Source organism: Mesocricetus auratus, unplaced genomic scaffold (assembly GCF_017639785.1).
Source record: "Mesocricetus auratus isolate SY011 unplaced genomic scaffold, BCM_Maur_2.0 Super-Scaffold_100011, whole genome shotgun sequence".
Lineage (NCBI taxonomy): Eukaryota > Metazoa > Chordata > Mammalia > Rodentia > Cricetidae > Mesocricetus > Mesocricetus auratus.
Window position 1 is genome coordinate 8,940,152 of NW_024429195.1, and position 72,089 is coordinate 9,012,240.

At 41.9% G+C, this 72,089-nt stretch overlaps 1 long non-coding RNA gene across 4 annotated transcripts; it reads right to left on the reverse strand.

Annotated features, from left to right (window-relative positions):
- Positions 1–10,991: 10,991 nt before the first annotated feature.
- On the reverse strand, positions 10,992–42,682 carry LOC110342407. 4 transcript variants are annotated; one of them, XR_005880328.1, is made up of 5 exons: positions 39,448–39,534; positions 38,362–38,567; positions 37,915–37,997; positions 13,855–13,964; positions 10,992–12,295 (listed from the first exon to the last, which is right to left on the reverse strand). It is a non-coding gene; the product is annotated as an uncharacterized LOC110342407 (long non-coding RNA). The 4 variants fall into 4 exon arrangements; XR_002384465.2 differs by lacking the exons at positions 38,362–38,567; positions 39,448–39,534 and adding an exon at positions 42,353–42,682; XR_005880327.1 differs by lacking the exon at positions 38,362–38,567.
- Positions 42,683–72,089: the final 29,407 nt, after the last annotated feature.

A 72,089-nucleotide genomic window follows, 5' to 3' on the forward strand; every position in this document is an offset into this window, starting at 1 on the left:
CTGCAGCCTGCCAGGCTAATAATCAGGCACATTTTTCACACTGAGGTGTTTGTGGATTAACGTTCCTTGTACTATGCATATGTTAAAATGAGATTTTCCCAGAAGGCAAGACTTCAACCACAAACGAGATGAAAGTGAGAATTTTAGGCATCATGTACATCCAGTAGTTAGGATTTTAGTGGCTTAAGACGCTTTTTAGAAAGTTTTTTTTTTCAGAATGTGTACATTATGTCTGTGGGTAGTTCTAAGTTTTAGTAGTTTCATAATGAAAAATATTCAGGCTTGTTATAGGAACTGTGGGAAATAGAAAGGGAAGGGAGAATTCATCCACATTCTAATCACGCAAAAACATCATTTTTAACATCCTATTCTCTTTCTGTCTTAGACATATATTCAGTTTTGTGGCTATCTTCTGAGCCTCGGTTATAGTCTATGGACAAGTACCATTTGATTTTTCCCACTTTACACATTTATTAAAAACAGTGTAATGATTTCAACCCAACAAGACTTCCATAAAGCTACGCTTTACAGGCCTCATTTTTTCTCATCTTCCTGTTGACTCACCAAGAATGTTAGAGGCTCACTAGCCTTCCCAGCTTCATTGTCACTTCACATACTAAATGGAAAATCTTTACAGAGCCTAGTGAACTTCTACAGATGATAACAGCAACCAAGCCCTGTCCTGCTTGGTGTGTGTTAGGACAATATCAGCAAACTCCCAAAAGGACAGCCGTCACAGATCAAGGCGACTCTCTGACGTTGTCTGTGAGCCTCTATGGCAGCTGTCCACCTAGATTACCGGAGGGTGAACCACCCGCCCACCTCTGATGCCCGCTACTTCAGACACCACAGGAAGCTCCTAGGATAAGGCTCAGACCAAAGAAACTTGAGTGCTCATACAGTCCTGAGGAAAACCCATTGCTGCCACCAAGGCATACCTGCTCCTCCTGCCCTGCCCAGCTTCCATGGAAACCATTGGTTGGTTTTGCCACACCCATGTCCTTGGCTCACAGACTAAAGGAGTGAAGGGAGGGTAGGGCTCTTGTAATTTACGGTTTGGTGAACGCATCCACATTTCTGCGTGGGCTACTGCCGTCTAGTTTAGCTGATGACCAGGCTGCAAAAATGCAAGCATTCAGCTTGTGAACTTTTACACTGTAAGTGCCAGTGGTTTACAGAGATGTCTCAGATTAAATGGAGATGGGAGCCCACAGCCAACTGTGTGTGAATGGAGTAAGCTGGGGTCATGTAGCATTTTTAATAGGGCTAATTATTCTTATGTTTTGAGCAACAGAAGACACTAAGAATTAAAGAAAATGGGAAAAGAGGGGGTGGGGATAATAGGTGCTTCACATGGATCTCTTTTATTTGTTATAACATGTCATTCTGCTAATGCGGCTGAATTGCACCTAATATTTCTATAAATGTTGGCTTGTATTAAATACCTTATAAAGAGCCTTTTGATCTATGTGAGCAAGCAAGACAGGCCAGGGTACAAATTTAACAATGTATAATGATCACTGAGAGGAAATACAGATGTCCAAACAGATACACTAGCACTCTGTCTTGACTGACATGGTACGGTCTTTCACTCAACGTTATTCCCAGCACAGTGAGAACAGGGGGGAGACAAAGGCTTTTCCCCACTGGCTAACTGTTAAGCCTCTTGGCTGTAAGTGAGGTGCCCGGAGCTGACTTAGGAGAAGGATTCAGAAGGCTGTGCTAGATAGGGTGTGGGTGCTGGTAGGATACACAGGAAGTAGTCAATCTTCTTACAAAGCCATGGTTATGAGTGTGCCCTGAGTCACTTACGTACCTGGCCTCCATTGTTTCTATTGCTCTCCAATGCAGGGCTATTCAGTAGTCTAATAAAAACAGACAAAGCAAGTGACTAAATCTGGGTAAAACATGGCCGAGTGAGCTAAAATGGTTGAGAATACACATTATTGTCCCAATACAGGACTTGACAGGCACTAGCTCAGAGAATAGAATGAATGGCATATTTCATTATGCATTTTTTGTATGGACAAAAGAAATCCATGAAAATGGAATCTCTGTTTTTTAAAAACAATTTTGTATTCATTCCATTATTTACAGATACACGAGTTGTGTTTTCCTGCTTCTGTGGGTTTTTCTCCTCATTGGAGACACTGTAGTATGTTAATGGTGTGACTGGATCATGTCATTACAGGACAAACAGACCCCTTCAGTTTGTGAAAATGATGCACTTGCAAATCTTTTTAACATTTCAGAACTAAATGATGTCTGAAAATAAAAGAAGAAATGCCTAAGGCCCTTTCACAAAGTCATAGGAAACTAGGGATTGGAAGAAACTATTTAAACCAAAAGCAGATACATCACTTTCTGGTTAAAAAGTGGCATACTTTAATAGTGTAATGAGGTTTATAGGTTTCCGAGACCTTCCACTGTTCTCTTCAGTGACATAAGCTATGTTCATGGTTGCACCTTCCCAGACTTCTAGAGACAAGAGAAGAGCCAGCCTCTACTTGTGGAGTAATGGTGTAACGGCAAAATAAAAGCTGATAGTAGTAATCACAAAGTAGATTTGCATACTGGAACTCTTTTTTTGTTTTGTCTTGTTTTCTTGTTTTTTTGAGACAGCTTTTCTCTGTATTGTTTTGGAGCTGTCCTGGCACTCGCTCTGTAGACCAGGCTGGTCTCGAACTCACAGAGATCCACCTTCCTCTGCCTCCCCAGTGCTGGGATTAAAGGCATGTGCCACCAATGCCCAGCTAGATACCAGAACTCTTAATGCACTTGTGTGTGTGTATGTGTTCACATGCCATGTCCTTAAAATAAACACAGTCCTATTTAGACTTTTCAGTTTGTAAAAAACCAAAAGCATGAGTAAATACAATGGGAATTGGTAGGATTGCATACTTCTGTCAGTACTAGTCAGGCCCAAAGAGGGAATCAGTGCTTTCACGATGGAAGACACGGGTACCAGAGCTACCAAAGTGAATCCCAGCATCATACTGAAATATTCCTGCCTAAACACATTGATTTTGACCATGAACAAAATGCAGACAGACATTAACAGAGGGAGATTTCACAAAATAACATGAAAGGACACGCTTTTAGAACTGGGGAGACTAAGGAGTCAGGAAAACTAAATGTAACATATTCCTCTGGATTGGAAAAGGCAGGTGAGAGAGATGATTAGAAAAAAATGAATGAAGTCTGTAGATTGGTTGCTGGTACTATAAAATATAACTTTTCCAATTTCAATGTGAGACAATGAAGATTCACGTAAGACTGTAGCATTAGGGAAAACTGCTTGAAGGGTGTATTGGAATCCTTCTAGGTATTTCTAAAATCAGAGATTATTTCAAATGAACCGTTAAAACTAGCACCCTAAGAGGCCATTTCAGTAAAATTTTATGTTTTTTTTTTGGATATTTGACGCATTTTAGGACAAAAGGAAATCAAGATTGCAGTCGTGCTGAGTTTTTTTCCTTAGATGGCAAGAAACCCAAGCAATTTGTTACTCTAATTAAAAAGAGAGATAGATGGACAGAAAGACCAAGGTTGGTGTGTCTTCACAGAGAAGGGATTTCAAAGCCAACCACCTTCATCTTACAGTCTCACCAAGGAGGCTCCTTTCCCTGTGAATGCCACCTTTCTGCTCCCAGAATCAAAGGCGGGCTTTCCTGTGATTCAGCGGGTCAGGCTGCTAATGGAGGGGAGGTCATGGATCGGATATGTCCCCTAGTATTCCACTGATCACAAGGGAGCCAGACGATGGAGCCTTGGCAGCATCCACTCAGCTCTATTGAAGAAAATAAGTAAAATATCCACCATACCGGGGTGTGGGATGGATACTTTAAATACAAGGACACACTTCATTTGAACTACCATCGCCTGAAAAAATACCTCTAAAAATAGGCCTGCAAAGAAGCCCGTTAGTGGATTCCTTTCTGCTCCTGAACTTGCAATTAGGAGACCTGGAGAGGTGAACCTGATTGCCCCCCAAGCAAGACAAATGCCCAGAAATTCTGAGAAGCCGCATTACCGCTTTAGCAGAAGCCTGTGACAGCTTTGAAGGCTGTTCGCTCTGATTTCTGTTGCTCAGGCAGACAGCAGAGCACATAAGAAATGGGGCTGCTCACCTTGTTCCTGACTGCCCATGTAGTTCAGCTTGTAGACCCCACAGCATTGTTGGGGGGTTTCTTGCTGATGGAGTGTTCCCAGGCTCATGTGTTTACTAGGAGACCTTCCCTCACGCACTCGGGATTCCAAGGTGGGAGGCAAACACTCATCAGGAAATTCTCAATTCCAAATGCCAGCAGGTTTTAGAGGTGAAAACTGCAAAAGGAGAAAAGGTTTCAGCCTATTGTTAATTTTGGTTCCCAGACAAATACAGCGATCCAATATAGACAGACTCATGGGGTGAAATGGGAAATGAAGTCAGCAGGCTGTACTCGTTTCCACCTAGAGCGAGAAGAGTTAATTTATACGCTACAAAGAGTTATCCCCTAAAAACTTTTATAAACGAGAGGAGTTGAAAACATAAGATGGAAGGACAGTCTTCATTCATTCCCCACTTCTTTAACATAATACTCAAGACTGCATTGGGTAGGGTGGGCAGCTCACACAGTAGTGGGGAGGGGCCTGGTGGGTAGTGAATAAGCGCAATATTCCTTAGACAAGAATAGGAAAAGAGCAAGAGGGTGGTGAGCCAGACAACAATCGGAATATGTGTATAGGTAAGGCCTTGGGTAGCAACAGTCCCTATTTGGGAGAAGTACTAGTTGATTTGGTTATGGTGAGGATCTTTCTGCCACATTTTAACAGGGCAGAAAGATGGAACAGCATAAGAGAACAGGAGATGAAACTCGCTTTCCTAACATGCTCTCATTCACAGTAGCTACTACCTACGAGGTAGTGTTACTCTGTCCATGAGAGGAGCCCCCTAGGACCCAACCACACCATGTAAGCCCCATTTCCCCAAATACTGAGGTAGGTATCGTGTTTCCAACACCTGAATCCGGGGGTATTCAGACCGTTACTAGCAGTAACAGGGAAGGACCCCAGGGTGCTCATGCAGCCCAACCCCTCAGCTTTGTCTGCGTCTTCAGGGAGGATTTGCAGATCATCCCTAACACTTCACAAAGTGAGGACTGCACACAAGCAAATAAACCAGTGGGCACGTTCTGAAATCTCTCTTGCTCCTTCTGATACTAACACACAACACGTCTCTGAGGAACATTTCACGAGGCTGAGACCTGCTGGAAGCTCCTCCTGGTAGGAGAAATGAAATAACATCTAGACACACATTCTCCATCTAAAATTTATGAAACAATATTCCACCTCTGCGGAGTAAAGCCAAGCACAGCTAAAGAAACTGATGTGAGAAAAACCAACAACTGTGAGGTAAGAGAAAAATAAAACCCTGTAAGACCCCAGAATCACTGTTATAAATATTCTTGTTATTCAAACTCCTAAGACAAAGATGCTGGCCCCCTATTACACTAAAATATGGTGTTTTCAGGTGAAGCAACTCATAACTGACCACTCATCTTGATCCATGTTTTACCAGGAGTAAACTTGAACAGACATCTCTTTGTTCTTTTCCTTAGATTTTTACTGCCTTCCCCAAAAAATATAGTGATTTTATGTTTCTATCACCTCATTCCTTTATCAGCTAGAAGGAACACATCATCTGAATTACATTTCCCTCAGGAAATATTTATTAAAGCGTATCTCACAACGCACACACATTTAGCAAGGAAAGGCAGGAGAAAATATTGCCTATAATAGACAGATGTGTGAAATAACACACAGCAGTGTCTGAGAAGAGAAAGAAATATGATGGGGAACTTGCTCTTCATGACAGTCCTGTCTCCACGCACTCAAGAATGAGCTTATGTTGTATGACACTATTCTTGGGGAGGCATGGACAAATATCTACTCACTCCAGAGAAGAAAATGTCGGGAGAGCAAAACGCAGAAACCACCGAAGTCCAACTTTGTGAACCAATTAGTTTCTTTGGCATTAGGTATACAAATGCGGGTGAGGGGTTGCTTGCAGGAGTAGAAACGACACTAAGAATGCTGTGTTACCAAAGCACACCCGGGCATTTGTGATAGCTCATGAAAGCCGTGTCTCTTCAGGCATCTCAGATGACCAGAGTCTCATCTTAGACCAAGCGGGCCTAAGAGTCTTCTAGGAAGCTCAGCTCAACTCAAAGTGTCTCTTCACAGTCCTTGTGGCTTCCAGAAGCTGGGGGAAGGAGGGTCCTAGTGAATCTGGTCAATTTCAATGACTTCCTGAAGCTCTTGAGTTGTTTACTTCCTGAGGTTAACAAGCTTTACTGCAGGATGAGGTGTATCGCCTCCCTTTGAAGACCCTATGTCTTAAGAAGCTTCCATCATAGATGGAAAGTTTCTACTTGGAGGAAATCTCTACACGACAGGTCCTAAGAGTTTGTGAAGACCCGCATCTTTGATCTGAAAGACAGAAGGTGACAAGAGCTGTCACTGGTACTAAATGCCCTGACTCATTTGACCTGCTCTTGTTCACCATGAAGAATTCCTTTTCTGAGTTTTCCAGCACACTGGTACAAATTTCATCTCAATGTGTGCAACCAGTATGACTGTCATTTTGTAAATGAACAAGTTAAGTTAAAACTCAAAGGCCAAGGCAGCCACAATGACATAGCTAGAGCCTAGAAACAGGTGCATGCCTTCATCAATGTTAGAGTCAAATTCCTTCTCTCAGGGAGAGTTAGCTGCAGGTCTGCATCTTTGTCAGCAAAACAGACATTGTCTGTTTAAGATTCTCTGTGTTTATGCTGCCAATGCCTCCTATCACTTCTCTTTGCTCCTCAAATGCATGTTTTCACAAAGAGCCACTATTAATCATATTTAAATGTCACCTCTAACTGAACGTAAAGTGCCCTTTGCATCCTAAATTGTCATCTCAGTGATATAATGGCTCCATTGGTAACAGGAGTGGTTTTAAAACCTTACTTTCAACCACATGAACTAACCAGCCAAGAGCCCCCAGACACTTAGGGACACACAAGCTTCAAGAAAGCCATCTACAGATGAGGAATTCTGATGCAGTCTGCAATCTGAGTGGACGGATTCCTTACGTCCAGTTTCTCAGGAAGCTGGTGATAGTCTGGAAAGATGCATGCAGACAAAGATGTGTCATTTCTTCCCTTGTGCAGGCCTGCCCACACGTGGATGTCACCTTTATAAACACAGATCCCAGCCGGGTGTTGTTGGCACATGCCTTTAATCCCAGCACTCAGAAGTCAGAGGCAGGCGGATCTCTGTGAGTTTGAGACCAGCCTGGTCTACAGAGGAAGTTCCAGGACAGACTCCAAAACAATACAGAGAAACCCTGTCTCGAAAAACCAAAATAAAATAAAATAAAATAAAAAATAAACACAGATCCCAGAAGCCTCCTTTGCATCTGCCAACACACTGAAACCTCAGCTCACAGGATCTGATTCAAGGGGTCACCCTGTAGCACTGAAAGCTCTCCAAGGGATTTTGGTGACTAGTCTCAGGGAGAGATTGTCCCTACATCATCAAGAGTCACCGAAACAGAAATAAACCTACCCCTCACTCCCTCTATCCGGTGTGAATGCTTAGCAGGCCTCTCCCTTCTCCCAAGATCTTCTCCCACAAACAGGACAAAGAGGCCACCCTTTTACAGGTGGCTGTGCTTCCCTGTGTCTAGTCGTGATATCTTTTCTGCAGTTATGTGTAGTGTGTTGGGCCTGAATCTGCTGGCTCTCGTGGCCAGTTCCTCACAGTAATGCGTATGCCTAAGAGGCCTGGCTTGGAGAGGCATGTTGTGGCATCCCTAAATGCTACGCATCCTGTTTCATTTTCTCTGTTGTCAGTTAGTTCACTGATCACTCAGTGCTAAGTTGGTAAAGGACAAGTTTGATTCGAGGGCCTCCAGTATCACTAAGTCATTGAATCTACCCAGCTACCAGTCACCTCCAATATTCTACTTATGGGATGGATACAAGTAAATTTTAATTTGTTTAAGCCACTATCCGTTGGGTTTTCCACAATTTTAATCAGGAAATAGAGCAAATTAATTCACATAGTTGACTGTTTTGAGTCAGGACATAAGATAATGAGGGGATGAGGATCCAACAGAAAACTTCCCAAGAAGGAGTTCTGAGCACAGCGGCCTGACACGGCTGGTCAGTCTGGCCTCGAGACCTCCAGTGCTAAAGAAGAGACATAGCTGTACATTGGGATCCCAGATAAAACACACAAGCAAACAGAATTGCATCTACATGTGATCAACCTCCCCAAAGTCTAAGGCAAGTCAGCTTCATACCCTTTTTCCTTGAATGAGCAAGCATGGAAATTCTATATTCATCAGGCAAAATGAATGTTTGAAGTACAGTCATGATGGGAGCAGAGAACCTCTTTCATTTAATTATTCCTATTATGGAAGAAAATGTCCAGGTATGAAAATTAAAAACCCTATGCATTTTTCATAGTAAAATCAGAGTCTCTTCCTCCAGATCCCTTACATGTGGGGAGCATCTCAGAGTGAGGGGACACAGCAGGCAGATAGAGAAATTAGAGGGATTTCTGGGGCTAACTGTGTACTTCCTTCTCTGTCGGCAGGGGAAGAGGTGGCAAAGGGTGGGAGTGAGCCAACCTCCCAGTCAGGGGGCTGTGAGAAGAGGATGAAAGTCTGGAAACAATGAGCGCCAGGCCCTGACCTCTCTCCAAGTGGAAATGGAGGGTGAACTCGGAGTCATGAATGGGAACTTGAGCTGCAAGACCCAAGCCTCTAAACCAATCTGGCTGTCAGCAAGACTCTAAAAGAACATTGTCATATTTTAAAAGCTGTGTGGGAACTATTTGAATCTCAATATCTCTATCTGTAGAATAAAAGAGTGGGTATGAGTGTACTCTTGGATACCCACAGTCCTGAGATCTTATAATTTCATGGTTCACCTTCCTAAGGGAATTTTGGCCATAGCTTGTCAAGTGACAAGTGTCTCTTCCTCCAACTTTCTTCTAGTCTGAGCAACTTTTGAAAGAAAGAGTTTATTTAGGGTTTACAGTTGCAGAGGGTAAGTATGATGATATACTGTTTATGATCTAATAGATCTTGCCTGGAAATCAGAATGCAAAGCTAGCCACAGCCATAGAGGCCATGCAGTGGTGGCACACACCTTTAATCCCAGGACTTAGGAGAAAGGGGCAGAAGGGCCTCTGTGAGTTCAAGGCCACTCGGGGACACATGAGAGTGAATCAGCCTAAAAGAGAAACAGAGCTCACACCTTTAATCCCAGCACTAGAGAGGTACATAAGACAGGAGCAGAGTCTCAGTGGTGGTGATTAGTTTCCAGCCATGGTGAGGACAGGATTGCCCCAGTCTTGGTAGAGGTAAGAGTTCCTGGTGACTTGGCTGCTTTGCTTCTCTGATCTTCAGTTTGAACCCCAATATCTGTCTCTGGGTTTTTATTATTTGTGTTACACATTGGTGCCCAACATGGGGCAACAGGTTAGAGCCGACGAGGGCAGGAGAGGTAGCATGCAGCGGGTGGCTAGGGAAGCAGCTGAGAGCTTGCATCTCAGACCACAAGCCGGGAACAGAATGTTGTAAGAGAAATAACCTCACCTATCCTCCACACCCTCCAATGTCAGTAACATGTCCATGTGTTCTTTCAAGGTGTCTGTCTGGATTTCTGGGTCGTGACATACAGCAGTCTATGGTGAGGGCATTCCTGCCCACTGCGATGCTGACCCTCCCAAACATCATCAGTAACAATGAAGAAATCCATAGTCTGTGCTGATGAGTTCAAAAAATCGTCCCCAAACCAGTAGAGTGGCAGGGGTGACAATGATAGCTAGGCTCCAACATGGTACCGTGTCTTCCCTTTACAGGTTTCTCATGGAGAAGAGGCCCTTCTGCCCAGTTATTCCAAAGGATCCCTGTGCGAATGGTACATTTCCCCAATGTTGCCTTCTCCCTGTGGCCTCTCGTTAAGTCTCAGTTCCAGATGCTGACCTAGTGTCACTGCCCAGCTGTCATCAGTCTCGCTGTTTCATGACACCCAGTGTTTGTCCCTTGCAAAGTTCCCGGCCTCGGGCACTCACTGAATGGTAATTACTTTCTGCTAGACAAATGTGTGCTGCTGTGCAAGGCAGGGCTCAGTTTTCTAGCTCCATGATAAGTCCTTGACCTTTGGATTTAGGTGAGGATGGGTGAAGAAACAGCAGGTATTTCTTTGTTAACTTTGTGGCTTTTTTTTCCAGATCACCCCCAACCATGACCTCCAAAAATAAATATTGGGTTACTTTCCTTCTGCTGGCAACACATGTTCTCCCGGCAGTACTCATTTTAAACTCCTCTCAGCAGTTGATAAATAGCCAGAAGAAAGAGTTATTCTGTCAAGTGAGATAGAGGAATGCATGATAGATCTGATGTTTCACTGGATTTCTGAGGAAGATTCATCAGGTCCAGGAAAGGTATTAGGAGGAAACACACAGGTTCATATTTCAGGCAAATGGGGGATATGAGCAAACACAGAGGTATTCATATCTCCCAGGTATTAAAGACATAAATAAGAGGCCAGCCATTCTAAACCTATCTTGAGAGGCTTGCGGCTGTCTCCCAATCACCACTGCAAGTGGAGATTGCTAAAAGTCCATGACTCTCAAGAAAAAAGCAATATGGGCTTTAAAATGATCCTGTCCACTTCTGCAAACATCCTCCTAGGTACCCAGAGGGTAACAGACAGAAACAGAAGTGGGAGAACAAAGCTGTGTGTGACAGTGTACAATCCATACCCCAAGTGCAAAGCAGAAGAAGCCTGTCTGTCATCCCATAACTTCTTTAAATGACATGTGTGTGTGTTAAGTTACTGAGTGACTATTGCTGTTCACTTAACCCAAGTAAAACAAGTATGTTTATACCTGGTGTCAAGTGGTCCTTGGTGCAGTAGGATGGGAGAGAGCTCATAAAAGACACATAATTGAATTAGTGAGGATTTATTTCTTTAAAAGAAGATAGGAATCCATGATGATTCTTGAAGGAGGTAGTAAGTTGAGTTCTGTCAGCAGTCTGGGTGGGAAATTGGCAGGTAAAGATGTGAGAAGATGGTCAGTTGAGTGGAAGGAGAAGTATAGGGTGTGGACTGGTTACTTTCTGTTGTGTAATAGAATATAATGACCATGAGCAACTCATAGAACAAGAGGTTTTGGTTTTATTGGGGATAGAGTCCATCGTGGCAGACAAGGCAGGGCAGGAGTCAGGAAAAGCATGGCTACAGGATGGAAGCTTATCTGATCATACTCATGAGAAAGAGAGAGAGAGAGAGAGAGAGAGAGAGACAGACAGACAGACAGACAGACAGACAGACAGACAGACAGAGAGAGAGAGAGAGAGAGAGAGAGAGAGAGAGAGAGATTAGGAAGTGTATCTAATGATTCTCTTACTGTCCCAAAGGGCACAACCTACAAAGGACAAAGTACTGTCTACCTGAGCTTCTGGGGAACATTTCTCACTCAAACCACCACAAGGTGGGAAAGTCCTGGGTATGTGCAGAATTATTCATGGAAAATTGGGAGTGATAGAAACATCCTACATTTATACTATCCATCATGGCTGCCATTCACTACATGGGGCTACCATGAGCATTTGGAATGTGGCTAACACACATGAAGAATGTTCTCATTGATTTAAATTTTAAAAGCCACCATAGAAATAAACAGGCCAACCAAACGTGAACAAGTAGAGCTTGTTTGCTCAGAGATTGCAGTAGCAGGGAACTGGCTGCTATTGTCTGTACTTTGGCAGAGACTCGCAGGTAGGCAGGCATAACAAAGGGAAACTATTTCGAGTAGAAAAGAGAAAGACGCAGGTGTGCCCTGGTGAGGCTGCGGGCATGGAGCGGCTGTGGGTGAACCAACTAGAAATGGGGCATCCCATAGGTTAGCTGTGGGGAGCAGGGGGCGATATTTATTGCAGGAGTTGCTGCTTGACTTCCCAGGTTGTTGGCAGAGATGGCGAAGCGACTTCCAACCAGTCTGACTCAAGAGGTAGGAAACCGGCATCGGGTCTGTTTACAGTAGACAATAGGTTGTTTTTCCGGGCTGGCTGTTAGAGTTTGTGGAGCACAGTTCTAACGTATATGTGATCATTCAACTCCCTTCTTCTGTGCATACACTTCATGAACGCTTGCTCCTGCCCGCGGCGGGGAACGAGGAAGCCGTGCAGTAACAAGAGGTCCAGTTTGGTGAAGCGAGGGTAGGTCTCCGGGAAACGTCAGTGACGGGACTGAGAACAGAGATAAGGGCAGGATGTGTAAACCTGGGCACTGGACTATGAAGCTTATGTTTGTTTTGATATAGATAGGAAACAGGGAATAGCTAAGGGCAGGAAACTGTATGGTCACATCGTTGCTTTGCAATGACTCACTCGGTTTTACTGTGAAAGACAGAGCCCAGAGAGAAGCTGCCAGGAGAGGAAAACTCGGGTGAGATGCTGCAATCATCGCAACAAGAGGAAACGAGCACTGTGCTGTAACTCGTGAGGATGGAGAGATGTGGGCGGGGTAATGATTCAAATGTACAAAACTGAGTTCCAGAAATGGCACTGGCTGGAAGGGACGTCTTCACAAGCCCTTCTAAGCCTGAGCTAGGAAGCAGGTGCTGGCTCTTTAGAGGCCTGGGGAGCTGCACTAGCATGGTAGGAAGAGGGGAGGAAGGAAGGTGATGAACTGGAGTTTCAAATTAGAAAAGTTCAAGGGAAGGTGCTGGAGAGAGGCTCAGCAGATCAGAGCACTGTGGCTCTCCCAGAGGACCCACGTTCAGTTCCTAGCACCCGCATAGTGGCTCACAACTACCAGAAACTCTCGTCCCGGGGATTTCATGCCCTTTTCTGGACTCTGCGTGCCGCCCAGATGCAAAAAAACGGTGAATAAATATAAAATATAATATAAAATAAAATAAATCTAAATGAAGAAAGATCTGACAGATTATAACACATGAAAAAAATCTGAGATAAATCAGAAGAAACCAAAAATGTGTGTTTTCAAATGAAAGGACCCAAAAGACATTCATAGGATATTCATAATAATTTATATTTTCTATTTTGTCTAAAAAGCCATAAGTTATACTTGACAGTTTTCAGAGTGACACAGTTCAATTAAACATTTCTGTTTGGGGCTAAGGGATGGCTCAGAGATTAAGAGCACTGACTGCTCTTCCAGAGGTCCTGAGTTCAATTCCCAGCAGCCACATGGTGGCTCACAACCATCTGTAATGAGATCTGGTGTCCTCTTCTGTCCTTCAAGTATACATGCAGACAGTATACTGTATACACAATAAATATTTTTTTAAAAATCCTGTTTATGTAAGCAGTGACATCTGGTATCTGTCTATCTGTCATCCTTGTCTTCTTCCTCTTCTTAGTTTTTTTCCCCTGATTTTTCTAATATTAGCTGATAACTCAACTCAAGATCCTCTACAGAAAAGACCCTGAGAATGGCTATCAACCAACTGCCATCATAAACACATTAAAAAAGAACAAAAAGCAATGAAACTGATTACAAGTGTGGAGTACTCCAATGGGGTCATTCATTTTTTCTCCCCTTTCTCTCTGCATTCCAAATCTCACATAGAGCAAAGCAGCCACACACAAGATTCAGTTCAAAATCATTGCCTGATTTTACAGCAATGTCACCAGGGTGACAGATGCTATTATGAAGGTAAATTCTGCTGCAGTCCCGTGTCTGGTTCTCAGCCTGAAGGAATGGCAGTAATTAACCACGGTTTAGATTCCCAGATCCAAAGAGAAGTCTCACTGCCATGGTGACTCCCAGCCATGCTTCATACCTGAGAATTTTCAGAATTCCAAATAAACCTCTAAAAAATGTCTGTGATAGAGAAGACAATGATCCAGAGTCGTCCTCATGGTGAACTCTTTCCCTAAGATGTAGGCCAGCCTGGAAAGAGATCAACACACCATTCAGACATATTTATTTCCAATCGGCAAATCACATAGGGGACCGTCACCTAATGCAATCCTGAGGGTGTGTCACCCCTTTCTGTTCCCTCCCACAGTCTTTCTTGGAAGCTAGACAGACCTTAAGGGAAGTCTCTGGAACCCTTGGACGTCCCTCCTGTGCCTCATCTTACATTGACTATAGTCTGCCCTGTCTCTCCCTCCTGGGGTTCCATCACATAAATAAATGCTCATCTGTCCCCTAAGGAATGAGGTTAGCACTTTCAGGAAACAGCATTTATGCGGTGAGCTGAGAAAGGTGGACATTAAGTTCTTTTCATTTCATTCCACTAAGAGGCTCTGTATCTGTGCCGAGATTTTTTTTTTTTTGGCAAGTAAAACAACCCAACTCAAGCTAATGCAGGCAGAAGAGATTTAATCGCAACACACAGCAGCTCACGGGTCTAGGAAGATCAGAAAACCTGGTCTGGGGGGAAGCAGAGAGGGAAAGGGGAGTCCTTTTCTCTCTAAGAAGGATCTACCATGAAAATAACAGCAAAGGACAGAGAGAAGCAAACCTCCCATCCCCTGGTTCCTCGGTTAGAACCTGGCCAAGTCAGGGAATGCAGGCTCCTATTCTCAACGCTACTGCCACGTCATGACCCCAAGCGATAGCGACACTGATATCCACAAGTCATGTGCAAAAGAAAAGACGAGAGTCTCCTCATACACATCGGAAGCATGCACAGGAGGAACATTCCAGCGGGAAATCTGCACAAGACTAAACTGGAAAAGCATCACCATTTTAGGTATGGAAAGGACACCACGACTCCCATGTTGCAGGTTGGCTCACGGTTAACGGTGCTATTCAGAGCAGGCTTCCTTGGAGGAAGCAGTAAGTACGTCTTTGAGAGTTACATCTGAAACCCAGGCCCTTCCTTACTTCCTGTTTCTTGTCCATTCTGAGAATAGCCTCTTCCTGTACATATTCCTGCCTCCACAATATTCTACTGTGCCGTGGAACCAAGCACGATGCACTGAGCACTTTGAAGCCATGGGCTCGTGGCTTCCGTTGTTTTTATGAGACATTGGCGCACAGCAATACAATCTGGCAATGCAGGAATGACAGACACAGATTTGAGACTGTCAAAGGCAAGGCCATTCGTGACAACCTTAATAATAGGCATTTGCTCATGAACATACACCAAAGGGCCCTCCGCCTTTGCCTTGGATTCAGTGGGGTGTCCAAAGCTGTTAGGAAGTTTATCCAAAGAGGCACTGCGCAGCAGCAAGCTTTTAAGGGGAGACTGCTGGAAATAGAAAGACTTTTTCATTGGTATGAAACTGTATATGGCCATAGGGTGCAGGTTAGCAGTTCAGGGACATTTCAACAAAGAAGGGATCTGGTCCATGTAAGGACAGAGAAACTTCTGCACCAAATATTTTATGGGACAAGACTCGGACTAGGAAGGGTTCTATAGACATGGTTCTTATGCCAGTCGGACTGCCGTGACAGAGAGTTTCTGGACGTCTAGGAGAGAAATGGGCAGGAAAGCAAGAGTATTTGTTGGCATAGATAAAAAGGCAGAGAGGGCAGGCGTACGGGCACTGAGGGTTTTTCTTTTTCTGACATCTTTCTGCCACCTCATCTGGAGTTCGACTGAAGAAGCAACAGCTTCCCAAGCACTTCTGAATCCTTCAAGTCTTGCCTGGCTTCGGGCATGGCTGGAACATTGTGCCTTGTACCAGCTGTGATCATGAGCAAGCTGTCTTTTCTTAGTTACCCTCCTTGCAATCAAATGCTGGAAACCTTGGGGGATGTGAGGAGGAAGGGGCAGAAGCTGAGGGTGTTCGATAAAGGCAGAAAAAAAAAACCAACATGTCTACCCATCCTTTGCAAACTTTATAGAAATACCCACACTTGAATCCTGCTTAGCTTTCAGAAAAAAAAAAAAAACTAAGAAACCCATTATCTCAATTACCCGTTAGATTTGTCCTATATTCCTTATGCATTCATCCAGTCAACTTTCTCATGCAATGTTAATCTGGAATGTTAAGTACCAATTCCTTTGATAAAATGCCTCCTTCCTACATAAAAATAGGGAAAATGAAACAAAGGCAGTTCAGTTTCTCTACTTGGCTTAGCTAAAATTCAACTTCTTCAAGGAGTGCCTTAATAAAAGACCCCTCACATTGAGGTTTTTAATAAATATTAAATATTACTACCTATAGAACACAGCTTTGGGAAAGGCCCTGTTCTTCATAGTTACCTAGTTATGAGTCCAGCAGGATATAATTCATAACTTGAATGGCATGTGTATGCTCTCTGATATTTTCTGAAGGTAGAAGAGGATATTAGATTTTCTTTAAAACAAAACATAAAAAGGCCCTTTTTCCTACAGAAAAAGTTAGTTTGAACAAAAGGGCTTTTCATCTTGTTTATTAAATTCACATCTGCACACAAATCGTCCTTGTTTATAGAGTTTGGATGTTCTTATGATTGCTGTTTATTCCTTGTTGTTTTGCAATTCCATGATGAGACTGTTGCCTTGGTAATGAAAAAGTGGGCTTAATCCTTTTAAAATGATAACCATCTCCATTCCACATTGTTTACCAGATTTTATTCATGTACATTCTTCCTTTCTATTTTTCTTCTTTATGAATTTAAAGTTACTCTTTCCTTTGTCATCCTGATTTCCATTTTCTAAATACTTTCCAAACCATCAGTATTTCTTACTTGTTGTACTGAAATGGAAAAATCAGTCCAAGGATTTTATACAAAATAGGAAAACAGACATTTGCATTTGCATTGCAGCCAATACTATTGTGACTCACCACCTTCTGCCTGTACAGAAAACCCTCAAATGACTGTGTGAGCTCCTTGATCTGGAGATCCCAGGATGAAACAGGAATTGTGGATCTGAGCACCCAGATGGGACTCCTGGCCACCAGTCCTGCCACTCCAATCCTTAGGTGGTTGGCGTCCTCAGGATCAGCTGCCTTTTAGTGGCTACCTGATGAAGTGAAGGTACCTTAGGGGCTGGTGGAGTGTCTCAGCTTTCCATGGGTGGCTATGGGGGTAGGCTACACACATAAACAGTAAACTCTAAAGATCCTTAATTGTAAAGGGACGTAAGTGCTGATCTGTGTCCCAGAGAGAGAACAGTCCAGAATTACCCGAGCCCATGATTTGTGGTGTCACCTGATTATGTAACTATAGATAGAATCACAGAGTTCTCATGAAGAAGAAATAGGGAGTAGTTTTACTCAGGACTTCTTACCCTAGTAAAGTAGGCCTCTCATGTCCCATAGGGAGTTCAAAGTAGATCATGGAGACTTCAGGGCCTATTCTAGCTTAAGGGATGCAGGTGTGTGTGTGTGTGTGTGTGTGTGTGTGTGTGTGTGTGTGTTCCTCTAAAGAGCATCTAGGACCTTTCACATGCTCAAAGAAGCCAACAATTAGCACAGGACATCTCGCATTTTTGTCTGGCATGATCACATTTATGTCTACTGTCCTAAAATGCCTAAAATATTAACAACTTTCTATTTCACTTTCACAAGATCCCAGTATCATAGATAAACTGCCCAATCTGCTTGATTTAACCTACAGAAGAATAAGAACCACTGATTTGGCCCAACACTCTAATTTCACACAGGCACTCCATTACAGTGTTAGTTTGTAGATGAGGTTGTTGATACATTACAGAGTCATAGGAAACTGGCTTATTCAAATAACTGATAATCACATTGCACAAAAATTTGAAATTTAAATGAAAATCCTTATATTTCACTAGAATATTAATTTTAATTGTCAAAATTAGCTTTGTCACAGGATTGAAAAACATGGATAAGCATGAGAAATAGCTGGCATTCTGAGTCCCATTTAATATGAAAGAAGTATACTTATGTATTATGACTTTGGAAATTACACTTTTCAGAACATTCCTCTTCCAATTCATATGATTTCAAGAAATAGAAAATTAATTCTATGATGGACAATTAACAGGTTTAATATGAGTTGTCAGACCATGTGAGCATTGACTTGGTTCCAGACATTTTGCCAGGTACTGGGAGACACATACAACAGATACTGTTGAAAGTAGATGTATCTGTACTAGATTATAGGAAGCTTCAAAGACTATAGGATCACAGGAGCGGTAAAACTCAGCATAAATACTAGCAGAATATACAAGTCATGATGGTTTATAAAGGTATTTTAGCTTTCTGCAATTACACATACCTGGGATAATTAAATTCTAAAGGAATACTACGACTGTCATCTTACTTGTAGATTCTATACTAGATGTGACAGGCACAGATTAGCTGTCAATTATTATACATTATTTTATTATGAAGTGATTTTAACTTTTTATGTCGTAGAAAGATATCTAAAATGTAAAACATTTCTATATTAAACATTGAAAGACGACTTGAGCAATTGTAACCCGCCATTGAACTGCAGTCCCTGAATAGTTGCTGCACGGAGTAACCATATAAAAAGTCAGGACAAAAGGCGGATGAAAACATGGATGACTGACTTTAATAGGCATTTCCCAAAAGAGACTGCAAAAGTAGCCAACTAGAGAACAAGGAAAATGTCAAATGTCATTAAGCATCAGAGAAATGCAGCTCAAAACCACAGGAGATAGCGGTTTTTGAATGGCTATTATCAAAAGGACAGAAAGGGAAGGGGACGTCTCACACACTGTTGGTGGGACTAGAAGCAAGTACTATTTTATGGAAAAAGTATAGCTATCTTTCACCATAAGAAAAGAACTATGACATGGTCCAGTTATCTCAAAACTAGATAAGTTTACTAAGGAATTGAAATAGTTTGTTAAAATATATCTGTAATAGCACAGCATTAGCTCATTGTTTGATTTTCGTAATAACCAAGGTATGTAATTAACCAGCTGTCCACTGTTGATGTAAGGACAAGAAATGTTGGTATTTACACAAAACTGAGCATTGTCAGCCATAGAGAGAATGAAATGCTGTCATTTCAAACAATGTTAATGCAAGTGGAAGGCAGTATGTTAAGTGAAATAAATCAGGCACAGAAGGATATAGTCTACATGCTGCCACACACATAGGGAAAGGAAAGTTTGTGGGGCATTTTCTTGATTGATCATTGATGTGGGCTGAGAAGGTGTCCCCTCGGGGCAGGTAGTCCTGGGTAGTGAAACAAGACAGGCTGAACAAGCCCTGGAGAGCAAGCCTATAAGCAGCATTCCTCCATGATCTCTGTTTCTGCTCCTGCTCCAGACTCCTGCCCTGCTCGAGTTCCTGCCTTAGCATCTTCAAGGATGGACTATAAGCTATGAGATGAAAATAACTCCTTTTCTTTCGGTCATAGTCTTTATCATACCAATAGAAACCAAGCTAATACTACCTGACCCCAGTGGTGTACTTTCCCCAACAAGACCCCACCTTCTGAACTTCCTCAAACAGCACCACCATCTGGGGACCAAGTGCTCAAAATCCAGAGACTGTAGGGAAGGGAGGGAATTCTTACCCAAGCCACCAAAGTTGGCAAGTGTTGGGAGACGTCATTCTGTAAATAGGTGTCTGATTGACTTGAATAAAGCACTGCTGGCCAATAGAAAAGCAAGATAGGTGGGGCTAGGAGTCTAGGAGGATTCTGGGAAATGTAGTGAAGAGACTGGTCACCATGTGATCTCCCAAGAGGAATGGACACAGCAGGAGTGCGTCCTCATAAAGATAAGTCCTTATAAAATATATATTAGTAATTATGGGTTAATAATGAAGTCAGAGCTAGCCAATAAGAAACCGAGCAAACAGCCAACAGCTTCATAATTAATATAGTGTCGTGTGTGTTATTTGGGGGCTGAAAGCAGCAAGAAGAACCAGGCAGCAGGGCAGGAAGACTAAACGTTATAGGCAAGAGTTAACTGAGCATTTTGAATAGCCAATAAAAAGGGTTTCAAATGTTTTCAACTCAAAAAAAATATTTGAAATGATGGACATGCTAACTAACATGAATGATCACTATATGTTATATATACACATTGTGATGTCACACCGTGCCACTTAAATATGTACAATGACTATGTATTATTAAAAATAAATATTGTAGAGGGTCTGCAGGCAGAGTTGACACATTTAAGAAGTACATATTTATAATATACACCATGTACTGATAATTACTTTATTTGCACAGGGGAAAATGTTGCTACCACATCACTTAAAACTATGGGTCTTTGCAGTCCATCATAACTGAGAAACCCACAGAGACAGCTGACCTGAGCTTGTGGGTGTTCACAGACTCTGAACAGACAGCTAGGGAGCTGGCATGGGACTGACCTATGCCCTTAGCATCTGGGTGACAATTATGAAGCTGGCCTTTTGTGGAGCCTCTAGCTGTGGGACCAGGACCTGTTCCTGGTTCATGAGCTGGTTCTTTGGAACCTATGCCCTATGACAGGATGCCTTGTTCAGCCTTGATGCATGGGGGAGGAGCTTGGCCCTGCCTCAGCTTGATGTGCCATGCTTTGCTGATTCCCAGTGGGAAGCCGTACCCCATCTAAGTGAAGACAGAGGAGGGTGGATGGGGGAGGAGATGGAGAGGTGGGAGGGAATGAGAGGGAGCAGAGGAGGGAGGGGAAACTGTGGTCGGCATATAAAATAAATAAAAATATGATTTTAAAAAAGAATCTGCATGTAACAAGGTGTCCTGGTTGTCAAGCTGCTACCAACTTTAATGTAGGTGTGATGACATTTTGAGGTCCATAATAAATAATCTTGAAGTGCTAAGAGAAAAATTTACACACAACCTCAAGTAGTTAATTCCAAAAGTCAATAAAAACATGTTTTCACTAGCTTTAAAGACACTAATAATTCTGCTTCCTCTCCAAATTCATCAGTTGTTCATCCTTTCCTGCCCTGCTTAGATTTTGGAGGCTCTTTCTGTCAGTCGCTTCAGCAGCCCTGATGACTGGGTCTGGTGCTACTTTGTGTTGACCACCTGAAGGCTGGGCCATGGAGTGGAGCTGGGTGCTATCTGTGATCACTGAACCTTGCACAGATGGCCCCCACCTGGTCTCAGTCACCCTTCACATCAGAGCCCAGTGACAGAAGTCCCATTTGCCCTTAGAAGGAGGGAAGGGCCTAGCTTTCTGCTCTGCCAATGCCTAAGTTCCTCAATGTTCCAGAGAGATGTGCTTAACCTTCCCCATGTCTCTGGAAGTAATCACCCCTTCAATGATCTTTTAAAAACCTCCGTGTCAGGGTTAATTGGGTTTAATTCACCCTGCTAGACCTGAAGGATACATACACTGACTTTGATAAGGCGCCCCATTTCCTCAGCCCTAACTGGAAGCAATTATTGAAGGCTTTTATAATAAGCTCAGCTCCTGAGACAGGAATAACCAGGCGTGACGTCAAAAGACAGCCATAGGGTAAGGGCTGGAAGACAGTCCTGCAGACCCAAGAGAGGAGCTGAAATTCTGAGTTCAAGAATTGTTTCTGAAAGTCCCTCCCACCGACCTGAACCAGAAATGTTGTTGGTCCTTTGGCTAGTTAGTTTTTGTTGCTGTGATAAAACACTGTGTTGTGACCAACACAACTTACAGAAGGAAGAGTTATCTGGGTCTAGGGTGTTGGTGGGGGAGGCATGGCAGCCAATGGCCACAGCAGGAGACTGAGGGTTCACCTCTTCAACAGCACTCATGATGTAGAAAGAGGAAGAAAACTACAAGGGGTGAACTCTCAAAGCTCAGCACCAGAGATATCCCTTCTCCAGCAAAGCTATACATCACCCACCCAGACAATGCACCCAAACGGGGATCGAGTGTTCCAATACCCAAGCCTTTGTCATTCAAAGCATCGCAGTCCTCATAGCCAGATCAACATGGTTTTGGAGTGGGATGTATCTTGATTTCTTCTACTTTTTCTGCCTAGCTAAGTTCCCATACTCAGATCCTAACTACATGCCTATCTCTCCCAAGAGGCTACCCTCTGCTCTGCAAAAACCCACTATAACTCTGCAACCAGATTTACATTTGGAAGCAAAGAATCATATTGCCACCAATACAGCTATGAGGTAACCCAGCAGGGCATTCCTGTGCAACTCAAGAATCACATTCATTTGGAGCAATGAATTAAGCAGATCCAACTAGGTTTGTCTTAACAAAAAAAAAATGTTATTCTGAGACTTAACTTCATAGTCAAACTAATCCCTTGGCTATGCAAGCCTGTATTCCAAGGTGACTTCCTTTTTCCCATCAACAACTTCTTCATCAAATCTACTGGTCTTGAAAAAACGTGATCAACTCTGAGAAGTAATTATTTCTATTCAGAGAGTTTATCCTACTGAAATTTCCTTTCCGATACACTGGCATTGGTACAGTTGTTAATATAAAAATGAAAATCTCATTTATTCAGTATTCTGGTGTGTCTTGGTACTGTCTTTCCTACAAATACTATAAAATGCTATTTCATCCAGTCTTTCCTATACTTGGAAATCCTCTTCTAATCCTTCAAGATATTGGGAGTCAAATTTAAACTCCTTCATTTAAGAAACACCACCAATCATTCCAGCTTTCTTAGACATTCCTGATGTGAACTTTTATTTTTTAATTAATTTTTATTTAAATTAGAAAACAATCTTGTTTCACATACCAATTCCAGTCCCTCTCCCTCCCACCCTCCCATTCTCCCCACAAACTCCCATCCCACCCCCTATCCACTCCTCAGGGAGGGTGAGGCCTCCCATCAGGGATCATTAAAGTCTGTCACATCATTTGGGACCAGACCGAGGCCCTCCCCCCATAAATCTAGGATGAGAGAGTAGCCCTCCACAGGGAATGTGTTCCCAAAGCCCATTCATGCACTAGGGATAAATACTGGTTCCACTGCCAGAGGCCCCATAGACTGTCCAAGCCCACCAACTGACACCCATGTTCAGGGAGCCTAGTTTGGTTTTTTTTACCGGTTCCCCAGCTGTCAGACTGGGGTCCATGAGCTCCCGCTTGAACAGGTCAGCTGTTTCTGAAGGTTTCCCCAGCATGGTCTTGACCCCTTTGCTCATCACTCCTCCCTCTCTACAACTGGATTCCAGGAGTTTAGCTCACTGCTTAGCTGTGAATCTCTATTTCTGCTTCCATCAGCTACTGGAAGAAGGCTTTATGATAGCATTTAAGGTAGTCATCAATCTTATTATAGGAGAAGGGAATTTAAGGTGGCCTCTCCATTACTGCTTAGATTCTTAGTTGGGGTCATCCTTGTGGATTCCTGGAGATTTCCCTAGTGCCGGGTTTCTCATTAACCCCATAGTGGCTCGCTCTATCAAGGTGTCTCTTTCCTTGCTCTCCTTCTCTGTTCTTCCTCCAACTCGACCAAAGAAGTCATTTACAGTGAACGTTCTAGTCAGCAACAGATAGCATACACCCCATGATCCCATCAGATTATATTGCTCAGTGACACCATAGCTGACTTAGTTTATATGAGTGCACTCTGTATAATGTTCACAACAGGACAGACATCACGGAAAGATGCATTTCTTAGTAACTGTTTCCACTGGAAAGCATTGGGCAACTTTCTGTTTTCTTGTGTTCCTCTTTGTGTTTTTGCATTCCTCATAAGCTCATACATGCTGTTCCCTCTGCTCTGAATCCCCTGGCGCCTCTTCTCCCTATAAGATCTAAATGGCCTTCCAGCCTCACTCCAAGAACCCCTCCAATGGGGAAGCCTCCCTCAACCTTAAGTAAATGAAGCGCTTTATTCTTATTTTGATGTAACATATTCAACTATCAGACTTCATGACTTATCTCTCTCAATTACTAGCTTATACATTTCTGGGAGGAATTGTTCATGCTAATAATCTTAGTGTCTAAGACAGTGCCTGGACCACAGCAGCCATAACATGTGTTAAGTAAATGAATGCATGTTTGTGACTGAGCAGATTCAGAGGAATGAAACTATGAGGAAAGGAAGATTTCTGAGACTCAGAGAGGGAAATGCTGAGGACATTTATCTTGGGAAAGGCAGAATATAAGAGAGCCGTTCACACACATGATATAGTATCTCAACCATAAATAGGCACACTTAAGAGACAAGCAAGAATTATATCCAAAGAGTATACTTAAGCAAGAAGAAATATTTTTACCATAGCTGAGACCATAAAACATCCTTTCTAATACATTTTTAAAAATCTATGCCTAGAAATTTTTTTAGATGAGAGGAGAAAAGCGTCTTATTTAGCAGTTCGGGAGGAGCATACACCTGAAGGAAAATGGGAAGGCAGTTATTGGTGTAGAGGCACAGGCTCCTGCCATCTCCAGAGCAGTGATGAGAAGGCTTCGTGATAAAGCCATTGACGTCGGCTACAAGACACCCTTCTCATTTTGGCTTCACCTTTTGCTACTTATCTCTTACGCTTTATCACTTGCAAGCTATGCGGTTTGGGATTAGGATTCTGAGTCCCACACGCCTCTGTCTTGTTATCTGCCGGATGGGGATGATAATTGATGATGCCTTCTAGAGTGGTTACAAGGAACAAGGAGATGAAACACTTACATATGAGCACTCAAGAAGTCAGTGATACAATCTTAGCAACAATGCTGCTATTCTGCACAGAAAGAAGCTGTGGTCTCTGCTCTTACAGCAAGGGGCCACGTAAACAGTGACTGTCAGTGTTAATATTGGAGCCGGAGAATGCAAACCAGAGGATGCTTTTCTATTGCATCACCATGACAAAAGTACCCAAAGAGAGAGACAACTCAAGTGAGATGATCTTGACTTTGGCCTTTCGAAACAGTTTCAGAGGCTCAGTCTGTGACGTGCCTCAGACTCTTGACAGTTGACGTGTTAGCCTGATGCTGTTGTCATGATGGAAGACCAGGAAAGGGTGGGACCAGAAACAGGGGCAGACACCTTTCAAACACCCACCACAGAGATCTGCTTCCACTAGGCAGGCTCTGCCTCTTGAACTATCCAGGGCTTTTAAAATAGTGAGACAGCTGCAGATCAAGAACTCAAAACATGAGTCCATGAGGAACACTTCTGACTCAAAGTGCAACCGAGGGGCTGGGAACTCCAGGAACCAAGTGTCTCCTACGTCTTGTGCAATAGAATTAAAAAATCTACATTAAGAAATCAAAACTGAGGCAGGGTGGTGGTGGCGCACGCCTTTAATCCCAGCACTTGGGAGGCAGAGGCAGGTGGACCTCTGTGAGTTTGAGACCAGCCTGGTCTACAGAGCAAGTTCCAGGACAGCCTCCAAAACAATACAGAGAAACCCTGCCTCAAAAAACCAAAAAAAAAAAAAAGGAAATCAGAACTGGAGTCCTATAACCTATAACCCTGATTAACAGAAAGATCAGACCTGTTTTCCTTAGTTCTTTTAATTATTAAAGAAAAGAAATACTTTTCATGTAGTAGACATCCTTCTAATGCCAAAATATAAGCCATACTTCTTTATTTAAGGCTGGAGCATTCTAAGGCCTTGAAATGAAAGTGAAGTGGGAACATGGCCTCCAAAGAGACCTGAAAATTCTTTGGCCTTCTAAGTTCCTTTGAGAAGACCCAGATCTACAATTTTCTGCTCCCACCCCAGTGGCCAACTTGAAATAGATTACAGGGAAGCCTGCGCTGAAAAATACATGTGTGTGTGTGTGTGTGTGTGTGTGTGTGTGTGTGTGTGTGTGTGTGTGTTAGACAGTTGGAAGCTTGGAGCTGGGAAGGTTCATGCTGAATATTTTTCTCTCACTGAGTACGTTTGGAAATTAGGTCCTCGGCCATCTTTTCAGAGATTTTTTTTTACTTCAAGGAATAAAATGTAACTATAATGTAGTTATGAGATGAAAAACTCAAAAGATTATGTCAAAACTGTGAAGACTTAAGAAATCATCCACCCATTCACATTTATAGACCATGTCTGTCTCTCCTGCTCCTAAAATGATTATTTCACAGCAAGGGTGAAGGTTTGCAAGTCTCTGCCCTCTAAGATTTGGTTCATGTTGATCTCTTTCATCCGGTACTGCGTGGGATTATGTCTCCTCCTCTGTGTGGCAGATTTAAAAAAAATCTAATAACTGGGTGACTGTGAATCCTCTGGCACATTATAAATAACAATGCCTCATTCATGGTTGAATATTAAGAATTTTCTTAGAGCTTGCTGTTTAAAATATCTCTTAAATGTCCACAATTGAATTAAAGCCTTATGTTCAAGCATGAACCATAAAATTAGTTGGTATTACCAATGTTCTGCAAGTCAGGGCTGAAAAAAGAAATAGATTTCAACATGAAAAAATTGAAAATCCCAGCAAAAAGCCAGTCTTTGTATTTCCTAATGGACCTAATTATATCACAAACTCTATTGAAGAAACTACACAAGCCAAGCAAAAGAACCTACCCATATTATCTATTTGATTATTTACAATAAAAACAAAAAATCTCCCAATTTAAACCAGGTAAAATGCAATTTCACAAAGAATGTTGTACACTGACATCTGCTTGCTTCAATTTCTAAGTGAACATTAAGATTGTGTTTCTCTGTATTCTAAATTTTTGTTGGTTTGATTGGGTTTATGTTTTGTTTATTTGTTTGTTTGTTGAGACAGGGTCTCTCTATGTCACTCTGACTGTCCTGGAACCCTATGTGTAGACCAGGATGTCTTTGAACTGAAATCCTCTTGCCAAAAGAGGAAGCTCAAATAGCTGAGAAACACTTAGACAAAATTTTAACACAGTAGTAATCATCAGGGAAACGCAAATCTAAACTACTTTGAGATTTCATCTTGCACCAGTCAGAGGGCCAAGATCATTAAAACAGCTCATGCTGGTTAGGATGTGGAGAAGGAAACACTCATCCATTGCAGACGGGAGTGCAGACTTGTGCAGCCACTATGGGAATCAGTGCGGCAGTTCATCAGAAAGCTAGGAATCAATCCCCCTTCAGATCTAGCTACACCACTCTTGGGCATGCACCCAAAAGATGTTTCATCCTACCACAGAGACACTTGCTCACTGCTGCCAGAATGGGAAACACCCTAGATGTCCCTCAGTGGATGGATGGATAAAGAAAATGTAGTACACTTACACAGTGGAATATTACTCAGCCATTTAAAAAATGAAATTCATAGGTAAATGGAAGGAACTAGAAAAAAATCCTGAGTGAGGTAACCATATGGTTACATACAGACCCATATGGTATTTATACGTTAGCTATTAAGTCATCCATCCACATAACCTCAGAGGTTAGGTAGAAAGTGAGGGACTGGGGGGGAGGAGAGGATCTCCCTAGGAAGAAGAAATGGAATAATAGATAGTTGTGACAAGGTGAGGGGACCAGAGCAACAAAATCAAACAGGGAGAGGGGAGGAAGAGGGGAGTGAGGGAGGGGATATGGGAAGAGAGAGTAAAACGTAGGGCCATGTGAGAGGTCATGTGGAACCCTTATACATTAGATGTTTCCTGTAACACACACACACACACACACACACACACACACACACACACACACCAACGGCACATCTCTCATTGCCAAATGAAGCTTCCAATACAGGAATGCGATGCATGAAATCAAACTCCTGACAAAAGGGGTCCCATGGGAATCCCCAAGTAACCCAGGCCATTGTCAAGGCTATTGGTAGCAGTCCACAAACTGACAGTAACGCCCTATTGCTGAAGACAACACCTACAACTCACTGAACACAGGTAAGTTGAGCTTCTGCCTGTCTAGACCCTTCACTGCTACAGACTAGTATTCATGTTACTGCACAGTATTATGCATGTTACCGAAGGAGAAATATCCTAGCCTCACACCCTTCTGTCCGCGAGAGTAACCTGGCTACAAGACACACTTGTGTAATAGCAGCACAAAGCTTGTCAGAGTAACTAACTGATGCCTGATTTAGAAATTGAAGCAAGCAGATGTCAGTATACAACATTCTTTGTGAAACTACATTTTACCTGATTTAAATTGGGAGATTTTTGTTTGTTATTGTAAATAATCCATTTGAAATGGAACCCATATACAACACCATTTGGATAGCCAAGAACCAGACACTAGATAGCCCAGGGCCCTAGGAAGAAACCAAATACCACTGTTCTGGTAAAGGAGCATAGCAATAGAACAACTACTAAAGACATTCTGTTATATATCATCATCTTAATCAGCCATCATCAGAGAAGCTTCCTCCTGCAGCAGATGGGAACAAGTACCAAGACCACAGTCAGACATTACGCAGAGAGTGAGAGACCACTCAGTCCCCATCAAGTCTCTCCCCTCAGAGCTCAGGGAACCCTGCAGAAGAGGAGGTAGAAAGAGCATACCCAGGAATCAAGAGCTTCTGAGCACAGCAGACTGTGGCAGCTTGCATAGGGCCTGAACAGGCCTGCAAAAAGAGGTGGACACATGCCCCCATCCCTAACCCAAAACCTTTCTCCAGTCAACAGCCACTTGCAGATGAAAATTTAGTTTTCACCAAGTTTGTGGAAACAAATCACTCTTTAGGATAGGCTCCATGCCCATCAGTAGATGACAAATACAAAACTAACTCATCAGCATCTTTGGAGGTTCTTTGTCTCATAATGTGGTTAGGGCATTTTTTTATTTTTAACGTTACAGGTCCTTTGCATATATATTATGGTTTGTGATTTGGATTTCTTTTAATGATATTCCTGTATGTGCAAATGTGTGTATTTGCACCTATCTGTGTGTGGGGGTGGGGGAGTGGGGGTGTCTTTTATGTTTTTTCTTTGTCTCTTTTGCTTGTTTGGCTGTTTTGTAATATTACAATTGTTTGTTTTTTATTTATCTTACAGTATTTCATTTTATTATTATTCCTTAAGTGACCATTTGTTTTCTAATGAGAGACAGAAAGGGTATGGATATGTCTGGAAGGGGTGGTTAAGAGGAACTGGGATGACTGTGGAGGGGGAAACCACAAACAGAATTTATAGTATAGAAAAAAATCTATTTTCAATAAAAGGAAAAAAATTGTGTTGACTCATAAAAGCCTATTTACAACTGGGTGAACTTTTGTTACACTCAGTCAATATAATCATATGGGATTAGGCAGGTCTCCACTTGTACATCAAGACCGCACTAACTCAAAGTCTTTCCTGCAGCATCAGCTCCATTTGCCAATAAAACTCTGTCTGACCAGAGGTCTTACCCTGAGACTCCTTGCTTCCCCAGGGCTGCCTGTGAAACACAGAATCAACATCACTGGGGATGGTTTAAAACTTCAATGAGGCCCATCACAGGCCTCCAGGAACACTGTGCCCTTTAACAAGATCCTAGGGAAGATAATGAAGGTACCGGCAGGGGATTTAGCTGGTTGGCATAAACATGTGATTTCTTCCCTAGTTTCTTCAAAGATTAGCAAGAAGAAAAAAAAATCAAGCAAGAGTTCTTAAAGAGTTGATAGTGCTTATCATGTGTGTATGTGCATTTTACCAAATTTCATCTTTATTTTAAAACTCTGCAAAGTAGGGGCCAGGGAGGTGGCTCAGGAGGTAAGAGCACTGGCTGCTCTTGCAGAGATCCTGGATTTGGTCCTCAGCACCCTCCTGGCGGCTCACAGCCACTTATAACTCCAGTTCTAGGCTGGTGCCCTGTTCTGACCTCCACAACGCTGCACATGCATGGTACACATGTGTAACAATCAGACACATATACACACATGCACATTAAACAAATACATAAATAAAGTTTAAAACTCTGCAGAGTAAGTTCATTGTTACCAAGCACATTGCCAAAAAATTAACGGCTTATAAATATCAAGGTCCAAATTAGGCTGACCTCAACTCAACATTTTCCCTCTTGTTTCTATCGCAGCACAAGACTCCTCTGTGCTTTGCTCAATTTTGAAAACTCGGCTTAGAAGTGTTGACCGTCTTCTGACCTCGGTTACTAGAGCATGTTTATGAAACTCTTTCTGTTGGTCATTTTTGGTTTTGAGTATTGTCTCCACAGCTTCCCTGCACTGGTCATGTGATTATCATAATAAATCTTTGTCATGCTGCCTGAAGGCGAGTGTATAGCATGTCCATCCCCCTTGACCTCACAACTCATCTAGCCAGTAGCTTTAAATGTTTGTTCGTTTTTTGTTAGCATTTTTTAAATTTATTTTATTTTATATCCTAACCACAGTTTCCCCTCCCTCCTCTCTTTCCAGTCCCTCCCCCCCTACCTCCCCCCTGCCCCTTCCACACACTCCTCCATATCTGGTTAGAAACAGGCAGGCCTCCAATAGATACCATCAAAACATGGTATATTAAGTTGCAGTAAGACTAACCCCCCCCCCCAACATGAAGTCTGGACAAGGTAATCCAGTATGAGGAGTAGGGTTCCAAAAGCCAGCAAAAGAGTTAGAGACATCCCCTGTCCCCACTAGTAGGAGTCCCAAAAGAGTCAGAGACAGCCCCTGTCCCCAATAGTAGAAAGTCCCGCAAGAAGATCAAGCTACACAACTGTAACATATGTGCAGAAGACTGAGGTCAGTCCCTGGTTGTTGGTTCAGGCTCTGTGAGCCCCTATGGGATAAGGGTCTCTGCATATGTTTCCATCAGTTGCTGGATGAAGCCTCTCTAATAGTAATTGGACTGGGCACCAGTCTATGCATATAGCAGAATATTGTCAGGCACCATTACATTGACTTTATTTCATTTGCTTGTTTTGCCAGTCATGCCTGGTTCTATCCTAGGTCTCTGGGCCATTCAGCCTCTGGGTCCTGGTGCTCTAGGCAGTGTCAGGGGTGAGCTCAGTCTCAAAGCATGAGTCTCAGACTGGGCCAGTCATTGGTTGGTTACTCCCTCAGTCTCTGTGATATCCTTACCCTACACAGAGCAGGCTGAAGGTTGTGTGGTTGGGTTGATGTCCCAGTCTCTTCCCTGGAATTCTTGCCTGGTCCCAGGAGATGATGGCCAGTTCAGGATTCATACCTGCTATTGCTAAGAGTCTTACCTGGGGTCATCCTTGTAGATTCCTGGGAGTTTCCCTTGCACCAGGTTTCTCCCTCACCCCAAAATGCCCCACGTTTCTAGCTGTCTCTTCCAGTGTTCTTCCTCTCCATCCCCTCTCTCTTCCTCTCCATCCCCTCTTCCTCTCCATCCCCACCTCAACATGATCCTTCAAATTCCCATTCCCACTCCATTCCAGTTCACCCATAAAACTTTTCTATTTGCCCTTCCCAGGGAGACCCCAGCATCACCCTTGAGCCCTCATTGTTACCTAGTCTCTCTGGGTCTGTGAATTGTAGCATGGCTATCTAATATCCATTTATAAGTGAGTACATACTATGTTTGTCTTTCTTGAATGATTAGTTCTAGTTCCATTCATTTGCCTTCAAATTTCCTGATATCATTTTTTAACAGCTGAGTAATTCTCCACTGTGTAAATGTAGCACATTCCTTTATCCATTCCTCTGTTGAGGGACATCTAGGTTGTTTCCAGGTTCTGGCTACTACAAATAAAACTTCTATGAACATAGTTGAGCAGTTTCTGAGAAACTGACACTCCGATTTTCAAAGTGTCTGTACAAGTTTGCATTCCCACCAACAATGGAGGAGTGTTTCCCTTGTTCCACTTCCTCTCCAGAATGAGCTTTCACTGTGTTTCTAATTTTCTTCATTCTGACAGGTGTAAGATGGCATCTCAGGGTCATTTTGATTTGAATTTTCCTGATGGCAAAAGATTTCTTTAAGTGTTTTCAGCCATCTGAGATTCTTCTGTTGAGAATTCTGTCTAGATGTATACCTCCTTTTTGTAGTTGGATTATGTTTTTTTGATGTCTAGTTTCTTGAGTTCTTTTTATATTTTTAAAATTTTAAAATCAGCCCTGTGTCAGATGTGGTGTTGGTGAAGATCTTTTCTCATTCTGTAGTCTGCCATTTTGGTGGAGTACTTCCCCTTCCAGAAGCTTCTCAGTTTCAGGAGGTCCCATTGTAGATCTTAGTGTCTGCACTACTGATGTTCTGTACAGGAAGTTGTCTCCTGTGCCAATGCGTTCAAGGTTATTTCCCACTTTCTCTTCTATCAGGTTCAGTAGGTAGTTTTAAGGTGTAAGTGTTTTCAATATTTGTTGCAGCTAAGGTAAAAACACTGCAGGTAGAACTGACATGGAAGTTTCTCCTGTGTGTTGGGGTATACCTCTGTGGTCCCAGCAACTCAGGAGACTGGGCCTGGAGTTCTAATCCCACCTACACAGCATAGGAAGACTCCATCTCAAAAATAACAACAATAATAATTGCATAGGAATCCTGTAAATTATGCCTCACTAGATACAGGGTATTACTACTGTTTTTACGTGGAGGGTATGTGTATGCCATTTCAAAATGTCCACAGTGGCCACCAATCGTGCCACTCGCCCTCAGTGCCAATGGCTGGAGGGTCGTTCAGTCACACACCACATTACATTCTGGATCTTGTTCTGAGAAAGGTTGGAAGACACATGCAAAGGATTTCTTTCAGGAAAATCAGGAGCAATGTTTTGTGAGTGGTTAGGAATCTTCACCTTGGAGTTTGTCCTTTTCTTCCTAAGTTGTCTCAAGTCCACCAGAGAATGAGCCTGGATGGAATCAGTCAAACCTATCATTATATTACATATAGTAAGAGTTTTATATTACTGATTTATAGATTTACCTTCTTCCTGCTTTACAAGAAGGAACAAGATTAATTTGGCGTTGTGTGCTGTGGACTACAGGAGTCTACTTTACTGGTAGAAGCCAGGTCATTTTACCTGTAAATCTAATCAGATCCAGGACTTCCATTCAGACAACCCATTATCCTTTGTGACAGTGGCTTTCTAATATTCTGCTCCTTTGGAAGAGCATCAAGTCCTAAATTAGTTCCTCCAGCCATGGACATTGTACCTACCCTAGTACCTGACCCTAAACTCACATGCAGCATGTTTAAAACACTCTGTCACTTCTACTTATAAAGTTTGCACTAAATGGTTCTGTAACCAACATTATTTCAGAATAACACAGGAAGGAAATTTCAAAGACATGGTAAAATGAAGCTACAGGGTTACCACAGTCTCTAGTCTTGTTTTGATTCTGGGTAAAAACAAGAATGACACACACATATTAACACAAAAAGGCTCTGAAAAAATTTGCCAACATTAGGTATTCATGAAACCCTAGACCTGCCCAATTCTTTAAGGGGACAAAAATAAAATGACTGGCATTTATCAATTAAATTTCATTACTATCTCTTCAGTCAATATTCATTTGTGAAACTGTTCTGTGAAGCCTTTTGTTTATTTAAGTATAACCTAAAATCACTTGAGTTAATGTGTCAACATAATCCTATTTTCTCTCATAAATCTTAAAGTCCTATAGACCCAAAATTCTTAAACTGTGGGTGGTGACCCACACACACTCAAACTATCATTATAATGAAATATCATAAACTAGGCATCTTCTAAATAATCAGTGCATTTCTTACAATTCTGCAGGGGGAATCCTAACATTAAGTCTACAGAGATTGCTCATGTGGTAACAGCCTGTTCTTGGTTCACAGATGGTGTCTTCTTACTGTGTCCTTCCAGAGTAAGGAAATGTAAGTTATTCTATAGTACAAACTCCTGGGCATCCTCTATATGGGTTCTAATGCCATCCACAGGGATTCCCTCTATTATGACTTACTCACCTCCCTGAAGGTCCCAGTTCCTGACAAACATGGCCTTAGGAGAAATTATAATGTTTGAGCTTTGGGAGGAGGGGTATTAAAAAGATAATCAGTCCATAGCAAAGACCATCTTAAACTAAGGTGTTGAGAAGATAAGGGAATCTAAGTGCTATCTTAATGAGAAGAAATTAAATTAGCCATAGTCCATCTAGTAAGAAAACAGGAGTGTTGACAAGAATACTTTTGAGAGTGAGGTGGGCAAGCGAAGGAGATGGTTTGGAAGCCTGGGGCCCCCATTTAGTTTGGGTTGTGCATGTGGCAGCCTAGTTCCTTCAACTGCACATGCTATGAACATACATTCCTCTCTAAACAACGAAGCTTGCAACCCTAGAATCCCTCAGCACCCCCTCCAACACACACACACACACACACACACACACACACACACACATTGAGCTATACACTCTCACCTCTTAGCAAAAAAAGCAGGCACTCCCTGCCCTGTAATGATCAGATGTAAGTAGTTATCTAGTCAAGCATACTCCCAACAAATGGGGGACTAAAAGGAAGAATGTCCCATCCAGCCTGAACTGTTTCAGGTACATGTACAGTAAGGCAAAGCCACATGCTCCAGCAACCTTTTAAAGGGAATCTCCTATTTGTCATCTGTGCCTATGCATAATTTAGAGTGCATATGGTTAATATAAGGAAAGAACCTGCAATAGAAAATGAATATAGCGCCGGGCGATGGTGGCACATGCCTTTAATCCTAGCACTCGGGAGGCAGAGGCAGGCGGATCTCTGCGAGTTCGAAGCCAGGCTGGACCGACAGCCTCCAAAACAATACAGAGAAACCCTGTCTCATAAAACCAAAAACAAAAAACAAAAAGCAAAAAAAGAATATATAACTTAATTTATCAGTCAACATAGAGAAAAACTCAAACTATACCTGAGCCATCAGCTCCTCCTTTCTATGACCCCATCAAAGAAGCCTGCGAATCATCGGGGGACTTGAGCATCTCTGTGAGTGTGGTCTGCCGTCAGTTCTGACAGTGTGTCTCTCTTCAGTCCATACTATGCCTTTGCTTTACATTGCCTTGCTCCTTTTGCAAATCTGTTAGAGCCTTTGATTTCAGTTCTTTACATGAGAAACTGATGACGCCTGTCTTAGAATCCAACCCCATCAGACATAGTAGTCTTCACCTTCTTCTTCTTAACCAGTAATCAGGCAACAGTGTTAAGTCTATGACAATTGAGAAATACCAACCCTCTGTGAAATACATACATACATATACATACATACATATATATATGTACATATATATATATATAGAGAGAGAGAGAGAGAGAGAGAGAGGGAGAGAGAGAGAGAACTTATTCATCTAAACCAGCTTCCATATTATTTCATGCCTTGTCTCACTGAGGTAAGTCATAGCTTGCTAGCCTTTATTACATTACTGAACAACTTTTCATGCCTGCTCTCAGGTGACCAGACGTTGGTTAAGACTATTCATGAGTTCCTCTCTGGAGTATATTAATTAGCATAATAATAGATGATTTAAAAAAATATCTATTTTGGTAAAACTTACCCCAAATGTTTTTTGACCAAATACCTTATTTCTAAGAACTTAAATCATTTCATTTATAAAATAAAACAGGTGTGATTCCTCTTCAACCATCATTACAATGCCTGTTAATTCTTTTTATGTAATGGTATTAGTAGCAAATAATATTTGCTATTCATAAAGCAATTTCACATACTTTACAGTATCAGCAAATTTAGGTATAACTTTGGATGTCTAAAACAATCAAGTAAATGTATAAGGAGATGTCTTCCATTATAGACAATACAGAAATCTAAATGAGGCTTAATAAAACGTAAAAGTTAAAAAAGGAGCCACTCGAGTAATGGCGGCCCGCCCTGCCCATGACAGTCTCCTTAGCAGGCAGACGCTGCCACAGAACACTGGAGCATTACAATTGCCTTAATTATTCACGGCAACACAGAATTCTATTTTTGGTCCCATTCAAAATGAGTGCAGAAATTTAGTGAGATGTGAGCAATCAGAAACGCTTCCTGTTGTCCACTAGAAAGTTCATGATGAAAGCTGAGAGGTCAAATTTCACCGCAAGAAGGAAGCTAACGACTCCCGAAATGCCCAGCGTGGCTTTAAGCACAAGGCCCTGAAAATCTGAATGTTCCTCATTTAGGTTTTGGTTTCTGAAGACCTTCTGAGAGCATCTTGATTTTAGAATCGCTGGACTGTCAACTCATGAATAAGATTTCGTGGACAACATAGAACACTGACCGCACGGTGTGTTCACCCATGGGTGAACATTAATAAGGCAAACACTAAGGGCTCGAGAGATGGCTCAGTGGTTAAGAACGCTGGCTGCTCTGCAGCGGACCCAGATTTGCCTGACAGCACCCACGTGGTGGCTCACAACCATTGGTAAGTGCAGTTCCAGGGGATCCAGCGCCCTCTTCTGGCCCCTACAGGCACTGCATGAATGTGGTACCCAGGCAACCAAAAAAAAAAAAAACCCCACGCATATACAATAAACTAAATTTTCAAATAGAAAGGCAAACAGTAACTCGTTAAGTAATGAAAAGCTTCAATTTCTCCAAGTCACGGGAAAGATTTACCTTATGACGGCAAAAAGTGAGGAGCTAAAGAAATAAGATGGGAAAAATAAGCCTTTAGAGCAACAAATGGCACACCGGGGAGATTATTTGGAAACCCCAGAGACTACCGCTGCAGATGATAACCGCAAAAACGTTCCTGTCAGAGATACTTTTGGTTTCTACTTAGATGTACCTTCCCGGTGCTACTGCCCACCCCCCACGCCCAGCTCCATTGAGGGCTCACATCTCATCCAGCTCCAGGGGCTGACTTTGACTGGAGGGCAGGGAATCCACTCCGCATACGGTCATCCCCGGTGGGTAACAACATGCCTTTCCCCGGTATGGTGGCCTTCAACCAACACTATTCACTTAGCCGCAGCCTCGCCCCTCTGGGTGTAACACTCTGGAGTCCACTGTGGAATTCGACTCAGGCTAGATTCCTCCCACAGTAAAATCACACCCAGTGCTCAAATCAAATTAAACAAACACACCTCCTCGGACACTGGACTACTGGCTTCATTTTGAATTTCATTAATTTTACCACAATTTTGTAGTGTCGTAAAACAAAGTCAGCAATATCTCCATAGACCAATATAGTACCAAACAGGGACTGTTAGACAGTATTTTTACGATTTTTTAAAATCTGATTAGTCAAGTTTTCCTTTTGCTTTCTCTTCTAATCAATGGAACAGAAAGCATGTTCATCAGTCCCAACCCCCTCTGCCCTGGAGGTGTATGCTGAACATCTCTTTACAGTGTTGTACGTCATCAGAACTGAACTTTAAAAATCTAGTTGTGTCTAGGCCCCAGGCCACGTCAAGTAGCTCCCTATCTCCAGGTCTAGAGCAATGGCATAGCGCTTAAATCGTGGACTGCTCTTGCAGTGAACCTGTTTGGTTTCCACACAGTGGTCTATAACTTTCAGAGGGATCAAATGCCCCCTACTGGCCTCGGTGGGCACTGCATACATACGATGCACATACAAATATAAAATGAATATATATACATAAAATGATAAGTCCTTCTTAAAATTTGCATCTCTCCATGAAAGCCCAACTGATCCAGCAGCTGACTTTTTAATTGTTTATTATTTTTATTTTACTTATTTTTAATATTTTTTGTATTTGAAGCGGCGGGGGGTTGCGAGGGTTAAGAAGATAAACAAATTTACTGACATAGATTCCTCAGTGAATGGTTTACACAGCATACATAGCTTCCATTCGTCCATTCTTTCATGTTCTATGTTTGCATGCTCAGGGCGCATTTTAGATGGCTCACCACAAGCCAAGCACAATTAAGAAGGTAATGTCAGTTATGGTTCCCAACCATAGTTTTCCATCTTCCCTCATTTCATAGAAAAGACCACATACAAAGAGGATGGGGGTCATTCTTAATTAAGGTCTCAGAGAGTAAGCGGAAAACCATATGCTTGCAGTGTAGATGGTCTTGACTGCAACAGACATGGAAAAATGCCAGTTCTCCAAACCAGGTTCCCAAGACAGCTTTCCAGAAGTTCAGTATTTGGCTTTTTACAGAGCTGAGCTCACTCAAAGGGACTAATCCACATCCTTAGCATTCCCTTTTTTTCTCCTCCCTGAGTACATGGTGATGGGTGCTAGACACCAATTTCCTGCTTGTGCTCACATGAGCAGCTGCAGATTCTGGGGAGTGATTGTGGGGAAGCCAAGGACGATCACTATTTAACTTGCCTGCTACAGTACTTACACGGGAACACATGTGTGTGGATGCCTAATAAGCCGTGCAGTGAAATTAGCCTGATTCTGATCAGCTTCCTTGTTCCATTAGCCCTTGGGAAGACAATGATAATTAGTTGAAACATCTGGAGAATAGCACTTAATCATAGAAAACCAATGCAAAAAAAAAAAACAAACTAAAAACAAATTATCTTCGCCCAAGGTACATTTCTATCTGGGAAAAAGAACAAAATGAAACAATTGTCAAGTTCTTCATGCTTTAGTACACAAAAATGGTAAGCCCCGCACCCCACACACTCCTCTTAAACATAATCGTGCTGGACAGACATTTGACTCAAACCTTCAGGTGGATCAAGTCTCACCCTGACTTTAGCAAATAATTAATGTGAAATTTTCATAGAAACTGTCACAGTTTATTTAACTGAACATAACATATAATTAAATGCACAGCACTGACCCTCAGCTGTTGGATCCTCGATGGTTTGGAGAAGCACTTCTCTTGTGTAAAGACAGTCTGATACATTTTTTATTTACTGCACTGACCTACACGATGTTCGACAGGTAATTAAAAACGAAAAGGACGAAGGGAAACTATCCAAAGAAGAAACAAACTGGTTTCGGCTGTTTAAGTTCAAATCAAGCACCTTTCTGAAAATTCATAATCTGATCAAATAAGAATATAGTTAGCAGGCGTGGGTGGTTAGATAATCAGAATTGCAGAATAGTTACAAGCTGTGCTTTTCCCATCCCAGACAGCCCTTTGAGGCTTGTGAATGTTTAACATGTCAATTAATGGAAATTTTTTTCAAACAAAACTTAAGACTCCAGGCAGGAAACTTTTTCTATAAACTTCAACACTGTAGCACAACCCCCCCCCCTCAAAAAAAAAAAAAAGATGGCTGTGGCCGCTTTGAAATCGCGTCTGCTCCTGTCCATACTGTGTTTTTATGACAACTGTGGGAGGGCTGGGCTCGCAATCCAGCCCCATTGCAGGTGTGAGGGCTGAGGGCTGCTGCTGCTACCTGAGAGGCATCTTCACCAGGCTGCACCACAGACGCCTGAGAACAAGGCCTGGGTGGCTTGCATCGTTCTCTGGTCCCTTTCACTTTGGAAAGTATCTAAGCAGCATCAGTGATGCAAAATGATGAGCTTGGCTCTACCTCCCTGATGCCTTTCTTTGTCTGTGACCCCTAACAAAGCCACCTCCTGCCAAGACTGGCCCACAGAAGAGAAACACATCGCCAAGGCAGAGAAGCGCATGCAAGCAGACCACCAATGCTAGCGAGTCTGAGGGGAGAAAGTGAAAAGGAGCACAGGGATCCCTCTGCCTTGGGCAGAACCTGCAGCGGCACCCACAGAGAAAATCACCTCAGAGGCACCAGCCGAAGAGTCAGCTCTGACCCCTCATGAGCAAAGACCAGCATTGCTTCCCCTGATGTAGCTAGTCTACTGTAGCCCCTAGTGACGTTCTTGGATGCCTAGTCTTTGTTTGTTTGGCTTTATGTATCATTGTGATGTTGAGAAACAAAACATGTGGCCTTACCCAAGGCTTTAAAGGGGGCAGATCTGAAGGTCTCTCGACTGCGGTGAGCAGGTTCAAAGTATACATACACACTTGCCTGTTCAGAGATCGCCATGGGGTGTTGTATTTAGAATTTAGAGTGTTGGTTCTATGAATGGGAAATGCTTTGAACTAGACTTGATAGAATTTAGAGCAGAGCTAAAAATCTGAATCCTAAAACAGCCAACTGAGTTCTGCAAAATGTGTATAATCTCCGGCATGGAGTAGCTGTCCCCAAAAGTACATTTGCTAAGGATGGGTAGATGGGTATATTGGTGGATGACAGGAAACTGAAGAGAGCGACCACCTGTCACTATCTCTGCCTGACTCAGGGGTCACCCATATGTTAGCTTTTCTGCAGATTTTCTTTCCTGTCTCTTCCAGCTTCTTGATAAGTCTAAGGTTGCCTCCCTCTGAGGCCTGTGTTTCCTCCCTGGATTTCCTCACTCGTTGCCAAACATTGACTACCCACATGCTTCCCCAAGATCTGTGGCTCTTTTTGTGATCCCATCCTAGTTCACATACTTGATGTTTCTCAGAAAGACCGAATCTGATGATCCCTGACTTTACTGTTTCAAAGACAACTCAAAACAAGGGGACCAACTCTTAAGTCACGGTCTCCCTCAAAGTCAATTTTTTTCCTAACAATTACATGTGGTGCTCATATTACCTCATTCTAACCTCTCCACTTCGTGTCTGAGATATAATTTAACATTTGAGCATTTAAAAAATAACGATAAGACATGTATTCAAAACCTATAGTCTATTTGATGCTATGACTCAACTGTGATTGGGTGCCTATTTTCTGTGGTCTGCCTTCAGTTTAGGGACTCTATGGTACCCGAGTGTGGGAATCTGCATCCATTCTCGAGCTAGAATCACAGCAGGCTCAGGGGTGAAGGGGATGTGACCAGACGATTGAAAACCACTCACCTTACCTGCCTTGCAACATAGCACTGTCATTGAGCAATTATGTTTTATGCCAGACATCAAGTGATCTAAATAATTCCACACATTTCCAACAATCATCCTAACTTTTATTCACATATCAAACACAAGAGTCTACTGTGTTGCATTTAGCTTTCATGAGGCCAGGAAGAAAACAATAGATGCCAAATATTGATGCTATTGAAGCCTTTTGCTTCAAAGAAACATGATTTAAAATGGCACTCAACAGTGGTCTTGTGCACATTTTAGGGTCGATTGTGATCCTTCAGAGGGGAGTTATAGATGGGAAAAATATGATACCCTTCTTGGTTGAGAACATGCATGACTTGTTCATTAATATAAGAGTTTCCCATCCTAAATTTAGTGTTGACCTAAGGCCCCACTTGTGTGGTGGTTTATAACTTTGATAAGAGGAAATGTCCCAGATTAAGCACAAAAATGATTCTGGCATGTTTGAACAAAACTGGAGTTAGCACAGGGCCCCTAATATTCATTGTGTTAAGATCCGAGGAGGCACAACTCAAGAGGGGAAGGATAATAACTATATTTGCTATCATGAAGAGGGGGTAGGAAGACAGGGAATTGATGCAAGGCTAAGAAGATGGCCATTTAACTGAGACAGAACATTGTCTATCATGCCTGTAGACTATATGCCCAGTCCTCCAAGGACTTAGCCAAAGACTTTGCAACCAAGAGTTTGGGTTATTTTTAGCTGTCATGACAACAGGCCTGGTGAGAGCAAGTTGTATTTCCTATATCTGTTGCAGGAAAGTCTTCTATAAAATAAGAATGACAAGGAATGCTATTTTTGTAATGCTTTGTCACCTCCAGGCAATGTGTTGTCCTTTATGTATCTGAGATACAGTAACAATGATGTCAACGTCAAGAATTCTCAGCCTGGACACTGGCACCAAGGACACACTGAGGATTCTGGCCAATCAGGAAAGTCCTGGTAGCAAGACTCCTGCAATGAAGGTGAGTTTGGCAGTAGTAAACCTCCAAAGACAGCCACCTGTGGTTTCCCCCTCCTCAACTCCATGCCCTGGTGCAGTCTCCTCTCTCGCTGACTAGAGCGGTCCAATAGGAGTCTGTGCATGTGTCAATGTAGGACTCCCCAGACGAGGTCAGAAAATACACTGAAGCTACAGTTTTCTCCTTCTGTTTTGGATCATTTGCTTGGTGAGAAGTCAGCTGCCACAAACCTCAAACAGCATTGTGGATAAGATCCATGGTGAGGAACTGAGAGATCCTGCCAGAAGCCAGTGACAAACTGAGGCTTCCTGCCAGTAACCTTGTAAGCACGCCATCTTGGAAGCCACTAGCCAAGCCCTCGGTTGACTTCATCCCAAGTTTCTGTTTTAGCCTGAGCGATTTCAAGCCTGAATTGCTCAGCCTAGCTGATCCCATTGGTGACCCACAAAAAAAGGTGACAGATAAGTGCTCCCTAACTTCAGCTACTGAGTGCTGGGGAGTCACTTCTGCATAGTGATGCATATATATTTTGATGCTTTGGGAGTCGGAAATGGGTGGCTAGAGTAACAGATAACTAAAAGTACTAAGTGACTTTGGGAAAAGACGGTGGGCAGAAACTGGGAAGATTGGGGTAGAGCATTGGTGAAACCTAAAATATGTGAGCAAACTCTCCAGAGAACCCAGGCCCCACCACAGAGGTTGTGAATTTGGGGAGGGGGACTAAGAGAGATGTGGAGATAGAAGCAAGAAGACAACTTGTTATCAGGTGACAAAAAAAACCTTTGTGGCTGTTTCCTGGATGAATGTGGAAAGCCGAAAAGGGACCACGCATGGCCTGGCAAAGCAGTATAGAAAGCACAGTTCTAATCCGGCTTGCTACTTACAGCAAGAGTAGAGAGATGGCCAGAGGAAAGAGGCCCCAACCTGATTAACATATAATTGACAGATTAAACATGCATGTACTTACAAGTTTAGGCATGCAGTGTTTTGACCAGTTCGTAGTGTGATGACTGAATCACGCTAGTCAACACATGTAGCACCTCGTGTCCTCGTCAGTTCTCGTAGTACGCACAGTCTTTCCATTTGCTTTTTGTTGCTGTGATAAAAACACTGACCAAAACCAGTTTGTGGCCGGGTGTTGGTGGTGCACGCCTTTAATCCCAGCACTTGGGAGGCTGAGGCATTTCACTACAGGTTGAGGAAAGCCACAGCAGGATCAAGGTAGGAGCTGAAGAGCAGCTCTGCTTACAGGTTTATTGAGCTACCTCTACCTAAGGGTGGCTCCACCCACCGTGGGCTGGGCCCTCCCACATCAATCACCAATCAAGAAAATGAACCACAGACGTTTCCACAAGACAATCTAATGGAGACATTTTCTCAGCTGGGGTTTCCTCGTCCCAGGTGTGTCAAGTTAATGATTGATGGTAACTATGACACACATTTAAGATCACTCTTAGCAACTGCACAAATCACTTCTGCTAACTACCCTCTTGATGCTGGACACAAGACACCTTTACCTTTCAGGTTTTATCTAACCAAAACCTAGGATAAAGAAAGACCTTCCTGATTTTGAGAACTTTCAGTCTGTTCAAAAATGTCAAAACTAAAAAGTAGCTTCTATGCAAGGAGCCTGCTCCCTCCATTTAGTCCCTTATACTATGTCTTTCCTTAAGGTAGTACATTTGTCACAGCTGATGCACCATCATCGAAGCCCAGGTTTGACATTCTAGCTCATTTTACTTGTGTCCATTCTGTGGGTTTGGACAAATATACAGTGGCAGGTGCCCATCCCTTAAAAATAACATGGAGTGGCTTCATTGCTCTAGGATTTTTGAGCTACCTACTCATCCACCCTCCTCCCTTGTTTTTTTCTACTCTTTCTAATTTAGTAAATTAACTGGAACAACGTATCTAACGAACGCAAGCTTCTGAGGTCAAAGAATATAGAAATTACCTTTAGCATTTATTGAAATTCACAATTGTTCAAACTCAGACGTCTGTTATGTCTTCTCAGGATTGACCCCTGACCTCTTGGCTCCTTCTGATCTGCATGATTGCCACATGCAGAATTAATACACATCCAGGCTCTTCGAATTATTCATTTTTAACAGCTTTTCATAGGCACTTCAAATGAATAGCAACAGGGCTTTGTTTTCCAGATGTCAGCTCATGTGTGGGAATAATTCTCCCAGACTTTTATAATTATGACAATTTGGGAAAGGGAAGAACAAACAGCACATTTAATTTGGAACAATTTTCACAAAGTCTGTCTTTGCTTATCTTCTCAATCCTTCACTATTTATGAGTTTGGCACAGTCATCAGAGTGGTGGTCCTTTATGGAAACAGCCTAAAATCTAAAGAGACTGGAGCTTGAAAACGATGCATTCTGCACTAAATGTGTAAAATAGAAACCACACGGTCCACCTGGACAGTTGAGCTGAAAGCTGGGGAAAGGGTGGTGTCTTGATTGGGTGTCTTGACGGTGTCTTCCATTGTTGCCATGAAGTGTCACGACCGAAAGCAACTTAGAGGGCTAAGTTTATCTCTCCTTAGGGCGTGTGGCCCATCACTGAGACAAGTCGGGGCAAGAACTCAGGCAGGAACCAAAACAGAGGCCATGGGGGAACCCTGCTTACTGACATGCTCCTTCATCACTTGCTCAGCCTATTTTCCTATAGCACCCAGAACCACCTGCCTAGAGGTTGCACAACCCACAGGGGTCTGGGACCTCCCACATTAATCATCATCAAGAGAATGCACCACCAGCCAATCTGGTAGGATTATTTTCTCAACTGAGGTTCCCTCTTCCCAAACAACCTTAGCTTGTGTCAAGTTGACATAAAAACTTGCCATCACAGATGGCAAGGGTTTGGGTAAGCAATGCAGTATTCTAGGCAGTTTCTAGCTTCAAACACCCCTAGACAGAAGCAAGGTAAATTCTCAGGTTAACGGGGTCCTATCTTCCTGAGTTAATGACCCTCAAATGACCCGAGGATGCCTTTATATATTTTTGGCAGTTACTTAAGATCCCAAAGAGCTCCATATTGTGTATTGAGAATAATAATCACACTTTAAAGCAAAGCTTTACAATGCTTGATATATAAGCCTGTGCTCTATTAACTCTGAGAATGATGGCACGCATCTGCATGCCTTTTACAGGCTCTTGATTCTACTGCACACTAACCGCAGAGGGCGTAAAGGGTAACCTCTCAATGTGCTGGCTTCGCAGATCCACTCTCAGCTATTCCCCAGAGTCCCTGGAATGCAATGCAGGGACTTGGAGCCAAGAACTGGAGCAGAGACCGAGTCAGGGGAAGAGCATTGCCTGCTGCTCCCCCCTCCCATGACTTACTCAGCCTGCTGCCCCCCCCCATGACTTACTCAGCCTGCTTTCTCATACAGCCCAGGATCGCTTGTCCAGGGGCAGTACCCACAGCACGTTGAGTCCTCCCACGTCAATTACTAGTCAGGAAGGTGCCCCACGGAAATGCTCACAGGTTAATTAGATGGAGGCAATTCCTCAGCTTGGGTTCCTTCTTCCCAGGTGAGTCCAGTTTGTGTGGAAAGACATAACTACCCAGCATAGTCTCATGTTCTTAGATGAACATTTAGCAGAGAAACCATTGGCTGATTTTACTATAAATGCAGGAGAATGAAACCTACTTTGGAATAAGAGAATCTCAGAATTATAAAGGATCATCAATTCAATATAGCTAAGTAGACAAGGTGAATTTGATTATGAATAAAGAGACCATCTGAATCTATGTAGCATTCACCCTGTCTAGATCACTAAGTATGAATAACACCCTGTCTAGATCACTAAGCATGAATAAGCCAATGATTTTGATCCACTAGAAATCATTTCAAGGGATTCTTACACTAGAGTTCCCAGAAGACTGAGGGAAGCCAGATTTTAAACAGCCATGTGTTTTCTTGTATAGCCTTACTCTGACCATTTATAAATTCCCCATCTATCAAGCTGTCAGTTATTTTTCTCAAAAGAAAGCAAAGCAAAGAAGTATGAAAATACACTATGTTAAGAACTGTTTCTTCAGTAATAAACTTTTTACATGAGAAAGTTTCTGAGAGGATGGCTAAAATTATTTTCCAACAATGTACAGGGAGCCATCCGTGACCATGGGTTCTACACCCTTAGATTCTGTGGCTTTTGTGAACATATGCATTTCCCCCTTTTACCACTTAAGAGACACAGCATGTCAGCTCCTTACATTGTGTTGGGTATTAGAAGTAAGCTAGAGACGACGGTGTGCCCGGTATAATGCCAACAACACACTACCGTGTGAAAGACTTTAGCATCTAAAGATTTGGATCTGTGGTGGGTCCTGGAACTTTCCCCCCATGGAGATGAGACTGTCCTTAACATATCACTCTCTGTCTTCATCCGCAAGGTTATCTACTTGCCCTGATGGTTCTTACGATAGAGGCCTCCGTACTCTAGCAGAACACGGCTTCATTTCCGTTGGTAATCACTAAGTTCCTTCACAGCCATCAGAACATAAAGACAACTCAGAAGCAGTGTTTTGATACTCTTTGGTAATTTTAGAGTTGAAGGAAATTTGGAATCTAAAAGTTTTTCAGATGAAAAACATAAACCAGTACCCGTAGGAACTGGATAAACCCTCCTTGACCTCCTGTGACCTTTAATACTCTTCTTGAAGCCAACCCTGCCCATCATGTCTAAACCAGAGACTGGACTTCTGAGGTGACATGGGGGTCAAGCCCCACTGTGGTGCTGCAGGTGTACCCACATTCTCTCTGGCTCTCTCTTTCTCTCCATTGCACGTCTCCTCCTCCTCCCGTCTACTCCAGTCTTCTTCATCTTCACCAGTACAAGGGCTTTGTCCTCACAAGTCTACTTAAACCAACAAAAATCTTCAATTGCTCTTTAGAAAAAGGTTAGGAGTTGAGTTACGCCTCAGGTCCCACTGACCTAAATGATTTCTCTTTAAATTTGTTCTGGTGGTTTGAGTGAGGAATACCTCACCTCCTGATAGGCTCATGAACCTACCATGGACACTAGATTCCAAGTGGGAGAACTAGGTTTTTCTTCAGGTATTGCGGTCTAGCTGGAGATATGAGGTGCCATATCAGACGTCTGAGGTTACATAACAAATTATTCAAACTGTGATGTTAAACATAACCAACTTTTATTGTTTTCCCTACCCTGCAGGCTAAGAATCTGAAAGCAGGTTATCTGGCTAGGAATTACCTCAAGATATCTGAGAAACTTCAGTGATGCTGCTTGCTGGGGCTGTGGTCTCATTAAAGGCTCAACTACAGGGAAAGCTGCTTCCAATCTCAATCGCACAGCCACTGTCAGACCTCAGTCATTCCCTGGCTATTTGGGGGACAGTTCTTCCTAACCACTTAGCTCTATCCATAGACAAGCTAAGTCATTCATGGCACTATGGCATGACTGCTCACTTCCTTCAAGGGTAATAATGAGAAAGGAAGGTAGGAGAAGAGAGGGAAAAGAGAGAGGGAAGAAAGGGGAGGTGGAGAGAGACAGAGACAGAGTGTGTGTGTGTGTGTGTGTGTGTGTGTGAGAGAGAGAGAGAGAGAGAGAGAGAGAGAAATGGAAGATAGTCTTTTATAAACAAATGTTAAAAGGGAAGTAGCATGCCCTTGCCACAGAACAACTTAAAATGTGTGAAAGGTTTATGACAACCAGGAGTCAGGGGTTGTCCCTTATGGGGCATACATACAAGCAAACATGTAAGTCCTGTGCTAATTATGAGTGAGTAATTCAGAAAAAACACCACAGACAGTCTGGGCTAATGAGACACATAGGAAGCTGACAGAATTTCTGCCAGGCCTTCAAGGATGGGAGACCCTACTAGGTGAGCAGAAGATGAGGAACATTTCAGTTAAGGAGTCAAAGGACCAAGGAGGACATGATTGTCAATGAGCTAAAGAAACTAGTTCCAGTTATGTTTTATTCTGTCAGGCTTCTGCTTCCTAGAACCAATAAATTTATCAGGAGAAGATAACATTGAGTTTTACTGCCTGACTCCTGATTTGTAACTCTTTGACACTGCAATCTACGATTCACTGAGTCTCTTGAAAAATTGCTCCAAGATAAACGTGCAGACATCAACCCCAAGATAAGGACAGTCACATGAAGATCACTTGTAACACTAGGCAGGAAACTATACTTGAGGCACAATGCCGCCATGCTTTGCATGCATGCAATACAACAGGCAGTGATCAGATTCTAAAGCCAAGGCCATTGTCCTTTAAATTAAAAAAAGCATCACAAAAATATTATTAATAAAGCAAAAATGAATTTTGATGAAGTATTTTCATTGTGTCTATTATATAATGACTAATACCCTATCAATGAGATTACTCTCATCTCAGTCTCCTAAATTTTTTAGATTTGGAATAAGCAAAATAAAATGATCCATCTGTAAAGAGAAGTCTTTCCGCCAGCCTGGTTCCAGAGCCGCATCAGTCCCAAATGAACACACAGGAGGCTATATTAATTATGAAGCTGTTGGCCTTACTTGTTTCTTACTGGCTAGCTCTGACTTAAGTATTTACCCCATAATTGTTAATCTAAGTATTTCTCTTACCGGAGACGTTTCCGGGCTTCTTATCCCTATGGCGGTTACATCTTGACTCTCTGTGTTTCTCCTTCCCAGAGTACTCCTCGGCTCCTAGTCCCACCTATCTTGCTTTCTTATTGGCCAGCAGTGCTTTATTGACATATACACAGGACTTCCCCAACATCCACCTGTGTTGAAGGTTTTTTTTCGTTTGTTTGCTTGCTTTTTTGTTTTTGTTTGTTCAAGACAGGGTTTCTCTGTGGCTTTAGAGCCTATCCTGGAACGTTCTCTGTAGATCAGGCTGGCCTCAAACTCACTGTGATCTGCCTGCCTTTGCCTCCTGAGTGCTGGGATTAAAGGCATTGAAATTTTTTTTGGTTTCCTCCCTCTCTAATAGGAGGATGTGAGGGTCCCTCCATAACAGATACCCACACTCACCAGACATGAAATACTACCTACCTGCAAGCCTGTCAGTAAATTTGAGGACTGCGGGACAATAATACTCATGATAATTCAAATTTGGTTAGGTCTGACCTTAATTATCTTTTGTATATAGGCTTAAGTAAACACCATTACATTGTTGGCAATCTTCACAAGCATACAACTCAAGAACTTCTTATCTTCCCAAGCTGTAACTCCGAACCTGTTAAACATTAAGTCCCCCGTCTCTTCATCCACAAGCCTGTAATAATCTCCATTCTATATTCTGTTTCCATGGGTTTGACAAACTCAAGTACTGACTCCACATAAAATCACACCATTCCTGCCCTTTTGTACCCCATTATTTCACATACCCCAGTGCCTTCAAGGGTTATTCCTGTCTCCCCCACACACACGTGAGATGTATTTGCCCATGAGGAAAGCCAGATCCCTGCCTGAGCGAGTGGAATTTGCTTAGATCCCCACATGAGAAAATGCAGCTTCATTTCCCATCAGCGTGGCTCACGCAAAGATGGATAAGGGCTGGGCACTGTTATCCCTGAAACAAGAAAGGCAAGGTGTGAGCGGAGCGCTGGCATGGCCTCTGAGGGTGTAGCTAAGATCCTGCTCATGGGACCCAGATGTGGCAATCAGGACTTGTGGCAGGAAGAGTGAGGAGCCTCCTCTCCTGACCCTTGTGGCCTTCACTCTTGCTATCGCTCCCGGAAGATTTTATCTTCTAAGTTGAAACCACAAGCTCTCTCTTAAAAAAGAATATATGGCATGAAGCTACATCACACCAGTCTTATGTATTTTTCTTGTATGAACTGAAACTGGATAAAGGACTTCAAGCATGTTTAATCTTTAATATATTTTAGTGTCTGTGAAGAGCTGTGTGTGTTTCGGCTGTTAGCTAAATCTGTTTTCTAGGCCGCAGTGTCATGATCTCATTGTGAGGAAAATGTAACATAGATACGTGTTGTGGGATATTTTGATTACACTCTGACACTCTCAAGGCTGATGATAAAGCTTACCTTGCTTCAGAGGGTGGAGCTAGCTACCAGCTGTCCAGAAATAGCCATAGAGGTTTTGGAGGACCCAGGACATATAGAGAGACACAGGAAGCAGTAGGGAGGGGATTCAAGTGATCCATGGGCCCTTTTGGATTGAGGAAGGAGAGAGAGATGAAGTCATTGGTCACTTTTCCACTACTTCTCTGATCACTCCAGTTTTTACCCCAATGTCTGACTCCTGGGTTTTATTTAATAATAGAACAATGTAAGTAATCACATCAGATATGCTTCTAGGACAGTGGTTCTCAACTTCTGGGTCACAGCCCCTTTGGTGACCCTTTCACAGAGGTCACCTAGGGCCATCAGAAATCACAGATATTTACATTATGATTCATAATAGTAGCAAAATTACAGTTTAAAGTAGCAATAGATTTATGCTTGGAGAAGTCACCACAAGCTGAGGAACTATATTAAAGTGTCACAGCATTAGGAAGGTTGAGAATCACTGTTCTAGAAAATTATTCAACTCAGTGAGGATCAATGTCTTAGTAAGTTACAAATGGGAAAACTGGCCATCTAAACTGGACCCACCTCTGATATTGAAAAGGCATTGCAGGGGTGCCACCTTGGCCCCTGATATAAGACATGTAAGAATTTGGAAGGAGGGTTTGATAACATTTGATGCATTTTGAGTTTCCCGGAATTCTCCCTTTCTTAACATTTTATTACTTGAGAATTTCACACAGTATATTATTATCACATTCTTACTTGTACCCAAACTCCTCCCATATATAATCCCCCACTTCATGTTCTCCTAGAATTCTCTTTAAGACGCATGCAGAAGATAGAAATGCCTTTAGGAGGAATTTTGACTGTTGAACTATTGTTTACATGCAATTCTATGATGGGAAGTATGCGCACTGTCTTTTATTAGTCTCTCTCTCTCTCTCTCTCTCTCTCTGTCAAACACACACACACACTGCATAGCAAGAACAAAGTTCATTTTCAGGTGACTACTGTTTTAAGTGTTTAGAGTAATTGGAACCTTTGGCACGACAATCACAAATTTTTATTGATGATATAAACTATTTTCTCACCCCATTTCGTAGAAGTGCATCACTTCCTTGTTTCTCCCAGCCAATTATACCACACCAAAGGAAGCTGGGAAATTCAAGGAGACACACAACAATCAGAGAGCAGCAAGCACTTACTTATGTTATGCCCACTGTGTCCCTCCTGCCATTCCTAGGAGATCATATCTAACTTCTCCAAACCAATCTCTGTTTTTAAATAGATGAAAGTTCACCTCAGTGACATCAAAAACTGTATGTGACTGTCTTCAGGCAATAAACTTGTCAACATGAAGATGCTCTGGGAGTGCACATAATGATCTGAGATGAGACTATAAGGATGATAGAGATAACATAGTAACCAGCCAACTAACCACCACACAACCAACCAACCACACAACCACACAACCAACCGACCACACAACCACACAACCACACAACCAACCGACCACACAACCACACAACCAACCACACAACCAACCAACCACACAACCACACAACCAACCGACCACACAATCACACAACCACACAACCAACCGACCACACAACCACACAACCAACCACACAACCAACCAACCACACAACCACACAACCAACCGACCACACAACCACACAACCAACCACACAACCAACCAACCACACAACCACACAACCAACCGACCACACAACCACACAACCAACCGAACAGCCAACCACACAACCAACCGACCACACAACCACACAACCAACCACACAACCACACAACCAACCAACCAGCCAAACTCTTTCCCCTACATTTTTCAAGACCTTCAGCTAAAGGAGTGGAAATTCCAACGTTTAATTAAAATTTAAAACTCTAACTTCCACTAAATACTCATATTCTCTAAAACATCAATATTAAGTTACAACTTAGAGAGTAGAGTTGTAATAAATTCAAATGTGTAAATTATACTTGGAGGGAGATTTTAAGATTATGAATGAGGTCTCTTCTTCTGAAATAGTTATTTCTTGATTAAAAACAGTAACCTTTCATTAAAAGTAATGCTTAAAGGTTATAGCCAATGTGATTACTCTAGCATATTGATACATTTACTGAGTCAGTATTCCCAGAAAACTAGAATAGTAGAATTTCTGTTAAAGATACATCTTCACCTTATAGTAAAATAGACATTTTTGGTGTCACAAAGTATTTTATAGTATGCTTAGTTGTTAAAAAAAAGTATGTAAGGTATTTGGTTGTCAATTGGCTTGATTTAATAGCTTCATAAAGTACCTGCATATCAAAAGATTACATTGTAGATACTAAATATAAATATTTTGTCAATTATATCTTACTAAAGCTTTTAAGGGAAATAATGTTATGCTAGCTATATCTCAGTTTATGCAATTATTACATAAATGCCTTGTCAACAGAGATTTTCCATATAACTTCTTGATATAAATGAAAAGGAACTTTTTGGAGGATTTAAAGAATTCATTTTAGTCATAGACTAGTCTACTGCTCTGATGAATTCCTGCCCCCAAAAGCTTTATGAAACAGAAAAATCCTGGTTAAGATTCCAAATAATTCATCATACTCATGGAAATTCTATGGAAAATTCTTACAACAGGTATACATACTCACATGGTGCAAAGTTTAACATAGACCAACTCAGACTTAGCTCATCAAATATTAACACTAATGTAAAGGAAGATATTTCCTTGGTGTGGTTTATTTATTTTCCTCCACTTCTCCTCTGCCACCCTGACTGGATACACCTCCCTGTGAGCTATTCATTGAAATCTTAAAGCAAAGAGGAAAACTGATTACTAAGATTTATGAGGCAGTGATATATTCGCCTCTCAAGGAATGAGACAATACATCACATTTTGAAAGGCTGAACAATCAAACTCTGACTATATTTATATGATATCATAAAGCTGTTTGCTTGAAGAATGACCAAGCAACCAACTGAGAGATGAAGATGACTTTCTCTGGAAAGACATTTTTGAATGAGAATGTTTTAGAAGAAAGTGTATTTATTTGCACGGAGGACCTGCAGACCTTTCCAATGGAAAAGAAAGTCATAATTATCTTGATCTAAGGTAGCAATGACATTTATACATTCATATGGAGTAATAGAAGTTGGTCATCCAAGCCCAAGAGTTACCTAGAAGCCATCAGAGGAATTTTTGGAGTTCTGAACTTGTCAAAGCCTGGCCCATTGGGATTCTAAAAGCTAAACCCAAGGGTACAGTAAGTGGACCAGAGTTTTCAGAACAGCCACACAGAGGAGACCAATAATATTAATAATTCCCAAGCAAAGCCAGAGCTGTGAAACAATCCAACTCAAGTGTCAAAACAAAGGCTTAGACACAGAAGTGAAAATGTGCTTAAGATGCTGTTCTGGTCCCCAAAAAAAAACCAGGACTAGGGAAAGGAAAGTATCCTGGGGAAAGAACTTTCCTCTTTAGTGTTGGCAGCTTCACTTGGTGAAGGAAACACAGAGAAGATTTAAACAGAGGGATTTCTCCTTCAAGGAGTCATCACAGCTGTGCTTTAGAAAAAATGATAGTTTCTGGAATGAAGATACAGGGTAGGCAGCCGTGAGCAAGGTCAGGGAGCCAGAAGTGACAGAGTGGATATTAAAATCTTCTCAACTTTATTCAAAAGATTTTATTTCCCAAAGTGACAAAGCACTTGGATGTCACCAAGCCTGATCCCCAAATCAAAGCTTCACTAAAATAGCAACACCTACCACTCTGCAGCTAATTCAGAATGTTTCAAACACCTACCAAAGTCTTTTTTAATAGGTTCAAGTGAATTACACATCAAAACTGCTATTGAGGCTGCCTGCCAACAGAACTAATTACATAACACAAACCCTTAGTCATTAATCTTTATTCAAATATGAATATCACAAACACTCAAATGCTTAAAAGGGGGCACGTTGTAGAAATGCAACGTCCCACAAGAAAGGCTATCTAGACTTGATTAAAAACACACTTACAAATGCAAAAAGTCAGTCTAACTCTAGAAACTGCACATTCACCAGAACCAATTCTTTAATAAATTAGTCTGTTTGTTTTGTCCTACTTCCTGCACATTTTTTGATTTAATGGAGTTTATTTCTTTGAAAAAATAAACGGGACTCGTGCTGCTGATGCTGGATTATTTTAACAAAGAATTCGGTTGCATGCAAACAAACTTAAATTTAAAAGGAGGAAGAGTACATATAGTCACTGTTATTAGGTGACAATTTTCATAAGAATTAGCATATTCCAAAGTCTCATTAATTTTACTGTATCTGATATTAATAGGTCCTCCAACCATAGTGATTGTATCTTCATGAATATCCTATATGACCATTTTTTTTCTATGCTAAGGATTTGAACCCAGGATTTTTCATAAGCTAGTCAATAGTTCTACAACTGAGCTACATCCCCAGCTTAAATATTTCAACATTATCTTCTTTACCACAGATGTAACATTTAAGTAGAAAACAAAGTGTTACCTTATGGACACCATTGACATCTTTAACTGTGAATATTTCAACATTATCTTCTTTACCACAGATGTAACATTTAAGTAGAAAACAAAGTGTTACCTTATGGACACCATTGACATCTTTAACTGTGAATAGTTATTGTATGGGACCTTTAGGGACTGGCATTTCTACTCTAATCTACAATTTTATCTTTAATATAATTGGCTTTGAGGTGAAATGAATGATTGGTATCTTTTTAGTGACTGTGCTACTGTGTTCCATAAATTCTGATAACAGAGCTTTTATTCACTACATACTAATCCATTTTCATTCACTCCTTAACATTTATTTAAAAACGATGATTAGCTATGGATTAGTCTGTTCCTTGTACCTTTGAGTCATCAAAAAGTTTTAGTGGCAAGCCTCCTGGCTCATAAAACAAATACAAGGGTTTAGAACTTACAAGTCTTTGAGTTTCTGAGGCCTAGATTTTGATTTAAAACATTTACACTGAATTACAATCGGCTAATTATATGTTTAAGCCAGTCTAGAGTCTTCTCACTGTAGTGTTTTGATTTATGCCCTATGTCTACACTAAAGATTCATACAATAACCTCGTCCTCCTTCATTTTATCATGACTAATAAGAGTTTTGAACTATCAAAGAAATACAGCTTTATCCATAAAAGTAGATTCCAACATAGAGAACTAATTTTGACACTGTACAATTCTGAAAGCAAGATCAGTCATCTCCAAACATTTCAGAGATCTCCAATCTTCAGAGCTAGGCCTTAACAAGACAGTTACTTAAGTCAATTATAACACAGAGGACCAGCTTGACCGAGATCAAACAGAACATTTCTATGAGGCACTAGAAAAGTGTCTTAGCCTTAACAGAGGGGAAATTACCACATTTCTTGAGAAGTTGGAAATAAAATGGTATTTAAGAGTCATCCCAGTTAATTGTGCTCACTCCAACAGTAATAATATTGAAATGTCACAGAATTTCAAAATTTAAGAATCAACGTGCTGATGTCTGCCATACTCTAGTGTTGTGCATAACCCACTCAAACACACTTTTAAAATCAAAATATGAACCATTTCCATTTTAAACATACATATGATTTGTTTCAAATCATCACAGCATGCTCTTTCTGAAACATGTTGAGATTAGAGCAGCTTGGGACTTCCATAGTTTCCTTACCGTCCAACCTTCTCGGTGCCTCCACTCTGAGTACTGAAGTGTCAATGTCTCTGGTGTGCAGTGCAAACCCCTTTTGACCAATCGCCTCTTTCAAGCCACTGGAAGTCAGTAGCACAGATTCAACTACCAAGTAACTGTAATAATCTCTTTAAAATAGTCAGATGAGGATTCTCTTAATCTATGAAGAAGTAGTTTTGCTATCCCTTTTGTTCACTATTGTGTTTCTTCATGCAGTGCCCTTGGATACACAGGATTTGAGATCTGTGAAGTCAACGAAAGCAGAGAAACATACTTAATGCAACAGGCTCTGCAGGAAGACATTGGGTTAAATCCTGGTTCTGCCACACCTTTTAGTGAGGTCTTAAGCAAGTGAATACACATAATCTCTTGATGAATGGGGATAAAAAAAATCACCAGTAGTTTCTCAGGTTTGCTATAAGAGTTGGCAGAAGGCACATCAGAGTTCTTGGTACAACGGCTGGTACATAGTCAATGTCTTTTAAAAAATAGGTATTTATTACTGATAATGATGTTTAGCACATGTAGATGCTCAGGAGTTGTCAACTGTGTAGATAGATGGAGGGTTGGATGAAATAAAACAATTGGTGCCTGCAGGCAATCAGCTCATGGTATAAACATAATTCTCTCTCTCTCTCTTTCTCTCTCTCTCTCTCTCTCTCTCTCTCTCTCTCTCTCTCTCTCTCTCTCTCTCTCTCTCTACTCACCATCATTCCTCTGTCTGGACAGACTGTGAATGCCAGAAATGTCAATCAAACAATTCCCAGAAAACGTCAGCACATCAGACCCATTCCAGAGCATTGGGGTGGCCAGATTGCTCAGTTCTGCCAGTTCTAAGTTCTGTTTCCACATGGACCTTTTTTCCCTCTTATTCAAAATAGACTTTCTATCCTGATTATATTTTCCCCTCCTTCTACTCCTCCCTTCCATCAATATTCACAAGCAGGCTTCTAAGGGATAATGATACAGTGAAATAAAATAAATTATAATAAGATAAAACAAAAACCAACACAGCAAAACCAAACAAACAGAAGGAAACGAGCCCAGGAGAAAGTAAAAGAAACAGAGAGTGAACACAGGCCCACACACCCAGGAATCCCATAGAAACACTAAACTGGAGGCCATGTACACATATGCAGAGGACCTGGTTCAAACCGATGGGCGTGCTGCTCCCGTCCATGTGAGTTCAGAGGAGCTTTGCTCGTGTTGGGTTAGAGGGCCTCGCTTTCTTGTTGTCCTCCATCCCCTCTGCCTCTTACACTCTGTCTGCCTCCTCTCCCATGGGGCTCACTGCGCACAGAGGAGAGGGATTTGATGGAGACATCCCTTTTAGGGCTGAGTATTCCAAGGACTCCCCCTCTCCACCTAATGTCTGGCTGTGGGTCTATACATTTGTTCCCATTTGTTATTGGAGGAAGCTTCTCTGATAATATACTCACAGGCCTATGAGTGTGGCAGAATGTCATTAGGAGTCACTTTATTGCTACTTTCTTGGAGGAGTGGGAGGCAGTAATATTTGGGTTTCCCCTAGTCTCAGGTTCTTGGTCACCAAAGCGGTGTTGGGTACAGGTTCCATCCATGGAAGGGGCCTTAAGTCAAACCAGATACCGGGTGGCTGCTCCCGCGAGCTTTGTGCTGCCACCGCAGTTTCCCATCTTGCAGACAGACACCATCATAGATGAAAGGGTTTGTTGCTGGGTCGGTGTTTACATGTGGTAGTGGTAGCAGTCTTGTACCAAAGATGTTAGAATATAGGGATGAGGAAACTATGTAGGCACCAGCTTAACTTCTCCATGCTCAATGAGTTGTGCAGGTGTTGTCTTCAGCAACCTATAGTCTTGGCAACAGCCTGTGTTACTTGAGGATTCCCATAGGACCCTTTTGGCCAACAACATGATTAGATGTAACCCAATCTTGGGACTGGATGCTGCATTTGATATCTAGAGGTAGACATTCGGAGCTCTGTCTTCTCCTATTATTTGACAACTTCAGTTATATTGTCTTAATACATGTATATATTTTAGGAAGCTTCTACTGTATTAGGTTCCTGTTCTACCACTCAAAGGGCCCTTAATTTTAACTGTTTCCCTATATTCCCTCCCTTGTCCTCCTCTCTTCTTCCCCTCCCCACTTACTCTCCCGTTCCAGAAACTATCCATAACTATCTATTCTGTTTCTGTTTTCTAATGAGATCGGTCTCTTTTCCCTGGTCCCTTACTCTATATCTTACCTCTGTAGTTCTATGGATTATAGCTTGGTTATCACAGTCTTAACAGCTAATATCCACATATGTTATTGAACGCATATAATATCAAATACATATATTTCTCTGTCTGGGTCTGGGTTGACTCAGTCAGGATAATTTTTTCCTAGTTCAGTCCGTTTACTTGCAAATTTCATGATTTCATTTTTAACAGCTGAAAAATACTGCATTGTGCAAATGTATCACATTTACATCAAGCACGTTATTCCTGGCTATTATGAATAGAGCAGCATTCACATGGCTGGGCAAGCGTCTCTGTGGTAGCATGAAGCATCGTTTGGGTGTATGCGCAAGAGTGGTGTAGCTGGGTCTGAGGGTAGATAGAATCCCATCTTCTTCAGGAACTGCCACACCTATCACCATAGTGGATGCACGTTTTTGCACTCCCACCAGCAACGGATGAATGGTCCCTTTATTCCACACCCTTGCCAGCATGAGCTGTCACTTGTTTTATTTATTCATAAGCATTCTGATGATATTAAGATGAAATCTCAAAGTAGTTTTGATTTGCATTTCCCTGATGACTAGAGGAATTAGACATTTTAAAAAGTGGTTCTCAGCCATTTGAGTTTCCTCTTTTGAGAATTCTCTGTTTAGAGCCATACCCCATTTTTTTGACTGGGATATTTGTTTGCTTAATATTTTTTATATATTTAACTATTAGCCCTCTATTGTATGTGGAGTTGGCAAAAAATTTCCTACCCTGTAGGCTGCTGCTTTGTCCTTTGCTGTGCAGAAGCTTCTAAGTTTTATTAAGTTCCATTTTCAATAGTTGATCTTAGTGGCTGTGTTGATGGTGTTCTGTTCAAAAAGTCTTCCTGTGCCAAGGAGTTTGAATCTGTTCCCCATTTTCTCTTCTACCAGGCTCTTTGTACCTGGTTTTATAAAGAGGTATTTGATCCAAAAGTTGAGTTTTGTGCAGGGTGGCAAACATGGATCTGTTTGCATTTTTCTTCATGCAGACATCTAGTTTTACTAGCAACATGAGTTGAAGGTGCTTTTTTCTGATGTGTATTTTTTGGCTGCTTTATAAAAAATAAGTCAGGTGTCCATAGACATGTGGATTTAGGTCAGGGTCTTCAAGTCGATTCCATTGATCAATGTGTTTGTTTTGTGCCAATACCATGCTGGTCCCCCGCCCTCCCCCCCCTTTATTGAAAATAGACTATTTTCTCACATGATCTATCCTGGTTATGGTTTCCTCTCCCTGTACCTCTTCCAGTCCCCCACCACCTGCCCTCCCATCCAGAACCACTCCTTGACTGCCTCTCCTCAGCAAAGATGCTTTACATTCTCTCTCAGAAGCTAGACTGCAACTCGGAATCAGGGGTGGTGACGCTGCCCAGAGTTCTTTCATTCTGTAGGATCCTTTTAGCTATCCTGGACATTTTGTACTTCCAAATGAGCTTAAAATTGTTCTCTCAAGATCTGTGAAGAATTGTGTTAGAATTTTGATGGGGTTGCTTTAAATCAGTAGATTGCTTTTGGTAAGTTGGCCGTTTTAACTGTAATAATCCTACATGGGCATGGGTGAGCGTTCCACTTTCTGATATGTTCTTCGTTTTCCTTCTTCAATGAGTTGAAGTTTTTATCATATGAGTCATTCACTTATTTGGCTTCTCAGTTTATGTGTCATTTGTATATAGGAGGGCTACTGAGTTTTTCTGACTTAATTTTGTATTCACCTACTTTCCTGAAAGTGTTTATCAGCTGTGGGAGTTTGGCAGAAATTTTAGGGTCACTTATGTATGTTATTCAACTTGTGTAAATTGGTAAACGTAATCCGTCCTATAAATAAATTGAAAAACGAAATCCATGTGATCATCTCATTAGATGCAGAAAAAGGCCTTTGACAAAATCCAACACCCCTTCATAATAAAAGTCCAGGAGACATCAGGGACACAAAGTACATACATCAACATAATAAAGACAGTTTACAGAAAACCCATATCCAATATCAACTTAAATGAAGAGAAACTCAAAGCAGCTCTACTAAAATCAGGGACAAGACAAGGCATCCACTCTCTCCGTATCTATTCTATATAGAACTTGAAGTCTTAGCTGGGTCAATAAGACAAATGAAGGAGATCAAGGGGAAACGAACTGGAAAAGAAGTCAATGTATCTTTATCTTTGTAAAAATATTTTCACTAACTTTCCTTTCATTTATCAAGCACTGACTTCCAGCTGTGGTTTCTAATTACTAATCATCCAGTAGTATTTCCTGGTGTCTTCACGATACCACTCCTAATCTCCCCCTGAAGAGGTGACCAGCCAAGGCTTCCTTATGCCCACTTGTCTCCACTGTAAGCTGCAGGAGTTCCCGTGGAATTTTTAGGGTCACGTATGTACACTATCCTATCATCTGCAAGTAAAGACGCATTGACTTCTTCCTTTCCAGTTTGTATCCCCTTGAGCTCCTTCAGCTGTTTTATTGCTCTAGCTAACACTCCAAGTCCTGTTTCCCTGGGGGGAGTGGCCTGTGGGTTCCCAGGCAGTGCCTGCTGTGGTTAGGGTATAGGATAAAGCAATGGGGGGTGGGGGCTAGGAGGGGAAGATCCTTGTGACCCATTGGAGATGGGAGGGGGCACTGACCTCAGCAGGTGGTCTGCAGTAGAGCTAGAGATAAGACTGGAAGATTCTATTTGGAGGAGCTGAGGGAGAGGTGAAGACATGCAGGTAGGCTTCCTGCTTCCCTGGCTGGTCTTTTAACTGATCAATAAAATTCCCTCCATATTAGGCATTCCCACCCAGGCTCTGAAGAGTTTTAAAACATGCTCCACTGTGGACATTGATTTTTGTGAACTAAGAGAAAGGCACTTCCAACACTTCCAAAGCATGAAATGCCCCTTACATCTCTCTTAGCTACATAAAAATAAGGCACAAACTTCCCTTCTGTAAAAGAAATCACATTTATCAAGGTAATTTTCTTTGTTTACCTAATGCTGATACCAGAAACAGATTTTCTGGGACATCTTTTATTACCTAACAGATTTTATCTACAGAACAACAACTTATCTACAAATATTTGTTTAGTGCACAATTTCCCACATCCTTTCACTTTCCATAATTTGTCACCCCCACTCCCACTTAATATGCTAAGCCTATATCCCTTTAGCCATGCCTCCAGCACGATACACTATGTGTCCTACTTTCCTTCCCGTTGCTGTGATAAAACACTCTTACCAAAGCAGCTTGTGCAAGGAGAGGTTTATTTTGCTTACAATTCCAGGTCACAGTTCACTACTGAGGGAAGTCAAGGATGACTCTCAAGCAGGAACTTGAAGCAGAAACCATGTAGGCTTTTCTCACACAGCCCAGAACTACCTGCCCAGGAATATTACCTCTGGATCTTCAGGGCCCTTCTATAATTAAGGCAGTCAAGAAATCCCTCACAGACATGCCCAGAGACCAACTCGATAAAGACAATTACTAAGTTAAGAATCACTTTGTAGGTGATTCTAGGCTGCATCAAGCCGACAGTCAATGCTCACCAGGACTGTATAAACCTCGGTCCGTTGGTCTGTTCGTTCAGTTGCACATTTTTATAAGACTTCTATGTGTGCGTGCAATTAATTATTTTCCTTTCCTTAATCTTTTGTCATAGCTGTTACATATATGAATTCACAACAACTGTGGACACCTGTGGAAGACCTGCACAAGATCATGCCAGAAGTTTAAAAAAAAATCCAGCATGTAGTAGGGAGAGGCTTCCGATGCCCTAGCTGAGGAGCTATTGGCAGCTGGTAGCTGCTTGTGGGTGGGGGGGGGGGGGTCACTGACAGGTTTCACATGTCCCAGTGTATGACCCCCTAACCCATACACTAATTGAAGCAGTGGGTTATTAAAATCAAACAAAAAATAGAACATGAATCTATTTCAGAAAGGGCAGCTAGAGAAGGATTTGAGGTGTCGATTATGATTAAGATGCATTATTTAGGGTCTTCATAAGTGGATCTTCAGTTAAGAATACCAGCTGGTTTTTCAAAGGACACAGGCTTTATTCCCTACATCCGAATGGCCACTCATAACTACTTGTCACTCCAGTTCCAAGGGTATCCAGTGTCCTTTTGTGGCCTTTGAGGGCACCAGAAATACTCTTGGCACATAGATCCAGTAAAAATATCCATACACATAAAAATAAAATAAAAGATGCTATGACATTCTCAAAGAGTAATTAAAAATTTTAATAAAATATTGATAAATAAATGATTGGAATACATTTGAAAACCAATTTTTTGTCAGCTTTATTCATAGAACAGTCGAAGAGCCTAGAAGGGTAGAAAGAAGCAGTTTTTCTAAAGAAGTATTGACTCTTAAGTTTCCATCTAAAGTTCTGTTGTGTGTATAGTAATGGTCTGTTTCTCATTTTCAATTCAAAGCACTAGTAGGTCTCCTTCTGTTTTATAGATCAATAAATCAAGAGGTGGGGTCATTTAGTAATGGTTCAAATATATACCTGCCAAAGGGTAGACTCAGGCCTCAATCCAAACCACAGGATTTACCTCCAGTGTTGTTTGAGCATTATTTCAACACTAAGATGTATTTAAACATTCCTACATGTAACGACAACATCAATTCATGTGCCAATGTGAATAGGGGTCATTTCACAAGGACCCATTCCTAGATGGAAAGCAAATGATCAATGGTTGTTTAAGGAGAATCAGTTTTATCCAGGGATAAGTCCCCTGATGGGTTATTCATTCCATCTAAAGCGGCTGTTCCCTAACCGTGTATACTTAAGTACAGTAATAAATGGTTCAGTAGTGTGTGTGTGTGTGTGTGTGTGTGTGTGTGATATCAGTGAGTACATGTTCATGTGTGCCACTGTAAGCATATGGGGCTCAGAAGGGGGTTGGTTCTCGGTTCTCTTCTTCCACAATGTACCCTGGGGGTCACACTCAGGTCTTCGGGGGTAAGGTGGTCAGCGAGTGTTTTTACTTGCCAGTCTATCATGCAAGACAACTTTCATGCCCAGAATGAGCCATTTAGACAAAAAAAGAATGTCAGCTAAACTTCAGAAAATCTAGTGGGTGGGGAAGATTTGAGGACATTAATGATTAGAAGTGTAAAAAGCCTCAATCCCTAGGTATGGAAATCTAAAAACAAACAGGAAGCCAGAGCAGCAGAAGTCGTTTCCATCTAGGAGCAGAACGACTCAAGGACACAAGGACGGGTTGCTCTCTTTGCTCCCCTCTGATTCCCAGATTATGGTGCTACATGGAGGATTATATGCATGTATTCTTAAATAATTAAATTTCCCCTGGAATGGCCTCTTTCAGCTAAAATCTGTCTCTAAAGAGTGTTTGAAATAAGCCAGGAGCAGAATTTAACACACAAAGCACATATTTTGAGATGAAATGGTGAATTTTCAAATTCCATTTAAGTCAATGCAACTTCTAAAGCTAATGAAAGTACAACAGAGATGAGCTCAAATTAGCGGCTGTTGATGTTGAGCTCTTGCCTCACCATGACTGAAGATCCTTCCCCTCAGGTGCGCTGAGCAGATGTGAAATCATTACACACAACGACCTTGTCCTGCTAAGAGCCTTCTTCAATCTACCTGCTGTCAAGGCCTCTGTGCTCCAAGGCACAAGAGCTCAGCCACTTTTATACACACCATGGCCCATCTCAGTGACAGGGAGCGATGCCCATGGTCCTCAGCTTTGGGTGGAAGGAAATGGATCTAGAGCGTGAACTTGCCAAGGAGAACAGGGAAAATGACAAAAACTGCACACTGCCTCAGTCTGTGGCACTGTTACTGGTCATCAAAGGCTGACCTCATGAGTCAGAAAGATGGAAAGAGGCAATTCCAGCTGCTTGGAAAGCAAGATTTGTCTTCAGCCAAGGTCAGACACTCAGTTGTCTGAGGCAATGCCACCATGTGTCTACCCCATCAAGAAGGTGAAAGACAGAGAATCCCAAAGGCAGAGGAAAGGACATGGTGATGGTGGGACACTTCAGACTTATTTCTGCACAATTCTTCCTTTCCCAAGGCTTTCTCATTTACTTCAAAATGTTTGTTACCTCTGACCTTGTATACAAATGCCCAAAGTGACTCTGAGTTATTTCAGAATCCAAAATGCACCCCACATTTCCAAGCTAGAGCCCTGGATTGAACGTAAAGGAGAACATGTCCCGAGAGCCAGCTTCCACTTATCTGCTTTGTGACTGAGGACACAATGTGACCGGCCACCTGTGTCCTCACTGCCATGGCCTTCCCACCCTGAGAGACTGTATGTTCTAAAATCATGAGCCAGCACAAGTCCTCCCTTCTTATGTTGTTTCTGGTCAGGTGTCTTGTCATAGCAGTGAGAAAAGTCATATGACATTCAATCACACTTTTTTAAAACCATTCTTTAAGCTAGTAGCTAGCCTACTAAGAACCGCAGACAAAAAAAGAAAAAAAATCAAAAAACCAGGCTGGCAGTAAGGGGAAGATTTAGTTATTTTAGGTGGGAAGGTAGGATTGGATTCAGAAAGAAACAAACCCACATGTAGACTACTCCCAACAGATTTTAGGATAACAAGGATGAAATAAAAATAAGAACTGAAAAGCCTCCATAGAGACAAAACAATAATGTTCCCCAAATGAATAATAATCTAACTGGTTACATAATTGTTACCAGAAACATCAGGTGCTGATCCAAGTGGTACAAGTACACTCTATTAACTAGCAGATTTAAGGAACAGAACGATTAACATTTTTGAAAAACAAAAAAGAAACCTTTTGTAATTGGAAATGTGTCTCATTAAATTAGAGAATACTTTAAAAATTTACAGCTAGTGAAACATGTTACTTTGTCAGATAAAAAAAAACTTTATACTTGCATATGTGTTGGACAAGAAAACTTAAATTTAGGCAGCATATTAGTTTCATACTGTATGAACCTAATCAAAATAGTTCACTGGGAGGAGACTGAAACCTGCACATCAGCCCGAGGACCCACAAGTCACTGTGTGTTACATATATTGCATAGCCCAGCTAGGTAGAAGATCTCGGTGCTGAGAGTATGTGACATATCAAAGGAAACTGTCTCATGGCATCTGAGAAGGGGCTAGGGACAAGGTATGTCACCAGTCACCAGTAACCTACTTCCTCCAACTACCTAATTCCACTTCCTAATTCCCACCACCTCCCCCTAATCCCACTTTACTGTGACTACATCAGTGGATGAATTACAGGAAAACTCATGGAAAATGAATCTTATTTTCATGTACTTTCTACATGTCCTAAAATACTATCTACCCTTCATTTTTAATAGTGTAGATTATAAATATTAGCCAAGAATGATACCTGTTATCCCAGGCTCTGGAAGCTGAAGCAAGAGGAGTACCATGATTTTTGAGGTTACACTGGACTACCATGTAAGTTCAAATCTATCCTGGACTATAGAATGAGACAGTCTCAAAAATCATGCATGAGTGCATGTGTGTGTTTATGTCTATATTGAATAAATATATTTAAGTTATTAATGTAAATACATAGCTCATAGGCTGTACCTGTCTTGAAGAAGATATGTGTCTGAGGGCAAATATAAAACTTCTGTTTATCTTCACATGATTACATACTATTTTAACTTATTTTACCCGGTACTTATTATAATTAGCACTAACTGGGGGCTTTTTAATCTACAGTATTAAAAAGACTATAAAATAAGATTTCTAAAGAATCAATAACATGAGATTGTCTGACTCGCTGCCCTTAGTACAGTTGTTCTCAACCCGTGGGTCACAACCCCCCTTGGGGGTCACATATCAGATATCCTGCGTATCGGATGTTAGTGTTACAATTCAACATGAGGAACTGTATCGAAAGGTCACAGCATTAGGAAGGTTGAGAACCACTGCCTTAGCGTGACCAAGCACTTCTGAGAGCAGGGGATCTTTGTTAACCAAGGGGACTGGATGGGGGACGCTGGCAGAGTCAGGGTGGAACAGAAAGGATTCCAGGTCGTAGGAGAAGCAGGTTGAGTAGGAAGAACACTGAGAGCTGAAGGAATGGCCCAAGCAGTGGCAATGGCAGCCAGCCTAAATGGCAGAAGCGGAAAACTCAGAGAACTCTTAATCTATGGCCTATGGGTGTGGGGTAAACACGGTCGCAAGCTAGAACCATGTTTTGGTCAACAACAGATCTGTCAGTGGTCCCTTAAGTTTACCACGAAGCTGAAAAGAGTCGCATCACCCTGATTTAGTTTATTTTCCTATTCCTGTGATAAAATACTCTTACAAGAGCAACTCAAGGAAGAGTTCATCTAGCTGATGTTTCCAGGTTACAGTCTATCACGGTAGGAAAGTCACAATCTGCAGTCAGGGAAAGAAAGCAAAAGAATGATTGCATTTTGTGCCTCTCTGCTTGCTCCACTCACACAGACCAGGGTCTGCCTAAGGAATGGTGCCACCCACAGTGGGCAAGTCGTCCTTCCTCAATCAATATAGTCAGGATAATTCCCCATAAACATGCCCAGAGGTTTGTCTCCTAGACGATTCTGGATTCTATCAAGTTGACAATTAACACTTGACATCACACACAGTGTTTATCTCATTTAGTCACAAGTGTCTACAGTATTCAGCAGAGTAGCAGGCTGTAGCCTAGGGGCTAGTAACTATAACACAGTACCTCCAGATGCAGCAGGCTATAGTGACTATGTTTCCTAGGTACACTCTGTAATGTTCATGCAACCAAATTACCTGATGTGCATTTCTTAGAGTATATTCCACTGTCAAGGAGATCTGTAAGTCAAGGTATGTATCAGTAGCAACAGATGGATGAAAGAACAGTCTCATCACAGGTAACATGCATCAAGTTCTACTGTAATTAAGTAAATCTACATTTGTCTTAAAATACTAATAAATTAGTCCAAACTGTATTTGCTCTATTAACCAATATTAAAATGCCATTTCTCCAATAGAGAAGTAAACAATTTTTTATCATTAAATGAGATTTTGACACATGTAAAGTCGGGAAGGTGCATATTACTAAACACAGGAGGGTCTGTCTTCCTACCACATTTCACCAGGAGGCTGGGGGAAGCTGCTGCACAAAGCATCAGAGCAGGCCAGCCACACCACAGAGCAAAACCACTCTTCTAAGTGACACAGGGAGGACACAGACAATAAAGCAGAAACTCTCAGGCTGTTTAGAAAGGAGCAAAAAAAGTTATCTATTAAGACCTCTAGGCCAAGATGAGATATACAGAACAATTTTTAGCCTCTTCCAGGAAATGCAAATTTTCAAAAATCAATTTTAAAGGAAATGGAAAAACCCCAAATGGTCCTTAAAACACAAACAGTACTGAAAATGCTTTTAAAGTGGCCACATTTCAAAAGAGCTGTCCTTCTAAAGGATAGATTATGCCTGTCATATTTAAACTGCTTCAAAGAATATGAAAGGATAACCATTTTCTAACAAAAATTTTAAGACCAGCATAACCTAGATACTAAAATTGGAAATGAATAAGAAAAGAAAATAGAGCCACAGACAAATATGGCTTATGAGTGAGGTGTTAACAGGCAGTGTTTTATGCATGAAGGCATTGAAGCTAGTCCTATTATAATAAATAGCATGTAATGACCATGTAGGTCTTACTCTTGGGTGTTTCAATATTAGGGGGAAAGCCATATAGATAGATCAAAGAAAGACACCAATCTATCATGTCCAAATATGGCATAAAACATTTAATTAGCCTCACCTCAATCCCACAATGAAAATTCATACTTTAATACTATCTGATTAAGAAAATGTAGAATAAGACATCATAAATGTACTGGGTAACACTTTTAAATGAGTTTGACTTTCCTTAATTATAATAGCTAATTTGATAAATACAGTGAGCAGAACCCTTCAACAAGATCATAGTGAAACATTTGGGAAGGTAGCTATCAACTTCATGACTAACACTAGAAAATCTATGAAACCCAGGTTGTGCTTGAATTTAAAAGGGGGCAAGATCCCTACAACATAAATTCATTTCTCACATTTCATGGTATTTACTTTTTAAGTCTGAATGGGCCCCTACTGTTGTGGGACATTTGTTTAACTATGCAAAAAAGTGTGTTGCATTTATTTAATCATGTAAAGATGTGTTGCTGTTTCACCTTGCCTTCCTAAGTCACCTGATTGGTCTAATAGAAAGTTGAATAGCCAATAGTGAGGAAGGAGGTATAGGTAGGACTTCAGGGCAGGGAGAGTAAGTAGAAGGGGAAATTTAGGCTCAAGGGAAAGAAAGAAAAGGAGGGAAAGATAGACACGGAGGAAGCAGGAAAATAGGACACACAGAAAGAAAAGTAAAAAGTCCCAAGGCAAAGCATAAATGAATAAAAACAGATTAAATTAAGTTAAAGGAGCTAGTGGGATAAGCCTAAGTTTAGGCCAAGCATTCATAATTAGTACGTCTCTGTGTCTTTGCTTGGGAGATGATTAGTGTCCCAACTAAACCCACTATATTTGGGGATCCCGAATTCTTCTTCCTTAGTCCTTATCTAACAGTTATGCAACACAAGCACAATATTTAATTTAAAGATGTTTACTGGAACTTTGCTTATACAAAAGTTTCGAAGCATCTTAAAATCTATCAGTCACTAATCCCGCTTGTTCTGTGGTAGCTTGTAGCTTCAGCCTCTGGTCACATGAGACAATCTAACACATCCCCTTAGGATCCCCTGTACAGTGTTCTGGTTCCCTAGAGACCCATAACTAATGCAGCCTCAAAAGTTTGCACATGTGAAGAAAAAGCAAATCTCTCTTTCTCGAGCCACCCAATTCTGGGGTCTCTTGGCTAGAGAGCACTCTCATGATATGCCCTATGACTCCCATTCCTTAAGGCATCCTGTGCATTCAGACCTCCCACACACACCCAGAAAGCAGCCTCTAGTGAGAGCAATTTACTGTGTGTTAGTAAACTAATCCCAATGGCTAGCACATAGTAAGATAAGCCCTGACAGGGTCACTTGATTTTAAAGATATCGCCGGAAGGTTGACTCCCTGTTTCATTTAAAGCTTAATTTTAAAAAGATGAATAAGATATTTCTTCCAAAATGTTAATAGATGTTCACCCTTTCCTTTCAAGGAAAGTGATGCCGAACAGCAGAGCTCATGCTAAAATGCTGAAACGTTGTAAGGGAATGTCAGAACGATTAAGTAATTCATGTATCATGTCAGTTCTGAACGCTTTCGAGATGTATCTGATCACCTCAGAAATGAGTCTCCTGACGATCTGAAAAGTCGCTTCTATTTCCAGTAGCCTGAAAGGACAACTGCAACCCTGTAATTGTTTAATTTACCAAGTATTTAATGGCCATTTAAGGAAAGAACAGGAAGCCGCCCCTACCTGGAAATGTTTGCCTGCATCTAATAAACAAAATGTTGTATTCTATGAAGACCAACTTTGGGTCAGCATCCCCCTCTGTGGCTTTTCATTTTAATGGTGAATCACTGGGTTCAGGCTCCCAGAAGACGTCTTAAACAGCAATGAAAGTCCATATTTATGTAATGGTGTGATTGAAGCCATGTCAACACAAACAGCTCCCACAAAAGTACCCAGCTCCATGATGGCAGGCCAACTCCCAATCAGTGTATAAACGACCTTGGGAGCTAAGAGCATCCTGGGAGAACTTGAGGGGCATTCACCGTGGACAGATGAGTAACCCCAAGGCTAGGGCATGGGAAAGGAGGGTGGGAACTGTTGCCTTACTCTCCTCAAGAGATGTAGAAGAAACATCTATTCACCTTCCAAAAGACAAGGAGCCTACAAACAAAAGGAAGTATGGTGGCTTAAATAGCAATGGCCCCATATACATATTCATTCTGGAGTAAAGACCTCAAGACAGATAGTAAGAACTTTATTTTCCTTCCGCCTCTTCCCCTTTGCTCGGTGTCTGCAGAGGAGCTCAGGAGCACTCAGTGCTGGCTCCATCCCACTTGACGCTCTGCACCATGGGAGCTGCTGACCAGTTCTCAGTGGCTGGCTAGGCACTCCAGTCTTCAGTAAGAAACTGCTGGATGGGTACAGAGGGTGCCGTCACACCCTCAGACCAGTCTACTCTCTATGGCTGAGCAGCAGTGAACTCAGGAGCTGGCACAGTCCATTCACCCTTGGTCACAACCTTCTCAACAGCAGCCTGCTCCTCCTTCCCAGTCTCCTCTGGGTCTCTATAGAAGCTAAGATCAGGTATAACTTCCCATGGGTCTCATGGGAGATCGTGCCATGAATGCGGAGTGCTTCCAGGGTCAGTGCCCACCACATCAATAAGCTTCCTCATTGTCGCATTGTCCCCCTTCCTCTCCCCCTCCCCTTCCTCTCCCCCTCCCCCTCCCCCACCCCTGCCTGCTGCCTGTGAATCAGGATATAGAACTCTCAGCTGTTCTCCAGCACCATGTCTGCCTGCCTGCAGGTCCCTGTGCTCCCTGCCATGATGACAGTGTAAGCCAGACACAATTAGATGCCCTCCTTCCTAAGAGTTGCCGTGGTCATGGTGTCTCTTCACAGCAACAGAGCACTGACTAATATGGGAAGAGTCTATCGAGTCTAGCTTAGTACAATGAGTTAAGTTTATTAGGTTATGGCAGCATAGGTCACACATGAGCAGTGGCACAACCAAAAAGTTGCAATTCTAGTCCAAGGCCGATGATGAATGAAAGAAATGCTTTAACCAATCGAGTCCATTTACGTTTCTATTTCATTTTATCCATGTGCGTGTTTTGCCTACACAGAGGCCCGAGAAAGGCACATCAGAGCTCCTGGAACTGCAGTTACAGATATAGGTGATAGGAATCGAACCTGAGTTCTCTTCAAGATCAGACGATACTCCTAACTGTGGAGTCATCTCCCCCACCCCTTGATATTTTTCCTATATTCAGCATGCATTTTGGAGTGTATTAGGCTTATGGTCTAATACAGCTATAGGTAGATCTCTTCAGGAAACTTAATTTTGATGGGACTGCTGTTTTTTCCCTAATTGAGGATTAGTCAAAACATTAAACCTGAAGATGTTTAATTAAAGAGTCACAACTTTCCACGTAAGAAGCACGGTCCAGTGAAGGCATGACAAAATGCAGCCCCTCTCACAATGAACGTCATGGTCCTCATGTAGAAAGCAAGCTGACAAGTGTGATGAGCTCTTTTTAGCGCAACACCTTTTCAGAACATTCGTGGTAGTTAATTATGACCATTTCTGGCTCACAGATGGTATGTGAAATTGAAGTGCTATGTTTTAGGTAACAAGGGGGGTGGTATAATAAATAAATCACTGTGAAATCAAAGGGCACAGTTGGTGAGGAGCGTGATGGATGGCTGTTTACGCCGCCCAGCACGTCGGCTGCTATCAGAGCTTTGTACTTGGTTTCTCAGCTCTATTCCATCTGCCACGCCCTCTTTTACATGGCCTCCATGTCAGGTCTTAGCTAAGGAAGAGTACACCTGCCGTGCTCTTCTGTGACCCAGCAAATGGAAATATCAGAGGAGGAAGAGCAGGAGGTCAATTAACATATACAGAGTTTCAGAAAATACCCAGAAGAACTTTCTGGTTTATTAAAATAAAACGCATGGAATCCAGCTGCTAAGAGAAGGCTTCCACTTCTCATACAATAATCCTGAAATACACTGGTCTACAGGCTGTCAAGGACCTCTCTGAGATGTCAGCTGCAAGGACCTGGAGTTCTAAGGCTCCGGTGGTCAATATAACTGGGGCTCTGCACTCCCAGTAGCCCTGAGCAAACGAAGGGGAGCATCTCTCTAGGGAACAGTGGCCATTAGTAACTACTTAAGGTCATGTGTGTTGGGCCATGAATTTGGCACAGACTTTTGGTATTGCACCTAATTCACCCAACACTGCAGAGTTTCTACTGTTGGGAATGTTTAAATTATCAGGAGATTCAATCAGTTATAAAATAATTAACACTTCAGACACTTAAGGTTTGAAAAAAAAATTGTCGTAGCCTATTATAAATGAAAAGACAGATAAGAGAGAGGGAGATGTTTCTGTATAAGTAGCGCGGGATTATATATACACACATGCGTGTATATATGTATGTACACATATGTATATATGAGAAAGAGAGAGAGATGAATCAACACTAATGGAGATTCAGGGTAGCCTAGATCATGTTGTAACATCGTTCTTCACATTGCACTCTGACTTGGAGCCCCACTGGCCTCTTCGCCTGTCTCACGTGTGCGTGCTTTCCTAATGTAATTATTTCAAGCGTTCTTTCCGAGGCAAGCTCTCCCTTAGAAGAGGGATAAGAATCTGTGGGAAACACCCAGGTGAGAGCAGCGGTACACCTGCAGGCAGTTTGCATGGACAGCTGAGGTGAGGAGAGTCAGCCGGGATACTCCTCCCGCAGTTCGGCTGTCCCTGATTGTTCACACTTTAATTGGCCCAGTAGCCACCCAGGAACCTGCCTGGCCGGGAGAGCTGTGCTGAGAGGAGAGGCTGCTCATGGCTGGCGGTATTCCTCTCAGCATGCTCTCTCAGTGCCTTCTGTAGGTGTCTACAAGGTTGGTGTGGTGTGGAACAAACGAGATGCAGTTCATTGTGTTATAATCAAATCAACAAACCTTGTGCATAAGCAAGTAGTATATAAGTAAACGAAGAGAGAATAATCTATTTTTACAGATCCAATGACTAACTGCTGCATTCCCTATTGATAGTTTCCTCGGCAACACCAATGTATTTGAGATTTAAAGACTTCAGGTAATGAT